The 72,089-nt window shown below is 36.9% G+C and overlaps 4 protein-coding genes and 3 long non-coding RNA genes across 8 annotated transcripts in view; 4 read left to right on the top strand and 3 right to left on the bottom strand.

The window, feature by feature from the left end:
- The window catches only part of LOC126623783 (kinesin-like protein KIN-7D, mitochondrial), an 11,558-nt gene extending 5,744 nt beyond the window's left edge, over positions 1 to 5,814 (bottom strand). The window contains exons 1-12 of one of the 2 annotated variants that reach the window (XM_050292765.1): positions 5,084 to 5,814; positions 4,847 to 4,944; positions 4,589 to 4,678; positions 4,316 to 4,368; positions 2,743 to 2,808; positions 2,119 to 2,172; positions 1,723 to 1,782; positions 1,451 to 1,529; positions 1,280 to 1,347; positions 780 to 836; positions 582 to 686; positions 162 to 266 (exon numbers count right to left, since the gene is read on the bottom strand). In XM_050292765.1, the coding sequence (XP_050148722.1) occupies positions 162 to 266; positions 582 to 686; positions 780 to 836; positions 1,280 to 1,347; positions 1,451 to 1,529; positions 1,723 to 1,782; positions 2,119 to 2,172; positions 2,743 to 2,808; positions 4,316 to 4,368; positions 4,589 to 4,678; positions 4,847 to 4,944; positions 5,084 to 5,424 (1,176 nt within the window). In that variant the 5' untranslated portion in view covers positions 5,425 to 5,814. The remainder of the gene's footprint in view (positions 1 to 161; positions 267 to 581; positions 687 to 779; positions 837 to 1,279; positions 1,348 to 1,450; positions 1,530 to 1,722; positions 1,783 to 2,118; positions 2,173 to 2,742; positions 2,809 to 4,315; positions 4,369 to 4,588; positions 4,679 to 4,846; positions 4,945 to 5,083) is intronic. The other variant, XM_050292766.1, reaches the window with a different exon arrangement.
- A 15,026-nt stretch (positions 5,815 to 20,840) lies between these two features.
- LOC126621263 (uncharacterized) lies at positions 20,841 to 27,384 on the top strand. The gene is made up of 4 exons (XM_050289661.1): positions 20,841 to 21,275; positions 21,374 to 21,431; positions 21,537 to 23,873; positions 24,610 to 27,384. The coding sequence occupies exons 3-4, from the start codon at positions 21,573 to 21,575 to the stop codon at positions 27,115 to 27,117; spliced, it is 4,809 nt and encodes a 1,602-aa protein (XP_050145618.1). The 5' UTR covers positions 20,841 to 21,275; positions 21,374 to 21,431; positions 21,537 to 21,572; the 3' UTR covers positions 27,118 to 27,384.
- Positions 27,385 to 29,993: 2,609 nt separating this feature from the next.
- On the top strand, positions 29,994 to 32,220 carry LOC126621200 (uncharacterized; the record flags this gene model as incomplete). Its single annotated transcript, XM_050289610.1, has 2 exons — positions 29,994 to 30,611; positions 31,631 to 32,220. Coding segments are annotated over 2 exons (795 nt in total), but the record flags the coding sequence as incomplete, so codon positions are not given.
- Positions 32,221 to 39,210: 6,990 nt separating this feature from the next.
- LOC126624156 (uncharacterized) lies at positions 39,211 to 42,339 on the top strand. Its single transcript, XR_007623995.1, has 3 exons — positions 39,211 to 39,482; positions 41,257 to 41,342; positions 41,928 to 42,339. It is a non-coding gene; the product is annotated as an uncharacterized LOC126624156 (long non-coding RNA).
- Positions 42,340 to 44,967: 2,628 nt separating this feature from the next.
- Positions 44,968 to 45,660, bottom strand: LOC126624128 (uncharacterized). The gene is made up of 2 exons (XR_007623988.1): positions 45,403 to 45,660; positions 44,968 to 45,311 (listed from the first exon to the last, which is right to left on the bottom strand). It is a non-coding gene; the product is annotated as an uncharacterized LOC126624128 (long non-coding RNA).
- Positions 45,661 to 51,957: 6,297 nt separating this feature from the next.
- On the bottom strand, positions 51,958 to 53,751 carry LOC126621234 (probable carotenoid cleavage dioxygenase 4, chloroplastic). The gene has a single exon (XM_050289637.1). It carries the CDS (start codon positions 53,734 to 53,736, stop codon positions 51,988 to 51,990), a length of 1,749 nt encoding a protein of 582 aa, XP_050145594.1. The 5' UTR covers positions 53,737 to 53,751; the 3' UTR covers positions 51,958 to 51,987.
- Positions 53,752 to 67,798: 14,047 nt separating this feature from the next.
- Positions 67,799 to 71,339, top strand: LOC126623562 (uncharacterized). Its single transcript, XR_007623802.1, has 3 exons — positions 67,799 to 68,030; positions 70,332 to 70,431; positions 71,029 to 71,339. It is a non-coding gene; the product is annotated as an uncharacterized LOC126623562 (long non-coding RNA).
- Positions 71,340 to 72,089: the final 750 nt, after the last annotated feature.

The raw sequence follows: 72,089 nt of genomic DNA, 5'->3' as shown, positions 1-72,089 counted from the left end.
GGGAAACATGCGCAAGGAAAAAAAAAGCAAAATAAATAAATAAATATGAAAGGCAAAGTTATGACAGTTGTAACTTTTAACTGCATAATTTCTTCAGAATAATTGATTCAAAAAGCAAATTTCAAAGCACATGGGCTAACAATTGTAGTATTGGAACTCACCGAAACATGTCCATGCCCGCTTAACGAAGATTGTAAAAGACGGGTAAGCTTAGAATCTCGATATGGTACATGGGATGCCTTTCCCTCACTCAGCTTTCCGATTACCTTCATTGCAACCATAACATCAAGTTATGAATTAAATATCATATTGCTTTTCTGTTCATTAGAAACCTGATCATGATTTATAAAAATAGTGACCACTTTGTTTTCTAAACAGTAAAACTTGATCATTTATGAAGTTCCTCAACTAAAAGTGAAAAGTGAAAAGTGCATCAGCTTCATGTTGCAGAAAAAATTGTCACTATATACATTCTTTCATGTCGCTAGAACAGTGTGCATTAAGGCTTTACTTAGCCTTAGGACCATAGATAACACAAATTATGCAGTTAATGTTATTTAATCAAATTGTAAGGCACTTACAGTTCCAAGAGTTAGAAGACTCTTGTTTATGTATGATCCTTCCTTTCTTCTTAGTCCAGTTGTTTCGGTTTTCGAGCTCTCAGATCCAGCTAGATCAATTAAATTCTAAAGAAAACAAACAAACAAATAATAAGATTAAAAAAACATGTATGAAACTAAAAATCTAATATTTGGGATGACAATCCGTTTGAACCATACAAGTTGAGAGAAGATCACTCCATCATACTCATCACCATGGACACTGCTTTCTATCATCTGCAAATGCATCCGGTGAATTAAATATGATTAGCACGAATGTTTCACAAAAGTCACAATGTCATGTGCTCATATAAAGAAACAGAAAAATACTGACACGAAGAAAATTTTACAGAGAAAAGTAGGAAATAACAAATACAACAGTCGAAATATTTACAAATTTATCTGAAAGCCTTGTAACTCCCCAGGCAAATATTGTATTTACTAATGAACTCGAAAAAAATTGTGCTACGTTCCGTAAGGAATATCCAAGGCTCAAACAAGTAACAACATAACTCTGCATTTTAAAATTGACTTAAAACTGTTGCTATGTTTAATTGATGCATGTCTCAATGTGTTCAGAATTAGGTCCCTCAACATTATTTAAAGATAAAACATTAAATACAGATTGAGTATATAAAAACTTAACAAAATCAAGGAAGTATGTTATGAAGAAGGTTTACCAATGTAAATATGGTGTGACTTCGACTGCTGAACAGATTAAAATTGTTTGATCCAACATGACGATGCTCTGCCATTGCCATGCATTGGTTCAAAATGCAGTCCATAAATCATTTTTAACCTAATAAAACTGGGAGAAACAGAAAAGCCAAATATGTCATCCCTGCAAGTACCTTCTCCAGCAGCAATAAAAGAAAGTGCATGCCCAGGAGACAAAACAACTTCTTCTTTTATACCCTCAACATAAGTACCCTGAAAATTCAAGGATACAAACAGAGAGAAATGATAAAGCGAGCAAAAACTAATTGTGCTTATGAATACAAGATAAAAATATACATTTATTATTCCCCTAAAACAATATAAGTGGGAATCTTTCAGAGGCCATAAAAATAAAACAAAATAGATACAGTTAAATCAGGAAGCCGTTAAAAGATGAGTTACAAACCTGGGAATCTTCTCTAACACGCAAATTTTGACCTGTTGGATCAAGCAAGTCATTTATCACCTGATACCAGATGCGGAAATAGCACCTTAAATCAATACAAATAAGAATATTGAACATAAAAGAAAAAACTTTCACTCAGACAACAAAACCTTCGGGTTAAGGATATAGACAAAAACTAAAAAGGATATCAAGAAACATCTGTCAAGTAAAAACTTAGATCATGAAGATGAAAATATACAAATAAATGATGGTTGGAAGAAATCCCAGAGTTTAAATTATTAGGAAATATCTTCAAAACACAGAGGAATGACAGGTACACTATACCAAGGAAAAACTGAGCTACCATATAATCTCAAGCCCTAAAATGTGACTGCCAATACATATAGCTCCACTGACCTCATTGTAGATCTCAAGGTATGAGACGCGCAGTAAAAATTCCCTTCCTGGGGTCTGAAAAGTGAATGCAGCTATGAATTAGTCACCAAACAGGGAACTCAAGTCTGTCTCTTGTGTTTGTATCAATAGAAACAGAAAATATAGCCTCCATGAGTATGTAAGGAAAAGTATGTATACTATTGGCAAGGTAAGATACAATAAGACCTAAATTAGTTCCAGAAACTAGTATAGTCTGTTAAGTACTACATCAGTGCAATAAATAGACACCTTGATGCTGAAAGACAGACAGGACATGCAATAAAAGCACTTAGAAGTAAATTATCACAATAACATTGCTGAAGAAAAATATCACATCTGGACTAGTATGTTTAAAATCAAACTATTAAAATAGATGCAACATATATGTAACTCCCAAGGTAATACTAAGAAACCAGTGTGGGAATGAAGGGAGGGATTGGAGTAGTGGCTGTACAAAAATAAATTTTTACTTTCTGTGAATGTACAAGAAAAAATTGGCAAGAAATATCCTAGCGTAATGTTAAACTGAAGGAAGGGGGAGGAATAAAGGAAAACTAAGATTTAACAGTCATACTTCAGAACTACAAAACTCTTAGGAGCTCTTACATCTTGAATAATACTGAAGACATCCTTTATCGCCAATGGTATGACACCTGGAGCGTTTTGATCACCCTGTGTAGATTAGAAAAGAGTAAACACAACAGTAAGGGAACCCAAACAAACAATATGAAGTATGGCAAAAAACTTCATAAAGAACAAAAGTAAGGTACAACACAAACATATGATGAAAATTATGGATGAACAAACTAAGTTCAAAAGATCATATTCTGGCAGAATCTATAGTGACCTTGCCAGATAGAATGGTATTAGGGACATACGACACATACAATGTTCCAAAGTAAACAAGTTAAACATAGTTATATGTCAGTGCATGAACAGTTCATCTACATTTTGGCTAATCACAAACCAAACCTAGGACTTACCCAACTGCACCTTAAAAATCTTTAATTGTTAATGGCTTCATTAAATCATTATAGCTTAGTTAAATTAGATACTGATACTTAGATGCTACCAGTGATGTTTTGACTTGGTCAAATAAATAGATCCAAATGACTCTGGATAATTTGATGATCAATGGAATCATGCCTGAGAGTGCATCTCTTTATATATTTGTAAGAATGCAGAAAAGAATCTGAGTCATCTACCTATACTCTGTCCATCTATTGTGTAGCGTGGAAGCTTTTGGGGATTTGGAGTCAATTGGGTACGTCAGGCCCAGGTCTTGTTTTTGGGTTTCTATATGGTAGAAATGTAAAGACAATAAAGCTGTTTGGCAAAGGGATCCTTTAAGTTTTATGTGGTTCTTGTGACTTGAGACATGAAGAGCTTCTGAGGGAGTGGAACACTCCATGATGAAGCTTAGGCTCCATCGTTTAGATGGCTTTTGAGTGTTCAGCTTGTCATTTTAGTTTGCCAGATATACATCTATGCTAAATTTCTGTCCTTCAGCCCTTAACAAAGTTCTTTTATATTGTGTATTAATGTGCGTTGAATCTAAAGGGGAAGAGGGGATATAAGTGCTGGTGCAGGATTTTTAATGGAGTTAAACGAAGATAGTTTTGTAAAGGGTTGATAAAGATTAGAAAGCACAAACAACACGCCCATTTGTTATCAGGTTTTCAAGACCACTCTTGCGTCTCCCCACTAACAATCTACAAGCAAATACAAGGGTTTCCAAGTATGTAACTCCTTTATTGTGAACAACAACTAGATCAATCTTAGATAGGTGCTAGGTCGGTTTAGATGTTGGATTACTGCAAATCCAAGCAAAATGAGCACATGGCCATCAAATTTCAACTTCAAAAAATCCTTGTACTGGAGAAAAAAATACCAGATAAACATTCACATTGAAAACAACCACTATCATTATGGTGTAATAACTTCCATACACGTAGTTTATCATGAATCATTAGACATTAATATTTTCAGGGCCATGGAAGGCAACCTTAAATCTAGTCTCCTAGTGTGGAATCAAAGAGACAGTGTAAACATTGGTCATTATAACATTTTCTGCACAACTCACAAACGGAGCTTTACTGAAAAAAAACAAGCTAACATGATTTTTCAAAATTCTTTGACTTTCATTAGCATAATCCCAAGAAAAGAAAGTGGAACTTACATGCATAGTGTGTGTCTTTCCACTACTTGTCACACCATAAGCAAAAACAGTACCTACATTGTCAATACTCAAGCTGTAAGAAATGGAAAATTGACAAGAGAATTGAACATAATTTACTTAATCTATCCGTTTCGACCAAACCTAATAGACTTTGGACCAGTATCGACTTTTCATTATAAAAATTATACACATTCCTACAGAAACAGTATCAACATTTCTTGTTAGGGATTATCGAATTCTCCATTTGTAATCAACAAGAGAAGTATGTCATACCATTGACACCTTCCATGGCAGCTTTGACAACAGGTTTAGCGGCAACTTCGTACACCTCTTGTGAATTGGCATGCTGTCCAAAAACTCTATCTGCCGCAACAAAATCATTCCCAAATCAAATCAGTTTTCAAAAAGTTTCTACGTTAAATGCAGATTAATTCCAACATATTTTCTTTTTCATTCCCATAAACAAACTGAAATCGAAATGAACCCCACATCAAAATTTCCAAATTTAATGAATACTAACTAATATATTACCAAATGCATAGGCTGTAGCTGGATTATACTCATTCCTCACAATCTTATCACCGTCTGCGTACCAAGTGACCTCATCCCCTCTCTGAAACTCCCTCTCGCTGCAACCAAAACCCCAAAAAACGAAACCAATTCAATCACATTGCCTCAAAACCAAACCCTAGAATCCAACATTTCAAAATCCTCCAATCCCAGAGCTCATAGATCTGATCCAATACGCTCAGATCTACCAACACTTACCTCAGCGGCCGAAACCGAATCGTCACCGATATGCTATCCCCACCCTTGGGCGCCTCGAGCATCTCCGCCAAAAGCTCCTCGGACGCGAACCCGACCGGCGAGCGAGCACTGTTACCCCCCGAACCGTACTGCATTGAATCGGAGCGGCCGCGACCCGGCGTCATGGATCGGGACCCGAGTCCACCTCCCGAGTTGTAGAACGAGGAGGCCGAGGTCGAGCAGGAGCGCGGAATCATCCGACCGTTGATCAACGCGGAAGACGAGGAGGTGGAGGAGTAGGGACTGGATGGCTTCCGGTAGGAGAAAGGCGAGCTGCTGCGGGCACGTGAGGACGAGGCCATCCAGCTGAGTCAACTCGGACAGTGACTCGGTGACAGAGATTTGGAAAAATGCAGCGATTAAAAAACCAAAAAATGGAAGAAGTAAAAGAAGAGCAAAGAGAATATGTCAGAGCGGTCACATGGCTCGCGAACCGAAAGCGAAGAACATTGTTTTCCCTTTTTTAATTTATTTACTTAATAATTATTTAAAATTAATCAACTCTTTCTGCTACTATTTTTCTTCAACGTGTGGGACTGTAGAGACAGAAAGGAGAGAGAGAAAGTGTTGAGAGAGAGATAGAGAGAGTGTTTCGTCTTCTTAAAGGCAAAGTGAGAGTTGCAGAGAGGGGGAGGGGGGACGAGTGAGAACGACGATAGTGGATGAAAAAATAAAATTTGAAAAAGAATAGATAATTAATTACTGTGGTGACGTGGCCGGGGGTTTTAATTTGGAGGATGGGCAACCGCGCGTATTGTGAATTAAAAAGGGGACTTTGAAAAATAAAATACGCTGAGAATGAGCGGGAATAATTGTGGCCGGCCGATTAGGACAAGTTTATACTTTATATAGAGGCCAAAATTAATATTATTGTTATTCTTTTGTGTTTGTTCCGTTTGCAATGGCCAAAATTAGTATTGAGTTTGTTTGAATATATTTTTAAAATGATTGAAAGTACTGTTAGTGAAAATCTTTTTTAAAACAATTCTTAATAAAAATGCTAAGAACATTTTCTTTAAAAGCATTTTCAATCATTTTTAAAGCACATCCAAACGAGCTCATTATTGTTAATTATTTTGTGTGTTTGTTTTCTTTGCGATGGATAAACTATGAGTAGTACTATTCACACTCATTTTTACTTTTAACATACTTTTGTTTATTTTTGTCCATGGATTTTCTTCAATTTATTTGATTTGATGGTCGGAAATTGAGGGGGGTGTGAGAGGTAAAAATGAGTGTGTGGAGCACCACCTTAAACTATTAAAGCATTTCCGATAAAAGATGCAAAATATTGTAAAATTGACATTTTACAGTAAAACATTACAATTGTAACATCCCACATCGCCCAGGGGAGTGATCCTTAAATATATATTCATATCCCTACCTAGCACGAGGCCTTTTGGGAGCTCACTGGCTTCGGGTTCTGTAGGAACACCGAAGTTAAGCGAGAAGGAGGTCAGAGCATTCCCAGGATGGGTGACCCATTGGAAAGTTGCTCGTGAGTTCCCAAAAACAAAATCGTGAGGGAATGGTAAGCCCAAAACGAACAATATCGTGCTACAGTGGTAGAATGGGTTCAGGATGTGGTGGACCCGAGCCGAGATGTGACAACAATGGTATGTAAAATATTCATCTCCGTTGATAGATGTAAATAAAAATGCAAATTTGCACTTTTCTTTACATTTTTTTGGAGGTGGGATCTGACAATCAAAGAGAGAACAATAAATGGAATCTCAAATTACATATTCTTTCATCGAGAGTATAATTAACATTTACATCTCCCTAAAGTATAAAATGAGATGTAAATTAACTTTTACATCTCAAATTTGCATTCTCTCTATCAGAGATGCTCTTACAATTTTAAGAGATGGAGGTTAAACTCAGGTGCAAAGAGATAGACATTAGCCTGACCAACTCGGCATGTCACGCCTCGATCCTGACATACGTCTAAGATCGACACGAGACATCACCACATCCTTGTTTATCCATCATGTCTTGCCTCCAAAACAACCAAAACTCAATCAGTGATTCAACCACGCAGTCATTTTCTTTTATTTCATGGATGCATCTAACTTTAGCTTTAGACTGCCTACGTACCCTAAGAAGGGATCAAGTCTTTCATAGTTCACCATTCACTACACTCTAACGTTTATCCCAGTACGTTCTAACAAAAAGGCATAGCATTCCTCAATCAATTATTGAGACTTGACAAGCATGAATTATTTGATTCAAGCTACATAACGAACCCACATGATATTCAAGATTTCCATTCCATCAATCATATAAATCACTATGTTTTCAACATAATACCGCAATACATAGCATGTAACATATCTAAAAAATCAACAAAGCACATTATTATTCTCTAGTCACATTGATCACCTAATCTAATCATATTAATAACAATCATACCCAACATCATTCCACAATCACTTCAATTAACCAATTCCATGAATCAAAGATGCACGATATTAACATTTAACTATGTTAATCAATAAAAAAGATCACAAATCATTTCACAAAATTTAATAAAGGAACTCTACACAATTCCTTACTTGGATTATAAATAATAACATGGTAAATCTAATTTATACTCACAACGTCTATTGTGGGTAATTCCCATTCATTTGAATCTAAGGTTCCAATCTAACTTTATGGAAATGAGCAAGAGTAATTATTCCAGACCACTTAACGGAATCGAACTAAAATATGGTCGCCTACCGAAGTGTTCCAAGTATAACTAATCTTCATCACCCTTAATATGGGTATGGTCCCCCATTACGGATAAACTAGGCAGAACCATATGCATAATCTAAGCGTACAGATAGTGATCACCCATCGCAGATATACCAAGCATAATCACCCTTGAAATATGTATAGTCCCCCATCGCGGATATACCAAGTAGAACCACATCCTAACTCTAGGTAGTGATCACCCATCGCGGATTTACCAAGTATGATCACTCCTAAAATGCGTATGGTTCCCCATTGCGAATAAACCAAGTATAACCATATGCATAGTCTAATAACGTAGGCAGTGATCACCAATCGCGGATATACCATGCATGATCACCCATAACAATGTCACATCCCACTCTTAGCTCCACCGTAGCATGATATTGTTCACTTTGGGCTTACCATTTCCTCACATATTTGTTTCGGGGAACTCAGACAAGAACTTCCCAGTGGGTCACCCATCCTAGGATTACTCTTGTCCGAACTCGCTTAACTTCGGAGTTCCGACGAAATCTGAAGCCAATGAGTTCCCAAAAGGCTACATGCTATAGAAGGTAGGCATGTACATATAAGGCATATCACTCCCTCTCCGTTGGTCGATGTGGGATGTTACAATCCATCCCCTTCAAGGGCTCGACGTCCTCATCTCACAACGAATAGTAGAGTGGCTCTAATACCATTCTGTCACATCCCAGTCTCAGCTCCACTGTAGCACGATATTGTTCACTTTGGACCCCAGCCACACCCTCACGGTATTGTTTCTGGGAACTCACGAGCAACTTCCCAGTAGGTCACCTATCTTGGGAATGCTCTCGCCCGAACTCGCTTAACTTTGGAGTTCCGATGGAACCCGAAGCCAGTGAGTTCCAAAAATGCCTCATGCTATAGGAGGTGGGCATGTACATATAAGGCACATCACCCCCTCTCCATTGGTCAATGTGGGATGTTACAAACAATCTCTCATTGCGGATATACCAAAACATGACTGTATCCTATAGCTTTAGGTAGTGATCACCCATCACAGATATATCAAGCATGATCACTCCTAGAATGCGTATGGTCCACCATTGCGGATATACCAAGCAGAACCATAAGCATAGTCTAATGGTGCAGACGGTGATCACCCATCGTGGATATACCAAGCATAATCACCTATGTAATACGTATGGTCCTTTATTGCGGATATACCAAGTAGAACCATCCATGTACCACTGCTATATGGTGCAGTAAGTTCAACACATAACCTACCCCTACCTCAACCCCTATGAGTTACAACGTATGAACCTGCACTATGAACCTCTCATGGCCAGTAACATGTCACACAAGCATAAAAGTTCTACACAATGCTTCTAATATGATTCTTGGCTCACATTGTCATAACAATTATCATACCTATCATTCATATTATCAAGAAGATAAATACACACACACACACACACATATATATATCACAATAAGGCGTCCCATACACGTAAACCGAGGTATATAATATATGGGATAACTCAATAACCAATATAGGCCAACTAAGCCTACATAGTCTTTAGTAATACTAATTTTAGTGTTTAAGAACGAATAAGACATTTTGATCAAAATCAACCATAGTAAATCAATCAGGAAGATCTGCCCACTGAATTTCCAATTCGTAAGTTGCTAAGGTCCTCAAATAATACGTATAAATTCTTATTATGATTTGGTGATGATTTAACAATCGGTTCATCGTTTACTACAAAGATCAAGGGACGGTAAACTACGAAACTACACTCAAACAACCAAATCACATCAAACAACTGTCAAAATTGAATTCAGAATATCAAATTTAGCCTAGAAATCCAATTTTCCGACTAACTCCAAAAATTACCAAATTTTATAGAATTGTAGAACACAACAAGGGGAAGAGCTTCCATATCTGAGCCGAAGTCCAATTCAACGGGGAAATATCTGAAATCTGACACGATTCACCAAAAACCTTAGAATTGGTGATCATCATCACCTGAACTCCGATGCCTTGAACCGTGGGTGGGTCTTGCTCCTGAGTTTAAGGAGAGATAAGTAGAGGTGGTAGCGAGCATCAGGAAAAGCCAAAACGACAAGATCGCCGCCGTGAGTGCCAGAGAAGACGACATTCGTTCGTGGTGAAATCGCGACCAAAGCTGTCAAGTTTGGGTGGGAATGGAAGTTGGGACGGCGCCAAATTAATTGGTGGTGGTGATTCCCCGTGATTCGTCTGAGAAACGCCATGAAAGGTGTCGAAATTTCTGGCAAGGCCGGTTGGATCACTTAGGTCGAAGGGGGGGTCCAGGTTGGCTGTTTCCTCCCTCCCCTCCTTTCTCCCCTTTTCTCATTCTCTCCCATTGCCATCTCGCAGATTTTAGTCTTTCTTCTGTTTTTTTCTTCTTCTTTTTTAACTAATTATGAAAAACCAAACTTTGTAACTAAATAATTAAATTCTAATATTAACAAAAATGTAGTTAATAAAATCTAATAGATACAAAGTACGTAAAATAAATAATGAAATTCTGGGGACGAGATTTTTCACGGCAAATTTACATGCACTTGTGAGTCTTTAAATTTTTGTTACCTTGTGAGTTCTCAACTTTCATGTCATTACGTATGTTTTTAGCTTTGCGTTACTTGTGGAAAAAGTAAATATTTTTTGTATCTTTAGATGGAATTGTGCTAGCTTGTACAACATGCTAAGTGTTTGTCGTTATTATAGCCATTAGTGATTGTTCGCTTCAAGAGTCAATTATTATGACATTGTGTGAAGTTTGTACAAATAAAAGATGAGTAAGACGTTTGAAATCATTTGCAGGTTGATGTTAGAACAATCCTTTTATGTTTATTGTCTCTCTTTGAACAAAATATTAATACATGAGGTCACAAGTTATTTCAGGTTGTTGAACGAACATGGCTCAATGCCTAATCTTCTCTATTTAATTAATTTCATTGGTATTATGGTGTACTGATTTTTACTAAATTATATGGTTAAATGCAAGTGGTTGTAACTAATGTATTGCCGTATTTGACTCTAACAAATACGCATCCACAGAAATTTAAATATAAATTTAAAATTAATTAATGTTAAATTGACTATCCTTCGATTTAATGGAGTTCTAGTATCTATATATATATGGATAAAGTTAGGAGAGCTGTTATTCCTACCCAATTGTCTTATCTTCCCACCCACCTTTTTATGAAATTTTTAATTACAAATTTGTCAAATTGTAAAATGACTAATAAGGATCTTGGTTACCCCTTTTTGCATTACTTTTTTTTTATTTTTATAAAAAAAAATAAAAAAGAAAAGTTTGGACGTGATAACTCTCGCACTATATTTAGACGATTTGTCTTCCTTAAAGCCTAACTCATCATTCACATCTCCTTTCATTCAGAGAAAGCAAAAAGAATGAACTTAGAAAATGATGTTTCTATGGAAGAAGTAGAAGATTATGTTTTTGTCGAAGAGGTAAAAGATAATTTTATGTGGGTCATCTTGATTTGTCGACATCGTATAATTGAAGAATAGCTATGTGACTTTTTATCTCTAATTATATACTTACATATATATATATATATTAAGGGTTATTTTAGGAATAATAGTGGGTGGAAAAATAACATTTTAATTTTTTACCTTTTTATAGTGGGTGTAAATATAACGTGAGTGGGAAAATAAGACAATAAGATTAGAAGGCAAAAAGAGTGAATCATACGTAATTCCAAAAATACCCTTTTCTAATTAGGATTTTATAATAAAACAGTTTAATTTCAAAAAAGTCAAACTAATAGAATAAACTACCCATGTAGTGCAGTGGTGGGCAGTTTTCTTCTTCTAATTTTGTAAAAAAAAATTATTTAAAACAAAAATAAAAGAATAAAATTACAAAAAAAGAAAAATTTGTAAATGATCAAATTGCCATGTGTGTGTGGCGAGCAAGGTCTAAAATATCGATGATATCGGAAATATCGGTAGTCCAAAAACACAGAAATTTCGATGGAAATATCGGGATATTATCGATATCGATAAAAATTGAATAAAAACCACGGAAATTGTAAGAAAAACTTGGAAATTTTTATTGAAACTTTGCAAGATGTTTATTTAGTCAATTATCTATTAGTTTATCACAAATAATTGGAAGGAAATGCATTGCATGATGGATTTAACTGATTTAAGTTGATTATATTGAGAACTGGCAAACATTGTGAGTATAGAAAATATATAGTAATTAATGAAAAAAGTTTAAACACACCATAATCATTTATATATATTGAATTAGTACAATATTTTACACTTTATACATTGCATGGTAAGATACATGAGTGACTTAGCAAAGTCTAAAATATCGATGATATCGGAAATATCGGTAGTCCAAAAACACGGAAATTTCAATGAAAATATCGGGATAATATCGATATTTTAGACCTTGGTGGCGAGAGACTAGTACTCCATGAAAGCTAAAACTTGTGATGATTTTTTTTTAACAAACAATAGTACTTATACTAAGGGGGTGGGAGAGTGAGTTCAGCTTCACAATGAGCTAATAATAACATGGTTCAAATTCATCTTTGACGGGAATTAAATTTAAGACCTCTCATTTAAAAAAAAAAATGGTTCAAAAAATTAGTTGCGGGGAATTTAGGTATCATCTCATCCCAACGTGTTTCGGTGCATATACTTGTGCTTTTCAACAATGCCTTAAAAACAAGATAATAGATTTTTAATGTCGTCCTCTATTATTTTCCTATTCTTTATGCATTAAATTAGTTTTTTTTTTTTATCTGAAATGTAAACTTCATCAAATCAAAACAAGGTTACATGCCAACAAAGAGGAAGACAAAATAACCCAAATATATTAAGGGGAACTAGATACATAAAAGCCTAGCCCAATTAAATAAGCAAAAATGAAAACCTAAATCCATAATCTCCAACCACAGAAAACAACGTCCACCACGGTTACTACCACAAAAGTCATGCCAACAGCTGCCGAAGTTGCAATACTAAAGAAAACGACCAAGTGGTGAACTTAGTTAAATAACAAAAATCAGACTTGTTCTACAATGATGAATTTTTCTCTGACCAACACCAATCATGATCGACAAATCTAACAAAAAATTGTAGTTGGAGTACAAAAATTATGTCGTATCGACTATTATTTGGAAATGTGATTTTTACACAATTTTTTTAGTTTATCAAACACATCTCATTATTTAAGGTCATCATAGTGAGTAAGTAATCAATAATTAAAATTAAACAAGAATGTGTGAAAATCGTTTTCCTTTATTAGGTTATAAATAATCAAGGTTTAAGAATTTAAGAAAACAAATCATTTTTATATTTTATTGGTGGACAAATCTACCCCTATAATAATAGGCTACTCAATCTTAAATATATGGTAATTATTGTTATTTACTAGCAAATGCCACACACTCAATGTGTGAGAGAAACATACATTTTTTTTTGTGAGAGTTGTAATTTGTTTTTAACAAGTTGAAAGTTTAGGAGAGGAAAGAAACACCAATGGGAGAAAAATGTGGAAGAGAGAGGGAGGTGCGAGGAAAAATAGGGTAATTTGTTTTCCGTATCTTGTTGAACAAGAATAATTAATCTCGGCGAAGTCGGTTGACTTCGCCTACCTTTTTGGAACAAGGATGATGGTGGCATCATTGATCATTTTGTGCAACTTACTTTGGCCTTGGAAAATCATTGTCTTCCAGCAATTATGCATGGTTTTTTTCTTTTTGAAATTGAGGTGCCATAAAATATTTTGGGGTAAACTTAGATAGAATGGAGAGTTTAAATAGAAAAACTCTAAATATTTAGACATAAAAGCATATCAACAGTATATTATTTGCCAATACCATAAAAGTTTTTCACCTCTTTTACTAACAATGCTGCAAATCCAAGTTTTGATGAAATAAATCGGTTTGGGATTGTGGTGCTATTAAAAAAACAATTTATTAAAAAATCTAGAACATCAAATATGTTTGGTAAAACAAAAAAAAAGTGCTTTTATTAAAAGACTAATGTCAGTGACAGTAAAAAACATAGAAAAGTAGAAGCAGGGTTTACCATTTGTCTTCCGTGTCTTGTAGAACAAGAATAGTCAATATTGGTGAAGTTGGGGGACTTCACCTACCTTTTTGGAACAAAGGATGATGGTGGCGTCATTGATCCTTTTGTGCAGCTTACTCTGGCCTTGGAAAATCTTGGTCTCAAGAACATGTAAAACATGCATATAAATTTCGCACCGTAACCACTCAAGGTCAAATCAAAATACACACCTTAACGAAATAATAACAATAAGGTACTGATCACTGATAGAAGAAAAATATTCAACTGCCAATGTTTAAAGAGTGATAATGCATGGACATGTTCAAAGCATACTACTAATTCGAAAAACAAGCGAAAGGGATATTAAAAAGTGTGATTACTAGAAATGTCACACGCAGAGGGGAGGACACAAAGTCACTGATATGGGAATGCCTTGAAGCTCGGATCATACGCCTCGTTCCTTAGGTCCTGGAGGCAAGGGTGGATCCCTAAGGGGCATGAGGGGTTAGCTGACCCTCCCAACTTTGGCATACCTCCATGGAAGACCTATATGATGCCCCCTTGATATTTAGAGTTGTCTTTGAGATATACCCTCCAGCTACTCGATGAAATGCCTCAATGAATGGGTAAGGCAGGGAAGGGCAGGCATTGTGTACAACATGGGTGAAGGCTGCATCGTGCCCTTGGCTCTAGTGATACTACTACTAGTACAGAGTTTGGTGTTGCAACCTTTGTTTTTCCACCTCTAGGATTTCTTGAATTTGCCTCAACCCGCCAAAGAATTTCCTAAAGAGAAGTGGATAACAAGGAGATACATGTTTGATGCCTCGAGCTGGAATATTGCTATTCTCAAGTCCAAAGTTGCCACTTCCTACCAAACCCTATTCACTTTGATGCAGTGCTGGCTTTCATTTGGAAGTGTGCTTTTGAAGCAAAACCAAGTCATTTGATATATATTTTTTAAAATAAGACCTAGCCATATAAAAAAAAAACTTAAGCTTCTAATTAATCAAGACATATATAAATCCAAATCTTTAAAATCTTAATTTCTATCTATTCACAACCCAAATTCACAATCTATAAAATTCTAATATTCATTGTATTAATAATGAAATTATTGTAAGAATTTCAAATCTCTTTCCCTTCCATTAATAGTAGTAAAGTTAAATAATAATAATTATGAAGCTATAATATGATATTTTCAAAATATGAAATTGTGTTGTGAACAATTGTCACTTATAATGAACACTTGTAGTTCGTAATGTTGTTTATTTATGAATTATGAATGATGGAGTTATGATTTAATTTTTACGGCTATTTTTTGTTGATAAATGTTTGTAAAAACCTTCGTAAAACATATATCATATATAGTGTGCTTAGTAGTGGTATCATAATCACTCGAAGGCACATACATTGCCCCCCGAAGGCACATACATCACCTGCCCGAAGGAACATTCAACACTCCCCCCCTCGAAACGCACATAGTATGAACACCTGCTAAGTAAGCACAGAAAATCATGAACATCTATTCAAAATATATATATATATATATATATATATATATATATATCATTAGAGCTCAATAGCTCAAACATAAATCCATGTTCATAAATATTTTAGAAAACGTAAATTTTATAAAGCATAATATTTCATAAAACGTAAATCTGATAACTCATAAACGTTTCATAAAATCATGCTTTTCTTGTATGCATTTCTAGTAATAAAATCATGCATTTTGGAAAGGGTCCACTCACAGTTACTCTATTACCAAAGTGTCGTTCAACAATAGGGAGGACGAGATCACCTCTAATGACGCACCTAAGCACAAAAGAGGACTAATTAGTAAACCCTAACAAGACGATTGAATTTGAGAAAACGGACGTCGTATTCGGATTCAGAACATCGAAAAACCTAAGAAAGGACATCAGATTCCTCCACGCGCCGAGATAAGTCTCCGGAAAGTTGGCTGAAAAAATCGCCTGCGTCACAGTCCACAGTACCTCTTGGGAGGTGCTTGTGCTCCACGTGCCAGCCACCGCTGCACCACGCGCAGCCTCACTCGCCCGCGAGTACAGGCCTACCCGTCTTCCTCACGAGGCCTGAGGTTGGCCGATTTTTGGGCTCAACTTCTCGAGCTTCATTTAAGCTTGTTTCTCAACCATTTTCGATGTTTCAAAAAGCTAAAATGAAGCTTGACACGAGGAGAAGAGATTTATACCAATTTGGGACTGAGTGGTGGTTGAAGTTGGCCAGAAAATAGTTGCAAATTGGTTGTCTTCGTCAAAAAACTGGGGAAGCTTTCCCCGTGAGTTTCCTACATCCAAAGTTTACCAAAACTTCTCAAAACTACTCTCGAACATACATCGAGGCACGATCTATAAGTTTTAGATGAGGTTTGAGGCTTACCTTCGCACGGAGAAGCTCGGTGAACAATGACGGTGCAGAGGAAAAGATAAGGGAGTATGAGGGGTTCCCTCCTTTGTTTTAGGTTCACAGCTAGGATGGTTGATGGTGGGGGTGTTGTCATTGTTGTTGTTGTGTGTTGTGTACCCTCGGGGAGGGCTGAGACAAAGAGAACAAAGAGATGAAAGAGAGATAAGCAAAGTGAGAGTTTAAAGAGAGAGGGAGAGAAATGACATATTAAGGGAAAGAATGGTCACACAGGAAAGAAAGGGAAACTGGGGGACAAAGGTGTAGAAGTGGGTCCCAGTGGCTCACAAATTAAGGCCACTAAAGACGAAACGTGAAATATCTTCCTAACGTGAAATTACCGAAGTACACTCGACGTTTCGAAATTCATAAAAACTCCGTTCTAGCTCTAAATTTGAATCCGCTAACGCCCAAATGTTCCTGGCAACGATTACAAAAAGAATAAATTAAGAAAATTAGTTATACACGTCATGACGAGATGGTCAACGAAAGTCAACGTTCATGCCACGAAGGCAATTTGGTAAATTCACACATTTAATAATACAAATACATAAAAATTAAGGACAGGGACTCACATGGGTTATGCATGGTTTTTCAGGTTTTTTTCTTTTTGAAATTTAGGTGCCAGAAAATATTTCGGGGTAAACTAAGATAGAGTGGGGAGTTTAAATAGAAAAAAAATATTTAGACATAAAAGCATATCAATAGTATATTGTTTGCCAATACCAGAAAAGTCTTTCACCTCTTTTACTAAATCCAAGTTTTAATGAAATATAGTGCCGGTTTGGGATTGTGGTGCTTTAAAAAAAACAACTTATTAAAAAATTTGGAATATCAAATGTGTTTGGTAAAACAAAAAAGTGCTTTTATTAAAAAAAACTACTGCCAAGATATTAGAAAAACATAGAAAAACAGATGCAGGGTCTACCATTCTTTTAAAAAAATTGTTTTTTTTTCTTTCAAAGCATAGTCATCAGTGCCCATTTAATGGAATTTTCAAAATGGCAAGTATACCCTCACATATTTTACAAAATTACAATCATTGCCCATACATTATTCTCTTTGACAATTATTATATCACATTAAATATCATATCATTTTCAGTCATTTAAAATATTCACCGCAATTTATATAAAAGTTTAGCAAACACTCGGACACTTTTTTTGTTAAAAACTTAAAAACACTTTACAAAAAAAAATGTTTACCAAACACTTAACAACTATTTTACAGCCGTTTATTCTCATAGCATAGCAAAAACATTTTTTTCAAAAAGCACAACAATACCAAACTAGCCCATAATGCCTTATGGAGAGACGAATGCTTCCATGATTAAAAGTTGTGAACCAGTTATAAGCTTTAAAATTGTAATGAAAGTAACATACGAGACTTTAACATTTTACCACCAATCAACTGATTTACTTATTGCTTTCACGCATTGATGAGTTAGGATTTTAAAATAATAGGATTATAATATAAGCTCTGACAAATTGATCACACTTTCATTCAAATTGTCATTGATATGTTCGGGGGACTAGGATTCTCTCCCCTTTTCTTTCCATTCCCTTCCATCTCCTCCTCATACATTCTCTTATTTTGTTTTTTTCTTGCTATAAAAAATTAATATAAGATGTTGACGTGGCTTAACTGTGACAGTTTAAATAGGAAGAGAGGGAAGGGGAGGGAAAAAAAGAGGGGAGATAATCCTACTTCATGTTTGGGTGGTCCTATTGAGTGACCGGATCGAGCTGGAGGAAGAGGGACTAGGATTCTATCCCCTCATATATCCATCCCCCTTCATCATCTCCTCTCACATTCTCTATTTTGTCTTTCTTTTTCTATAAACAATTAATATAAGATGTTGACATAGCTTAATCGTGATTGTTCAAATAAAAAGAGGAAGGAAGGGAAGAGAAAAAAAGAGGGAAAATAATCTTACTCTGGAGGAAGAGAAGCTAGCGAAACTAAGTTATCCTGTCACCCTCACCCTCTACTTTTTTCTGTGACGTTTAAAAGGCTCGCACACTCGGACTTGGATTGTCTGCCCTCCTCGTGCCCTCCTGTTTTGTGTGGTCACGGTTAAGCCACGTCAACATTTTATATTACTATTTCTTTTTGTTGTATTATTTTTATAAAAAATAATAAAAAATATTGACGTGACTTAACCGTGACCACAAAAACAGGAGGGCACGGGGAGGACACCAAAATTAGAGGGCAGACAATCCAAGTCCTCGCACACTCACGTGCAATTAGGGCATTTTGACCACTTTGTCATCAACGATTGCCATGTGGATGTGGGTTCCACCCCAATCAAATACAGCTCTCCCCATTCATTAGGAGTTTCCATTGTTTAATTAATTTATTTAGTTTCTTCTCCTTTTTGTTTGGTTTTCACTTTTCAGCATAAAAATATCAAATCTAAATCGGATGAATATAAGCTTAAAAAAGAAGATCCCATCAGCCAATCCCCTTTTGTCATGTCATCAATCTTGCACAACAACATGATTGTAATCAATAAATCCAAGACCTTTCATTTTAAGATTTTTTAACAAAAATTTAAGTAGTGCTTCAAGGTCAATATTTTTTTTTTCTGTATTTTTGTTGTGTGATCTGTCACATGAGAATTTTTTTGGCTTTGTTTGAAATTAATAATTGAATTGAAATAGAGAATTTACTAAATTTTATGTAAGACGTGGAGAAAATGGATTGTCAACTTTCAAAATTTTGTCAATTTGAAGGTGGTAGATGAGTTAATATTTATCCCTTCAAAATTCCTAAAACTGGGGAGGATTGAAAGTATAAATTTTCTTCATGAAAATCCATCGTTTCTGATTCAAATTAAATTGAATTAAATGAGTTATATATTGCAATTCATTTCTTGACATTGGAACAATATTTTTGTGTTTCTGTTCACGTTATGCTAAAAAATGGTGTGTCTATATTATTTTTCTTATGACAAAACCATACAAGAAAGAGTTTAAAAAAATGACTTCTATAAGGAAAAGCCAAGGGCCCAAAAAGGGGACCAAAAGTAGGCCCAAGTTCGTTCATGTGAGTCCTAATTGATTTGGTCCAAATAGAAATGGCAATAGAAATTAGAAAGGCTGTTGCTTCCTTCCCCTCATCACTTATCACAACAGAGCTAAAAAGCAGAGTAGCTCAATTGCAAGAGTATGCTGCTAGCCTCTCTCTACAATCCTGCAACTGCAACCTCCTTCATGTTTTCATGGTCGCCATCCCGACACGTACACATACACATGGTCTATCTCTCATCCACCAACACCAAGTAGTTATAGTTGTTGTGCATCAAATTCAAGTTGTTAAGTGTTTGATGCTTCAGGGATGTTCAGTCCTTGGACGGAGTTTTTCAAGAAATGGGTTGTGTAATGGCGTGAAGAACAAGCAAGGAAGACCGAGATGGCGGCCAAGATGTCCAACAGTACCAATGGTTGTTGGAAGCAATAATGGTGAAGCTCTAGTGGGTTTTTTCAGGTGGAGAGGAGCAGCTTTATCTGGAAATGGTCTTTGATACTTGCAGAGCAAGGTTTGCGCTGAGCTAATCGACAAGCGAGGGACTATTTGTGCCAAGGGAAAGGGAGAGTACCCTCTTTTTATGGTATTATGCAGCTGATCATTTTTCTCAAACTTCAATTTTTAGAGTAAATGCTATTTGAACACACAAAATTGACTACATTGCTGACACGTTCATGGTATATACGTTAACATTTTAAGCATCGTCGGGCTTAACAATATTCATAGGATCATGTTCCACAGCTTGGTTGTCTAACACTACAATGAACATTTTATAGAAGCATAATCTGCCTGAAGAAAACAATGTAGCTCAAAACACATCTCATGCATTTTTATCTTTTACTTTCGACAAGAAATAAAAATGTAACTTTTCCAACTTTGTCAACCTTGATTATTATTTTGAGAGTTAATAGATTAGTTTTGCAGTTCAAAATATAATCTTGAGAAGACTTGTGACTGTACACGAAGACACATACACATTTGCATTTATGCACGTCTATGCATCTTCGCGAACAAACAAACTCGTGTATTTTGGATGGTTGATTAGTTTTTGTTCTCTATGCAGGTTACATCCACGTCCAGAAAGTGAGGTGAAGTTTCTGCATGGGGATCTTGACTCCATTGCACGTATAGAGGTACGGAGATTTCCTTCCCTCTAATTAAGCTTGATCAACAAACACCATGGAAATATGAGACACATAATAAACAAAATCAGAGGCTGATGACACTGAAATCTTCACTTGTGAAATGAAACAGGCAAAAGCATATGGCTAAGGATCTAGGAGCAACTCAAGTTGATAAGTGTTCACAGCCTGATGTGGTGCCGGGAACGAGAAATGAACGAAGATAAGAGAGAGGGTACCCGGTCTGCCGGTGAGTAGTGCAACTCAAACGAAGGCTGCTTATGGAGCTGCATTGTTGGCATTAAGGGGTATTGTGACGTCTGAAATACCAATACGCACTGATTCCAAAAAATCACGTGCGAATCGCATGCAACTTTATAAACGGAAAAATTGACGAAGTTTATCGTAATGACCTAAAAACCTGGTCAAAGCCCATAGGTTCAATATCAATTTGGAGTCTGAAAAAGCACTTTTTACGTGAAGCAGCATCCGTTGTTTGAGGTGGTGAGACTTTGAACTTGCGACCATACCCAAAAACTAAAAAAAAACAAAAAAACAAAAAAACAAAAAACAAAAAACAAAAGAGGGAAAAAAGAAAGAAAAAAGAAAAAGGATATTGAATTGCCTTTGTCCAAGATTTGTAGTGATCATCCCCTCCACTCACATTACCCATCAAACATTCTTAATTCAAATATAATTGATTAATCATAATCAGAGAATGCTTGCATGGCTGACAAGAACAAAATGCAGGTTTCTCTAATATTGGCATTGTCGTTTTCTTCTTCTGGTGAGTCCATTTGTTTTCTCTACAGCCACTTTTCTTTTCCATTTTTTCCTTTTTTTTTTCCAAAAGTCTCAACCTTTATTTCCATTTCTTGCTTACAGGTATTGGGTTGATCTTCATTTGATTTTCTTGGAATTTTCATTTGATTCAACATCTGAGGTGGGATTTTTGTTTAGTTATTTTTTCATATTTTTTTGCTTTTAATTTTCATTTATTGGGTACCCATATGATTATTTGTCTAATTAATTAAATGTATTCATACAGATTGATGCTTAAAATTATAATCCAGACGAAGCAATAATGGGATTAGTGTTAAAAATTGGAGTTAACATCCGGAAATCTGTGAGCATTTCAATCAGAACATGTTACAGATCAGTTTGCAATCATCCATTTCTTGGGGGAATGCTGTTTTTCTTGTTATTTCTGCACAGAGAATTTCCTTTTGTGTTTTCTCTTTTGGTGTATGCATCCCCTGTGTTTGTCTGCTCTGTTGTTCTTCTTGGGACCCTTTTGATTTTTGGTCAGTCCAACATACCTGAAACCGAGAAGGAACAGAAGATTAGTCATGCCATTGCTTATCCTAGAACTCGGGTTTTGAGGGATGACATTATTATTATTGAGAGAGATAGGAGGTTTCCCACTGAAAGGCTTTCGGGAAAGTCTAAGGACACTGCAGAGAGTAGTGAGGTTGATGATTATGAAGGTTCAGTTGGATATGTGCCGCTTATTGATGAGTGCTTGCAGAACATTCTAAGTGGAAAGAGATTGACTGGGGATATGGGGAGAGAATTAAACAGTGAAGACTTGAAAAGTCAGCGAAATGTTGAAAATGAGAAAGCGAGGCATGAAGGCATGCTAAGGGAAGTGAGAATTGATGAGAAGCAACATTCTATGGTTCAAAAAGTAGGAGATGAGAACCGATATTCAATTGATGCTCACAAGGGTGATCATTACTCGGAGTCTAATGGTGGTGATGATAATGATGACGATGACGATGATGAGGCTTCAGATTATGGGTCAGAGAGGGCAGAGAGTTCATCACCAGATGCATCAATGGCTGACATTCTTCCGATCCTTGATGAGCTACACCCTCTTTTAGACTTAGAACCTCCACATCCTGCTAATGATGAGTCTGATTCTGTGTCTGATAGAAGTAATGATGGCAGTAATAAGTCGAACGAAGATATTCAAAACAAGGATGGAGAAGTAGAAGAGGATGAGGTTGATGATAATGATGGCGATGAAGAAGAAACACATGGTGGAAAGAAAGATGAATCTGCAATCAATTGGACTGAGGATGACCAAAAGAATCTCATGGATTTGGGGAATTTGGAGCTTGAAAAGAACCAATGCTTAGAAACTATTATTGCGAGGAGAAGAGCAACGAAAAGCTTTAGTTTATCAGCCGAGAAGAATCTAATTGATTTAGATAGTTCTGAAAATCTCTTTAATGTTACACCAATATCGACAACAAGGCACAACCCGTTTGATCCTCAATATGATAGTTCGTATGATAGCATGGGGTTACCACCTATTCCTGGTTCTGCTCCATCGATTTTGTTGCCAAGAAGAAACCCGTTTCATCTTCCTTATGAGTTAAATGAAAATAAACTTGATCATGTCAAGGGAGACAGTTTTCAACAACACTTTATGACATTTCAACCCAAAGAAGTGTCATTCCGTAGGCATGAAAGCTTCAGTTTGGGACCGTCGAGCTTAGGGGATGCCAAAGAAGAGAGGCAAGAGTTTAAGTGGAGACATTTTTTTGTACCAGAACAGTTAGCTCCAGAAGGAACAAGTTATTCCTCATTACAAAGACAGTCAAGCAATGTTAGTGATTCGAAGTTGAGTTCTAGTCATGATACTGAATCAGTGAGTTCTACCGCAGACATGGATGATAGGAAGTTCAGTGAGCAAGACTTTGCTAAAGAAGCAGAAGTAATCTCCAACATTTACCGAGCTTTTGATCTTTTTGGCCATAGAAGTCAATCCTTTGAAGATGTAGAGAGGGAAATAATGGAACAGGATGGAAAAAAGGATGTTCAACATAATGAGCTAGAGATAAAATTGGGCAAAGTGGAAAATTTGGAGCTAAGCTTGTCAGGTACAGGAGGGTTTGCTACTCCTGTGGAAATAAATGACGAGTCAAGCTTTTCATCATTGTCACAAGTGGATGAAAAGATTTCAGATGTGAGGAAAGGTGGATCAACAAGTTCCAAATCAAAAGGTGATCTCGTTGTGAAGGTTGCAGTTTCACCACAACCTCCACTTGAGGATTTAGAAGTCCACTTTATGAGCAATATGATGGACGACAATCAACATAAGGAGCCAATCTATGACTCAAGCCCTCAAACATCTGAAAAAGTCCTTTCCTTTGACTCCATTTCTTCAGACATGCGAGCAGAGATATCTAAACTAATATCGAATTTAGACTCAGATGTCGATCTCTCTAAGAATTTGGACGAGAAAGAAGCTTCTTCAAATTCTTGCTATCAATATGTTTCTTCCAATGAAAATCCACCAACAGAACAGGAGAAACACCTATCATGGTTAATTAAGTCCATGGTTGAACCGCGTTTTGATGATCACAATTCACTTACTGTAAGTTACACAAGCACTATGCGTTAGAGAATGTTTGAATTATCTACATGGTTTACTCATATACCTTTTGAATTATCTGTAGCACTCTATTACTATTTTTAAATAGGTTTAATCACTTTTCATTTACTGTAATCGACATAATTAAATTGGAAGACCTTCTTTTTGAATTATTTACAACATGCCATTATTATTGTTAGACGCTAATTTTTTTTCCTTTGACATCAAGTTATCTTGTTCTTTTTAGTGCTATCAAAGTAAAAGTTCTATTCAAAATGTCTCTGCAAACCACATAAATTTGCATGACGGCAATGTCAAGCCATGTAGATTGTTGCTTTTTTTTTTCCTTCTATTTTTCTCAATTCAATCAATGTGCATGTCCAAGTAATTTACTTCTCATGCGGAGTATGTAATGCTCTCATGGAATGTGTGATGTTGATTTATCGAAAATAAAAGATTCTAGATACATGCAAGTCTAACTGCAAGATATGTTTATGTAGTTCCACAGTTTTAGATTTATTTGAAATCTTGTGTTTCAGCTGTATTTGCTTCTGCTGCATCCACATTAGTGCAAGTATATTTGACTATTTATGTATTTGACAATTCTTATATCAACCAATTCTTCTTGTTAGGTTAAAAAATTTAGTTTGACATCTATGTGAAGCCGCTGTACTCGATTTTGGAAATTTATACTGAAAACTATACAAGATTCTAAATCATGGCTTTTTTGATATTTTAGGAGCCGGTTTCCATCTTGTCAGAATCCAAAGAGGATTCAAGCATAATTCAGGACGTGAAAGTACGGGAAGTTGGTGAAGTTCAGGACCCTGGTTTGACAAATTTCTCTTTAATAACTTCTAAATCTGCATCAAGCAATACAGAATTTGGTGTTCAAGAACCTACTACTACTTATACTGCTTCGAAGAAAGTCTCTGAAGTTAATGTTGGTAAGCCTCAGAAACCATCTGATTTGAAGGATGGATTAACAGAAGTAGAAACTAATGATGTGGGTTCTACCAAGGAGACTGCATCAAGAAATTCGAGGTCTAGTGCTCAAGAAAATTTCACTACTCAATCTACTTTGAAGTCAGTCTCGAAAGGTAGTGTTAGTGAGATGCCAAAACAACCAAATTTGAATGATGCATTGGGTTCTAAAAACGAGACTGCATCAAGTTATGCAGGCATTGATGTTCAAGAAGTTGTTACTACTCAATCTACTTTGAAGTCAGTCTCTGAAGGTAATATTAGTGAGCTACCAAAACAATCAAATGCGAATGATGCAGTGGGTTCTAAAAATAAGACTACATCAAGTTATATAGGGTCTAGTGTTCAAGAAGCTGTCACTATGGATAATACATCAAAGCGAATTTCAGAAGGTAATGTGGATGAACTGACAAAGTCACCAGATTTAAAGAATGGATCAGAAAAAGTAGAAGCTATTGCAGGAGAATCTACCAAGCAGATATCATTAAACAATCCAAGATCTAGTGTCCAAGAAACTATCACCATTGATATTGCTATGAAGCCAGTGTCAAAAGGGAATGTTGGTGCTACTACAAAACCATCAAACTCAAATAATGGATTTGCAGAAGTAGGAACAAATATAGTGGGTTTTACCAAGGAGGATGCATTAAGTAATGCAGGATCTGATGTTCATGAAACTATCATTGCTCATACGTCCTTGAAACAAGTCTTAGAAGGTAACGTTGGTGAGTTTCGAAAATTGTCAGCTTCAGAGGATGGGTCAACTAAAGTAAGAACTAATGCAGTTGGTTCAAACAAGGAGGTAGTATTAAACAATATAAGATCTAGTGTTCAACATACTATGATTACTCATATGGGTTTAAAGCAAGTCTCAGAAGGAAATGCTAGTGAGCTATCGAAATCATCAAATTCAAATGATGAACCCGGAAAAGTAGGAATTAATGCAGTGGGTTCTATCAAGGAAATTGGATCAACCAATTTAGAATCGTCTGATCACAAAACTATCACTACTTATACTGATTTGAAGCAAGTCCCAAAAGGTAATGTTGGAGAGCTACCAAAAGCATCAGATTCAAAGGATGGACCAATAAAAATAGAAACCATTGCAGCGAGTTCTTCCCATGAGTTTGCATCTAACAATGCAGAAGAACTTATCACTACTCATTTAGCTTTGAAGCAAATTTCAGAAGGTAATGTTGGTGAGCTACCAAAACTATCAACTTCAAAGGATGGATATGACAAAGTAGAGACTAATGCATTGGGTTATACCAAGGAGATTTCATCAACTAATACAAGATCTAGTGTTGCGGAAACCATCACTACTGATACTGCTTTGAAAAAAGTCTCAGATGGTAATGTTGGTGAGCTACCAAAAACATTGGATTTAAAGGATAGATCAACAAAAGTTGGAGAGAATGCAGTGAGGTCTACCAAGGTGATTGCATCACGTAATACAGATTCTGGTGTTCAAGAAACCATCACTACTGATACTTCCTTAAACCAAGCCTCAGAAGGTAAAATTGGCGAGCTGCCAAAACAATCGGATTTGAAAGATGAACTGACACAAGTAGAAAGTAATGTTGTGGGTTATGGCAAGGATATTGCATCAAGCAAAACAGAAGCTGGTATTCAAGGAACTATCATTACTCATACTTATGTGGACCAATTCTCAGAAAATGGGAGTGAGCTTCCAAAACCATCGATTTCAAAGGAAGGATCTACAAAAGTAGGAACTAATGCAGCAACTTCTACAAATGAGGTTGTATCAAACAAAGTAAGACCCGGTATTCAAGAAACTATCACCATTGATATGACTTTGAAGCAAATCTCTAAATGTAATGTTGGAGAGCTAACAAAATTGTCAAACTCAAAGGATGGATATGAAAAACTAGGAACTGGTGCAGTTAATCAAACTATCATTAATGATACAACGTCAAAACAAGTCTCAGAAAGCAATGTTGTTGAGCTACCAAAACCATCAGATTCAAAGGTTGGATCAGCAAAAGTAGGAACAAATGCAGTGGGCTATACTCCAGAGACCAAATCAAGCAAATCAAAGTCTGGTGTTCAAGAAACTATCACTACTGAGGCTACATCGAAACAAGTTTCAGAAGGAAATGTTCATGAGCTTCTGAAACCATCAAATGCAAATGATGGATTGACAGAAGTAGAAACTAAGGCATCAGGTTCTCCGAAAGAGATTGAATCAAGCAATACAAAATCTGGTGTTCTAGATGCTATCTGGAAAACCAAATTTTGGTGAGCTGCCAAAACCATGAAATTCAAAGGATAAATAGGAAAGAATGTAGCGAGTTTGTATAAGAGATTGCATTAAGCAATGTCACTACTCGTGTTGCTTTGAAGAAAGATTTAGAAGGTAATGCTAATGAGTTGCCAAAACCTTTAAATTTAAAGGATGAATTGGAAATCGTAGGAACTAATGCAATGGGTGCTACAATGGAAGGAACTAAAATCAGTTGTCTCTAGTTTCTAAATTTTGTAAACAAATTTCACTTTGAATACATATAAATGCATCATATTTTTTGAAAAAAATTGTCTTATTGTCTCGATGGATATGATTGTATTTTGATGTAAATGACACTACAATTTCTTTACTTTCGTTCATTAAACACACTGATTAGGTTCTTTCTTGGTCTAAATCACTGGTTAAGAAATTTGAATTTGAATAAAATTAGCAGCATTAAGATGTGTTAACTTGTCCTTGATTGGTTTTATTACACAAAAATTAACACTTGCTCTGGTAAATATAAAGAATCCAGCATAATAATGAATTGAAACCCTATAGTTTTTTTGACATTTAATTACATAATTACAAAGTTAAATTAATAATTATATCAAGTAACAAGCATTTGATCATCCTTAGTTTTTTTTTTTTTTTTTAGAAAAATATACAATATTCATTAAGATAAAGAGAAGGCTTATATGTTAAAATGGTCCTTGTGTTTTAATCATTGGGTCAATTTAGTCCTTGTATTTTCAATTTAGCCAATTTAGTCCTTGTGTTTATCTCTGTTAGCAAATTAAGGACATTTTCAACTAATTTTTGTTAAAAGAAATTATAAATTATTAAAAACTTATTTATAAAATTATAATTTATTTGATTTAAAATATTTATAAATGAAATAAAATAAAAAATTTAAAGAAAAATTATTCTCTCCCAACTCTTCGATCACCTTCCTAACCCCATTTCTTTTCTATGTCACAACCTTAATTATTTTTCAGATTGGAAATTTTATTTGCTATATGTGTTATTTCTCATTAATTTGCATTTTCTGTAAAGAGAAAGGATAATTATTTCTCATATAATTTTTCTTATAATTTTTTTCATAGAGATTGAATGAAATGTCCTTAATTGGCTAACAGAGACAAACATGAGGACTAAATTAGCCAAATTGAAAACACGGGGACTAAATTGGCCATATGACTATAACACATGGACCATTTTGATATTTAAGCCTAAAGAGAATACATACAAGATGATAGACACGTAAAAGTATGTAACGAACATGAACATATGCATAGGTAAGAAAAACATGATTTAAAAATATGAAAAAAGGAACTAATACTTGTTTGTTTGCTGATAGCATGATGTTGGTTCCTTATCAAACCCGCACAAGGAACGTTCTCAATGTCTTTATCGTTAGAGAATACCATAATATCTTGGAGGTCCACATAATAGTTCTTAGTTGCAAAATCTTCGATTAGTGCTAAGCTCACCACACCTCACTACGCCATGCGTGAGAAATATGGTTAAGAGTTCTTGTTGAGCATATTTGAAGCACTTGTGGATTTCATTTATCATTGAGTTCTAACAACAATCCATGAAAACAATGTTGCTTACATCGACTAGATGATCCAAGAAGTCAACACCAAGAGTATTGCGCCATCGACGTTCTTTTTCACTCATCAGCAATGTATCAAAAGATTGAAGTCAAGCAGATCCGACCCAAGGTAACATTGTTGATCTCTTCATGAAGTTGTTTCCAATGTCTATCTTCCAAAATATTACCAAGGTATTTGATCGCATGACCTATCTCATTTGCAACGCAGCAACGCTTGTAGTTTTTATAGGGAGTTTTGTCGAACTTAGGGGGAGTATCTTCAAACTTGACCTTACTATACTTTTTTCCTTTAGATCAAGAGCATTTTTCCCATTGGAATTTTGCTAACCTAATGAGGTTTTGATGAGGCACCCACATGAGGATGGTCATACCTTGTGTGCATTTTCAACTACTTGATGCATCCTGAAGATGTCAAGTATCAACATTGCATTAACTCACATTTTTCGCCTTAGACTACGAGTTTGTTCCACTAGGTTTATCGTAGCCAGGTTTTGGTGAAACTTTATCCTTTACATGCATCCCTACTTTAAGACTCGCGTATGCAATAACAGACGACAATTACCCCCATCTGCTAATGATGAAGACCGTATGCAATTACTTCCTAAATTCTACACATTCAAGATAGAAGTGTTGTTAGTAGTGTTTTACTTTAAGTGTGGTTATGTAAGGTAGTAGGAATTCTATAGGATTTAGAAGATTTTTTCCTTGTACAACTTGTATTACTTGTTGGGTAAGTAAAACCCATCATGATTAATATAAATAAAGACACTAAACATGAAGAATTCCACACAAAATTCCTTAAGTCCTTCTCTCTTTGTGGCACCTTGTCTTTATTATCTTTCAATAGTTAGTTTCAACAAAAAAAATGTGTGAAAAATAATCTCTACTAATTAATAAAACCCTATTTGTCAACCAAAAGAGGGTGAAAAGACAAATTATTCTTCTATCACACACAAAAAATGATGGGCAATAATGTAATTTCATAGGTCCAAATTTTACTGTTTTTTATTGAAGCCTCACCTACATGTGATGTTAAAATACCTCCAATATTAATAAAAAAAAAAACCAAGAACAAAAACCTCCCACTCCCCCCCCCCCCACATTCTCTCCCTCTCTCCTTATTTTCTAAAAAAATGTGTTTATACACATAAAGTGTGTAGACAAATGTTAATACGTATTAAACATATGTTACGTGTATAACACACGAATTTACTAACCAGCCCTCAAGTACGATCTGCTCTTGGGCTTGGGCGGATTATTATTAGAGCGACTCTGAACAAATCCAAGGCCCGCACTGTTAAGAACCAGCGAAAAAGAAAATAGCGGCAGCAGTAGGAGTTCCAACCTGTCACCGGCTCCACCTCCTCCTCCACCTCCCACCACCACCACCACCACCATATTCTTCCTTCTCCCTTTTCCTCAAACCCCTTGTTACCTCCACCACCACCACCACCATTGCATTCACGCATCTCCACATCCCACGCCGTACACTTATCTCCCATTCCCTTCCTTCCTTCTCGTCTCGCCCTCTCTCCTTCTGCCTCCCTCCCACCGCTCCCCACTCTCCACCTCCCCCAAGGCCTCTTTACAAGAAGAAGCACAAACCCAACAACTCGAAATTCCAGAAGATAATAATAATGGTGAAGAAATTGAGATCGAAATAGAGAACTCGGATAATAAAGAGGATGGCCAAGTGAGTTCGGATCCTACACCTGCTCTGAAGAGAGATGGGGTGAAGCCGCCGACGCTGACGGTGAAAGAAAAGAAGGAACTTGCTTCTTATGCTCACAGCTTGGGGAAGAAGCTCAAGTCCCAGTTGGTGGGGAAGTCCGGCTTGACAGCCAGCGTCGCCGCTTCTTTTATAAAGAACCTTGAATCCAATGAGCTTCTCAAGGTAATTTCTTATTTATTTGTTACTTGTTATTTTTGGAAAATAAGATTTTGGTGGTTCAATTAGTACCCAGTTGGGGTTTAAGGGTTTATGCCAAAGTTGAGGGGATTTTGTTGTGCTAGTCTGAAATTGGTATGCTGTTATTGAAGAGAGCTTATGCTTTGCAAGTTTCACATTGTCAGATTTGCCGTAGGAATGGATTCAAGATTGTTTGGAGTCTTATCCTTTTCTTTTTTGTTATAGAAATGTTCACCTATCGAGTTTTTCAATTTTCGAAATGAGAGATTCGGAGATTGTTGGTTCTGATAGTTGTAGAATGCATATATGTTAGCTTTCTCACTGCTTTTTGAGTATCTAGTATCAAGGGATTTTGATAAGAAATATCATAATTCTATGCTCCGTAAATAGTTCGCGAGGATCGGACTGATATTTATCTTACACTTAGGGAATTCGAATTATTTGAGGTTTAGGGCTTTGTTGAGTTGAGATGATATAATTAAGCAATCATGCTTAGGTAGTAGCAGCTTCCCTTACAATCACAGTTGAATTAAACTTCATATCAGAAGTTAAAACAGAGTTTACAAATGTACAATGTTTGTAGCATACACTTTGGGGCCTTACTTGAGCTGCTGGGAGCCTCAGACTCGTATAAGAGGTAATAAATCACCATGTCCCAATTAGGGGCTATGGGGTTGGTTGAAGTATCACAAATCTAAACCAGCAGTATCCAACTTTGTTTTGAATGTTGGTTTCATGTAACTGCCACATGTTCTTATACAGAACTCCATAACAGCCCTCCAAGGGAACTGAAATTCAGAAAACTCTTTTAACATATCTCTGGCTTGCTGAGTTGAGTTGATTTGAATGTCTGTCCATGCATCCAACTTGGTTTTGAATGTCGGTTCATTTGTTGTAAGCCATTCTGTTTTGTCTCTTGATTTTACTTTTACCAATTAAAAGTAAAGAAATATGGGTGTGCTTAGCTAACACTAACACATATTGTCGTTCAATGTTCTGAACAGGTGAAAATTCACGGGACATGTGCTGGTGAGCTAGAGGATGTCGTTACACAATTGGAGGAATCAACTGGTTCAGTTGTTGTTGGCCAAATTGGTAGAACAGTGATTCTTTACACGCCCAGCATCACCAAGTGGAAAGCAGAGGAGAAAAGGCAGCAGACGCGGAAGATATTCATGTGACGAAAGACATAATCGAGACCCACATCGATGGAATACCGTAAAATAGAAGAAATACCAAGAATGAATGGGCGTGACAGCTGAGGAAGAACCAGGGTCTAAGAAGGTTCTGGGGTAAGGTGTCCGGTGTCCTTGCATTTAACTTTAAAGCTATGCATGTTTTGGATACTATGGAATTTTTGTAGCAAAGTCCAAATTTGAATTGAAAAAGAACTAAGACAAAAGGAAAAGAAATTTAAAGTGGATACGTGCGGTATGATATCGAGGACAAAAACTCGAATTGTTTGACAAAATTAGGATGAAAAGTTGATGAGCTCAGTAGCACAGAGAGGTGCTTGCAATATGATGATGCTTTTGTACTTGTATTTTGCTTGTTTGGATGAAATCTGCATGGTCTTACTTCCTGTTCTCTCAAATCAGCCCTCAGGAGGGCTAAAAAGTGCCAGCCGCCGAGCATTTGGACCAATCAAATTTTACGACTAAAGGTTATTACGTAATAGATGATGTGTAGCTACAAAATTTATTTTTTGATGTAGCCCAAAGAACTACATTAGTAGCACTCTCCGAGGGCATGAAATGTCTAATTTTTCGGTTAGAATCTCAGCAGTAATGTCTCTATTAAATTCCCCAATCGAAGGATGTCAATTTTTGGGATGTAGCCCAAGGCCAACAAGTTTGTTTTCGTTCTTGACCAAGGTAAATTGTCGTAAATGCCCCTTTTAAAAAAGCTTCAAAAGAATTTTATCCCAACTTTTAAAATTCTTAGAATTTTGCCCTTTAGAGTGAAAAGACATAAATAACCCCTTGTCTTTCTCACACCCTTCCTTCGCTGCTTAGGTTATTTCTCTCTCATCAACTCCTCCTCCACTTTGCCATGGCCTCGTTCATCCACCGTTACCCACACTTATTTGAAATGATTGGATTTGAATACTTAGGGCCTGTTTGCTATCCTATTCAAAAGTTTCATCATTTTTCAAAATATTTGTTAAGAACATCTCTTCAGAACAATTTTCTTTAAAATCCTAAATCTGAGATTCAAAATTGTTTTTAAAGAAAACAATCTCATCCTACGACAACACCCTGATGAAGTGGAACTTTTAAATTCAACACAAAGAAAGTGAGAGGGTCAAAGAAGAGAGAGAGTAAGATGATAGAGGATCGGAGGAGACAGAGAGGAGAGAGAAATAGGAGAAAGGAACGGAGAGATAAAGGATAGAGATAGAAGAGACAAGATTCGGTGTGAGAGGACAAGGGAGAGAGAAATTGGGTTTAAATTTAAAAACTCTACAAACGCACTTTTGGTGTAAATGAGAAACGATGCTAATTTTTAAGTTAATCTTGAGTTTGGTTTTAAAAAAGAGTCCTACCAAATGAGTTTTCAAGACTTAAAACTTGAAAAGTATTTTTGAGTTTAAAAGTTGAATTCAAGTAGAATACCAAACAAGTTTCAAACTTAATTTTAGAAGAAATACGTTGAATGCTTCATTATTTTATTCATCCTTTAAGGTAATATATAGGCACACACTTATTTACAAGGAAGGTAATTACAAAATATAAGGAAACTAAATCCTAAAAATTACAAATCATATTCCTACCTAAAATAGGACTCCAAGAATATTTACAATTAAGACTCAAATCAACACTCCCCCTCAAGTTAGTGCATGGATATCATACATGCCAAACTTGATAACTGAGTCTTGGAAAACCTCCACATGCTTTGTTCGATCATGTTGTACTGGATTATCAGCTATTTCCCTTGCAGATTTATTGTCACAATATGACTTCGTACTCTCCTTTGGTTCAAAACCAAGACATCTCAAAATTTTACGTAACCAAAGAAGTTCACATATTTCATGTGCCATACCTCTACACTTAGCTTCCACAGACGACATTGACGCCATTTTCTACTTCTTACTACGCCACGTAATCAAATTACCCCTAACAAATGTAAGATACCCAGATGCATATAATCTGTCAGTAACATTGTCAGCACAATCTACATTTGTAAACACCTCAAACTTTAGATGCCCATATTTTCATAAAGTATTCCTTTACTGGGAACAGACTTAAGATATGCTGTTGATGCACAAAACCGGAGGGTCTTGGAACAACGTAAATCCGACCGTGAATCTGCAAGAAAGTAAATAACACAAGATGTATCGTGGTTCACCCCAAGGTTTGGGTTACGTCCACACTGATATTGTATTTCTCTGAGAAGTGAGGGGAGTGAAGGAGAGAGCTTCTGAGGGTGAGAGAACTCTTCCCATGGCCTAAGAAATGGCCTTCCCTAATTGTGAGGGTGATGAGTCCTTTTATAGAATAAGGGCTCATCACTTATTACATATTTGCCCTTTCATTTATTACATAATTACATTTAAGTCTCCCGAGTATTTGTACGAGATCTAAATACGGAGGCCCTAAGTATGGTACAAACAGTAGTCTCCCAAGTCTTCAGTCAAGAGAGTCTTTTGGCTGGAGACTTGAAATTCAGTCCATGTGTGGGCCGAAGTAACTAGATGTCGTCTAGGACTGATACTCGATATGAGGCGGTGCCCAATCTAAAATGATGCTCAACTAGAAGTAGCACATGTTGCGAGGCTGCTCGGCTTGTGGCTTATGTTGCCTTGATTAGCTTGGCTTGTGGCGTTGAAGGTGAGGGAGTCATTTTATAGAATAAGGGCTCGCTCCTTAATACATAAATGATGGGTTAGAAGTGATGCTCGCGGCGAGGCGGTTGCTCAGCTGGCGGTGATGCTCTCTAATGAAGGTGAGGGAGTTCCTTTTATAAAATAAGGGCTCGCTCCTTAATACATGAATAATGGGTGTTCTCTAATGAAATTGAGGGAGTCCCTTTTATAGAATAAAGGCTCGCTCCTCAGTACATAAATAATGGGCTAGGAGTGATGCACGTGGTGAGGCGGTTGCTCAGCTGGCGGCGATGCTCTCTAATGAAGATGAGGAGTCCCTTTTATAAAATAAGGGCTCGCTCCTTAGTACATAAGCAATGGGTTATTTCTAATGAAAGTGAGGGAGTCCCTTTTATAGAATAAGGGCTCGCTCCTCAGTACATAAATAATGGGCTAAGTCTCCCAAGTATTTTTCATGAGGCCCAATATATGGTACATAATGTAGTCCCCCAAGTATTTGGTCAATAGAGGCTATTGGCTGGAGACTTCAAATTCAAATCATGTATAGGCCGAAATGGCGGTTGTTCGAAGGCGGTCTTTGTAGACTATGCACTGAAGCTTTCTATGTGAAGTTTTGCAAGTTGAAGCTTTGAAGCTAAAGCTCTGTAAATAAAGCTTTTGAAGCTAGAGCTCTGTAAATGAAGCTTTCGAAGCTAGAGCTTTGTAAATGAAGCTTTTGAAGCTATAGCTTTGTAAAACTAGAGCTCTGTAAATGAAGCTTTCGAAGCTAGAGCTTTGTAAATGAAGCTTTTGAAGCTAGAGCTCTGTAAATGAAGCTTTTGAAGCTAGAGCTTTTGTAAATGAAGCTTTTGAAGCTGATTGACATGAGTGATGCTCATGAATGTTTATGTTGATTGACATGAGTGATGCTCATGGATGTTGACATGAGTGATGCTCATGGATGTTGACATGAGTGATGCTCATGAATGTTGACATGAGTGATGGTCATGAATGTTTATGTATGATTGACATGAGTGATGCTCATGAATGTTTATGTATGATTGACATGAGTAATGCTTATGTATAATTTTGAAGTACTGGACGTACTTTTGATTACCTAGTGGGTAATAATAGCAGCAGGCTGCCGAATAATTTTGGAGTACTGTGTGTACTTTTGATCACCTGGTTGGTGGAAATAGCGGCAGGTTGCCGAATAATTTTGGAGTACTGGGCGTACTTTTGATCACCTGGTTGGTGATAGAAGGCTTGGCTCGTTTGGGCATACGGGCCTTCGCCCTCCACATGACATTGCAGTCCATTATTTTGGGCTTGCTGTTTTTTTTTAATTTTTTTTACTATTATTAATACCCTCTGATGGGGTTTATACAAATGTCTTTGAAAGATAAGAAAAATAAATTACATGTTTTCAGCATGTTGATAGGCATCTTCTTTTCGACTTTTCCTTTTCTGCTTTCTTTTGCTTTTACTTTCTCTTTTCTGTTTCTTTTCCTGTAGCTTTACTGGTGGTCTCCCTTTTCTTTTTCTTTCTCTTTTGCGTTGTCCCCCATATGTTCCCCCATGATTCTCCTTGCTGGCCTCCACATGCATGCTCACTTCCCTCAAGTGCAGCTCCTCACCTTTGGTAATCTCTTTCTACTGCACCTTTCTCACTCAGTCTCAGTCTTTATCTGGCTGGACTTGAGAGTGTGCTGTTCACCGACAAGCTGGAGATTGCCGCTAACGAAGACGAGCATGCCGCCGCCTGGGCTAGAGGGTTGGCAATCGACGGTGGTGATTCAGTGTTGGCACTGGTTTTTGGATCACGTTTAGAACCCTCTGAAATCTTAAAAAGCTTCCCTTGCATGACATACTCATATTCGTCAGCCAATGTCTTGCGATTGCCCTTCCCTCATCGGATACACCTCTGAATTCACATCTAGGTACATGAACATTTCGCAAGTCTCACTCTTTGCTTTTACTCGAGTAACTTTATCGAACTTTTTGCCATTTGGGTTCAATCGTAGAATCTGAAATATGTCATCAAACAGACGATCAACCATCCTTGCCGATTTGAACGTCGGGTGCTGTTTTGCTACAGAACGACGGTGTTTCGAGTAGTGGGTCGACTATGAGGCTTGCTAGCTTGCTAGAGACTGGCTTATAAGTGAGACGCTGAGAGAGTTGGAATGAAGAATATGCGGAGCTTCTTGCAGCAACAGCTATGACTAATGAGAAACTTTCCATATTCTTAAAAAAGATTTAACCTCTTCATCTTTTGGAACAAGACAATCACTTCCTTGAGGTGGAGACCTTCGTTTTATGAAGCAGCAACCCCTTCCGTGAATCTGGCTAGCAGAAAGTGCACAAAGAGAAAGATAGCTGAAAGAAACAGACCAACCAGTCCCCCATTTCATCTTTAACCTCAACACCATCTTCCTCTCCTCTTTCATTGAAAACCCACTTCAGGATCAGAAATTCAACTACAACCGGTTTTTGCAGAAGCAGGGAGAGAGAGAGAGAGAGAAGTGATGGTGTCGTTTTAGATCTGCATCAGTGCCACCCTCTTTGACCTTTTTCTCGCCGACTGGCTTTCCCAAAGCCGTCGGACTATCGGAGGGGCCGCTGCTTTTCGGTGGTGAAAACGCATAACCAGATGATTGAGCCAGCTGGGTCGACGCCACGACGACGTCGTTGTGGGGGCGGAGGTTGAGATGGGTTTCTTGAAGTGGAGGATTTGAGATGGGGTTTTTGAGTAGATGATTTCGGTGGCTGCTCTGAGGTCTACGATGCCTTTTGCGGCCAGTGCTTGGCGAATGATGGTGGTGTCACGGGTTGGGGGGAGGTCATGCATTCAGAGGAGTATGTCCTTCTTGGTGTTGCTGCTGAGCTTGGAGGAGAGGCACTTGGTGAGGTCCTCGTGGTATATGATTTTGTGCTCCTGTTGGAGGTAGGCTCGTTGGGTGGCGTCACGATGGGCGAGGATGTTTATGATGGCGGATGTGTCACAGCCCAACCCTTTGAGGGTGCGGTGGAGGTTGATTGTGTCGTCTCTGGGGGATGTAAGCACTGGCGGTATGGTCGCAGAGGCCATTGTTGTTCAACAACTCAATTGAAGAAATTTTCAGACCAAGTTTTTGAATTGTCTGATTAAATTGGAAAATAGAGAGATATAATAAAGAGCTGATTTGCCAAAATGAAGGGACGTTAATTGAAAAGATTGAAAAGTTGGGTTTTCTTGGAAAAGTTTTGGGTTCTTGGTTTCTGTAGATTCACGGTGGTGAGATGAAAAAATGAAAGAGAATCGACATGATTTTTTTTGTGTCGATTCCCACAGACGGCGCCAAATGTTGATGCACAAAACCGAAGGGTCTTGGAAAAATGTAAATCCGACCGTGAATCTACAAGAAAGTAAATAACACAAGATGTATCGTGGTTCACCTTAAGGTTTGGGCTACGTCCACACTGATATTGTATTTCTCTGAGAAGTGAGGGGAGTGAGGGAGAGAGCTTCTGAGGGTGAGAGAACTCTTCCCATGGCCTAAGAAATGGCCTCCCCTAATTGTGAGGGTGAGGAGTCCTTTTATAGAATAAGGGCTCCTCACTTATTACATATTTGCCCCTTCCTTTATTACATAATTACATTTAAGATGAGTTCGAGATAAATAAATTAATCTCCCCACAAGTCTTTGATATCTACCCCTATCAACAGGAACTTGATCTGTGTAAATAAATGCTCAAGGGATGTTTTTTTACCATAGAAATATGTAAATACGCATTTCCTATGACAAATGAGACAAGAATATGTGTACAAAATAAATGTAGGGTTTTTTTTTAATTTTATTTTATTTTTATAACTTTAATCCATGAAAAATATTGAAATTTAATAAAAACTTGGTGTTAGGTTTACATATTAATTATAGTCCCTTAATGTGTCCTTATTTCAAATTAATTAATGTGTGTTTTATTCAATGTCTTCTATTAAATATTTAAATTTATTAATATACACATTTTAATTATTTTTTACCAAATAATTTATTTTTTAATATATCATTTTTCAAACTTAAAAGACTCAATTAATGTACTTAAATGTTAGTACCATAATGTATGTACCGAAAAGTATTATATTGAATTAATGTACCTAACTGTTAGTACCGAAATGTATATACTTAAATGCATTATGTATTATATTGAATTTGTAACGACCTGTCCCCAAATATTACGGTTTTTATAATTTTAAAATTTGAAATTATGAACATGCCATTCAAGGCAAATGCGTTGACTTTGTTTGACTGCCTTGTTATGTCATGTAAGATCCGTTTCCTTGGCATTTCCTCGTAGTACTTGTCGCGACGAACGCGTGAGCGCAAGGAGAATGGAATTTAGAGTTATAATAGAAAAGTTATTAACGAATGAAGTTGAGGGCAAAATGGTCATTTGACCATAAATCTGGGAGGCTCCAGATCTTGCTGGAGTAATGAGATGGTGCCACGTGTGTGGTCAGGATGGAAGGATTAGAGGATAAAAGAGATGGATGGACGGAGGAGAGAAGGTGGAAGGGAGAGAAAGGGGGGGACTGCCCAATCGAAAGAAAGGGGGAAAACAGTGGACCAATGAGAAAAGAAAGAAAGGAGGGAAGTGAGAGAGAAGGAAAACACCAGATCCTTCAACCCGATTCCTGCGCAATACGACCCGACTTCTCACCATGTTTTTTGACGCCTTTTCAGGCGATTCACCGCCATCCACCATCTATAACACATTCCACGACCTCCCCTCTTCCATTTCATCGATTAATCGATGGATTTTGGGCTTAGATTCGTGGATCTCGTGTCGAAGATTTTGAGGGCACCTGCGGTGGCGATCATCCATCTCTGCAACCACCACCGTCGACCACCACCATGGTTCGACTCCTCATGAACCCAGGAACAAATCCCAATACTTGGTTGATGCGTGAAGCATTGGAGAGGATGAATCGACAACCACCCATTTCAAGGGTTTCCAACAGATCGAGGGTGATTTGAGGTGTTTCCCAACCGAATTGGACTTCAGCTTAAGTATGCAAATTGTTCCTCTCATTGAGATATTTATTCCTGTAAAATTTGGAAATTTTTGGAGTTGTTGAATTTTCCGATGAGTTGGGGCTGTCGGCCGCCACGTGCAGCGATGCATGGTCTTTCGGGTGTCGCCTCATGGCGGCTTGTGTGGTGGGGCGTACGGGGAAACCCGAGGTCCCTTCTTAGATATTCCTCTCATTGAGATATTTATTCCTTCTAAACTTGCATGTTTTTTTATAAAATATTAGGCTTGCATGCATGGCATATTTCATGAATGGAGCATGATTGATAATATGTTTTTACGGATTTCTATATTTATGTTTTATGGATTTATATACTATTATTTATTTAAATTGCTTTACAAAATATTTATGATTTATTGAATTTATGTTTTATTAAAGGTTATGAAATAAGGGATTTTCGCATATGAAATTCGATGGATTTGTGGATATGCTTTATTATGGATTATTGAAATGAGACTTTGAGTTTTTGAGCTTCAGATTTGATATGAGATTTTGAGATATGTTTTCAGTACTTATCTAACGGGTTATCATACAACACATCCACACAATACGAGTATGCAGACGTCTATGACCATAGGACACAGTAGAGGATATTTATCTATATGTTCCTTCTCTGGCATAACTTGGAGTCGTACAGCTTCACCTTTGAGTGATAAGGCCTACCATGTATCTTCACTGGCGTAACCCAGTATCGTACAGCTTCACCTTCGGGTGATGGACATGTACTGCCTTCGGACAGATAAGGAGTTGATGATATTTATGCCATACCCCCAGCTTTACTGCCAAAAGCAGTGTCGGACAACTTCACTAGTCACGGCTAGTGTCGGTGTGTGATGTATATATTTTCTTCTCAGGCATAACTCATAGTCGTACAACTTCACCTTCGGGTGATGGGGCTTACCATGTTTCTTCACTGGCGTACCCCAGTGTCATACAGCTTTACCTTCGGGTGATAGACATGTACTGCCTTTGGGCGACTATGATACCCCTAGAGAGAGTACAATATTGAGGAGATTTACGAATTTACCTTCGGGCGGTGAGAGCACCTTTATTGAGTGTAAAACCCCAAAAATATATATTTAGTTTTCTGGAGCTTGAAAAGGTTTGTTTGGGTTAAAGTGAGTGTTTGTAAATAAACAAAAAAAACACAAAAGGAATGGAGAACACGTGTGTGTAAGATGGTCCTTCATCTTTTGGTGTTCGGTGCACTGTTTCCAAAATGGGTAGAAGGGAAGAAACAGCCATGGGTTCTCTTTGGGTGTCGAAGAAAGAAAAAAATGCATAAGTTAATTTCTAGACATCAGAACTATAGTCCGTTTTCGCCTCTATGATCACAACGTCGAGCACTATGGATGAAGGTAAGAATTCAAAGCTTATTTACATATTCGAAATTATATTTTGGTTGGGGATTTCATGTTAATAACTTTGAAAAAATTCATGTTTGAAGTGTTATATGGTTGAATTGAAAGTTTTGGAAGTCTCAAGGCTGGTCGAACAGTATTACTAAAAAAGATTAAGGTAAACTTTTACTTGATTTGGAGTTATAGAATTCAATTGTGTGGTGCTTGTTGGATGGCATTTGATATATGGCTCCTGAATGGATTTCATGGAAAGGTTGATTAAACTGCAATTCATGTGATTAAATATGGATTTGGTTATTTTGGGGATATACATGCACTATGCAGATGGAATTGAGACATGTTAGCTTATGTTGGTGCATGTGAACTATATATTGATATGTTCTTTTTCAGATTAGGTACTTTCTTGGCTTAAGCAAGATCAAGAGATAAGAGTGAACAATTGTGAAATAGTTAGTACCTAAAGCTTGGAAAATCAGGTAGGGGGACTCACACCCTGGTTAGTGGTTTTCGGTATGTATTATGTATGTAAATGTGGATGCGTGCAAGCTATGCATTGAATTTTGTTGTTGTGTTAGAACTGCATGTTAGGGAAAGGAGTTTGATTTTTCTAGCATGTGATTTATGTCATTCTAAATTGTAATGATGACCTGAGAATGAAGGGGGTTGTGTGACTACCCTGGGCTTTGATCCCCTAAACATCCGGAGGGTCCTATACAAACGGACTCGTACCATTAACCGTAAGGGGAGGGTACTTATGTCTATGTGGTATAGGTTGTAAGTGGACACTCTCACTACCCTACCTTGTGTTGTTATTACTTGAGAATTTATTTTAGGTACGATAGTTGGCCGCGTGTTTGGTTGTTAGGACAAATAGAATGCAGGAATCCCACTATAGTTAATTATAAGCATGAAATAAATTTTAACTCATGCCAAAGCATTTTGTTGTGCAAATTATTTCCTTTATATGTAGTACAAAGGTATATCTATTTTCAAACCTAGCTAGGGTGCCTCCCGAGGGGGGGGCAAATGATTGTAAGTGACGCTCACCCCTACATCTTCAGGTGCTGTGTGAGAAACAATGGAAGAGTTGGATTAAGGTGTGCGGTTGTAGCTTGTCAACCTAAAAGCTTCAAATCAGAAAAGCAACTTTTGAAATGTAAATATTGATTTTCTGGTTTAAGTGAAAATTGTATGTGTTTATCCTCTTTGCTTATGTATATATTTGTCTAAACCTATCACTCATTTGACTTATGTAAACTGAACTTTTGGGACTTCTGTTGTAAAAAGGTTACTTAAGAAATGGTTTGAATGTTATGGTTTTCACTTAAACTCTGATATTTATTTGATATTAATTTTAGAGGCCTTGCGTATTTTAAAGATACATGAGAATTGTCATGTTCTAAGTTTAGAGCATACAACTCTCATGTGCTTTTAAGATTCGCGGCGCTGTCACGTTACTTTTTGGGTTGTGACATTGAGCATGATTTTACTCATACTTGTTTTACAAATGATTTCATGGCATGCTAGGGTAAACCTATTATATAGTATTATATATGTTTTCAAAACAGGGGTTAGTATGTTCATAAATAAAATGGTTTTTGTATTATTAGTATTATTATAAACTTTGGTCCACTCACCTTTTCTGTTTTGCGCCCCCTCAGGATTTAGATTCGAGGCACACCATCCCAATGTTAGGGCACTTCTACTTAGGCATCTTTGAGTCTCCCCTGTGTAAGACCCATTCCACGGTTCGTACCTTTTTATAATAAATCTTTCACATCATTCTTAATTAGTCGTATGCTTTAAACATGATTTTGCATTGGCTAGCACGTGTCTATCCTGGTATTTTGGGATATCGGGATCAGGGTGTGTCAGAATTAATGTACCTAAACATGTGTACCGAAATAGATATACTACCCTCAGGGATGTTGCAGGTTAGACTGGTTATTGTGAAGAGTGATTTCACTTTCGTTATTGCTGCTATCAATAACTACTCTCGGGATTTGTCCGAGTTTGGTTTGCTAGCGGAGGATGTCAGGCAAGTGGCGGAGTTGCTTACCCTGGTCCATTTTATGCATGTGCCAAGACCATGTAATGGGTTTGCCCATAGATTAGCTAAGTTTGCCATTTCTGGACCTCCTGATCTCATTCAGGACCTCCTTAGCCATGAGTTCTAGCATTTGATTTCAATAAAATATCGAGTTTTTGTCAAAAAAAAAAAGGAAAAAGTTAATGTACCTAAATAAACAACACAAAGTATACCAATACACTAATGTAGCATTTGTCAATAAAATATCTAGCATTTGATACACTAATGAAAATGAAAATTATAATGAAATATAACCAATACACTAAAATTAGGAAGAAAAAGAGAAACATCAAAATATAATTAATAAATGATGTGATTAATGTACCAAGGGACTAAAATTAGATTTGATCTTACTTTTGGTTTAGTTTAAAAGTCATATTTGCCAAGGATTGGAATTAAGTTTCCTAACAAATGTATTGTATTAATGTAGGTTTAGGGTTACAATATCTGTTTACAATTTAAATCGTCTAATTCGATCTCCGGAATTTAAAGTGTGTGTGCAGGGGGTTGTTGATCCAAGGCTCACGATGACTTGATCTCGCATGAACGGAATGCCGCAAGGGTTTGACTTTTGGTGATAGAAGAATCAACATGTGTAGTGGTGCTTGATGATTCTTCATGAGTTTGGCTAAGAACGCAAAGAATTTTCTGAGTCTTTTTGAATGTTTGGTTGATTGGGAATTTGAGAGTTTGGAGGATTTGAGAGCTTCAGCGTCTGGGTGTGACACACCCCGACACAGAATGTCTACCTGGATTTCTAATCGAGTTGTGTTGGGTGGCACCATGAGGGTGATGAAGCCATAACGTGTAGTGATGTGGAGAATGTGGGTTAATTTAAAGTATTCCTATAACAACGTTCTGCTAGAAATCCTTGTCGACACGAAAGCTTTGCCACTAAAACTTGGAGGGGCGAAAAACAAGGGTGAGTGGGCCTAAAAATAAAGTTTTGTAAAAACCTTTTCAAAAACGTAAAACCCCTCACCATAAAACAAGTATAGTTTCCAAATATATATACTACATAGCATGAAAACACTTACGGTAGACAATAATACTTCAGAAATATGGTAAGTCACAATATTTCACATACAAAACGTATAATATCCAATAATCACACTATCTCGTGTAAACGAACATATAATATCGGGTGCTCATCGACATATGCTGACACACAAGTTCATGCATAGATATCTAGACATGAACATGACTGGGTGTAATAATGATTTACGCTATAGTACTACAATCACGTGAAGACTGGCGCTATGTGTGTCATATACGAGTCCTAATTGCCTATAGCACTCTAGGACAGAACTGGCACCTACAATGGATTTAAAGTGAGCGTACGGTGCGATATAAACATACACGTGAAGCCTGGTCTTGGCCCGGGTGAGTACTGACACCAGTGTAGCACACGATGAGCAAATATCGCAAGTAAATTCATGCATCGGTAAAATCGATAATTCTAGTCAACAATACTATTCATTGTCGTAAATATAATTAAGGCAACCCCTTATAGTACGCATGCTTGTGCACCCTGTAAGACAGAGAATAACTTCATAATTTTTGTCGATGCACTAATTCTTATAAATGTTAATCTAATCTAGCGTAACGTAGAAAATTCTTTATTAAATATATAAATAAAACCTAAATAAATAAATAATATTTAAAAGTAAAGATCCACTCGCAGATACTTGTGAAGTCGTAGCTACTCAAACGAGGGAAGCCGGAGTCTCTGATAGTAATCATACGTAAGCATAATATTGAGACCCATTAGTAAAACTAAAACGATTACATTTGGAAAAATGGAGTGAGGATTTGGATTCAGAGCGTCGAAATACGTGAATAAGGGTCCCGGACAATTTTTGTAAAAAGTCAACGGTCTATCCTAAAAGTCAACCGAACTGCCTTGGCGATCAACTATGTTAACATTTCAGAATTTTACTAAATGGATGTAAAAAACAAACTCAAGACGTCAAAATTAGCCTGGGAGGGTTTCCAACAAAATTTCAAAAAAGTCAACACAAGGAATATATTCCAAATCCATTTAGAAAAAGGGCCTGGTCGAATCCGAATCCGGGTTTTTTTTGGGTCGGGTCGACCCGTTCCTAGTCATGGGTATGGTCATCGATTTCTGCAAGGAAGAAAGTCGGAACTGGCTAGTTTGGTTGGGATACATCTCGAGCTTCGTTCGAGCCTGATTCTTAACCAAAATTTACATTTTACCTATGGAAATGAAGCTCATAATGAGAAGAGATTCGAACCAAAAAGAAGTCGAGTCGTGGCCAGAGTTGGCCAAAAATGGCCTGCAAAGCTCGAGTTCTTTGTCGAAAAACTGGGGAAAAGCATCCCCACATGGTTTCTGCATTTAAACATTGTCATTCTTCTCAAAACTACTCCAAAGGTACACCAAAACACGATCTACTAGGTTTTAAAGGGTTTTTAAACGCTACCTTCACTGGAATTTACGAGATCTTCATCGGGAAACCATAGCTCCTTGTCGGAGCTCCTTAGCTTGATGGCAGTAGCTGGGTTCTCGGGGTGGTAGCCCAAACCAAGTGTTTAAAGTGGTTTTTTGCTCGTGGTGGGTTGAAGACGAGGAAGGATGGTGGTCTGGGTGGTTTATCGGAGGAAGAGTGGCGGTGATGGTAATCGTTGTTATTGTTGTTGCTAGGGAGAGATACGGGAAAGATGAGGGAGAGAGAACTAAAAGGGAGAGGAATGAGAGATAAAGGAAGAGAACAAGTGGCGAGAGAGGAGTCGAGAGTTTGGGAGAGGTGTAGGCCCCACAGAGCCATAAATATTAATAAGATATTAAAAATATCCCACCAAAATTATTAAAATACTAATATAATAATTATGAAAAATATATAAAATATAAAATAGTATTTTTTGGATTCGTAGTTCCGTTAAACCTCCATCATAACTCTGATTTCGATTTTGGTAAAATAATAGCTCATACTCATCACGAAATGACGGTCAACAAAAGTCAACCATCTCGCCACTATGGTCTTTTATTTAGGATTAGAGAGGCTCAGGGTTTCTAACCACAATAAAAAATGGGAGATATGGAGAGATAGAGAGCCGTTTGGCTATGGGCTCGAGATGGTTGAGAACCTTGTCTCAGAAATGAAAGGTGATGGAACTTGCTGTGTTTTCAGTCATATAGTAGAGCTTTAGGGTTTCAGTCACACATGTACCTTGCATGTGTGCCAACCGTGGGCTGTTTTTCACACTAGGTGCATGGGTCTTTTCGGGGCCCACATCTTTTGGTTTCAATGAGCTATGTTCTTTGCATCTGGGTCACTGTTCGACGCCACGTCCACCTTTTCCAAACCAGTCAATTCTTTCTTTTCTTTCCTTATTTATTTATTTTGTTCCCTTTCCTTTTGTTTTTGCCGTTTTATTTTTCTTTTATGTCTTTCAATTATTTGTTATGTTTCAATTAGGTTTCGTTTTATTATTTCATTTTATCTATTTTTAATTTTGTTTACTTTCCACATCTTGAGGACAATGTGTGACACACCTCGACCTAGACCCTCACCACATCTCGGGCTCGACTCCACCGTAGCATGATATTGTCCACTTTAGGCCCCGACCACACCCTCATGGTTTTGTTTCTGGGAACTCACACGAGAACTTCCCAGTGGGTCACCGATCATGGGATTGCTCTCGCGCGAACTCGCTTAACATCGGAGTTCCGATGGAACTCGAAGTCAGTGAGCTCCCAAAAGGCCTCGTGCTAGGTAGAGATGGGAATATACATATAATGCTTACATGATCCACTCCCATGGGCGATGTGAGATGTTACAATCCACCCCCCTTAGGGGCCCGACGTCCTCCTCGGCACACATTCGGCCATGGATTGGCTCTGATACCAAACTAAAACACCCCGACTCGGACCCCTACCACATCTCTGGCTTGACTCCACCGTAGCACGATATTGTCCGCTTTGGGCTCGACCATGCCCTCACGATTTTGTTTCTGGGAACTCACACGAGAACTTCCCAGTGGGTCACCCATCATGGGATTGCTCTAGCGCGAACTCGCTTAACTTCGAAGTGTTGATGGAACCCGAAGCCAGTGAGCTCTCAAAAGGCCTCGTGATAGGTAGAGATGAGAATATACATATAAGGCTTACATGATCCACTCCCCTGGGCAATGTGGGATGTTACAATGTGTGATATAAGTTTGGGGGTGGGAAATAGACTTTTTAGGTTTTTAATTTTTGAGTCAATTAAAAAAAATCATTCTTTTTAAGATAATATTCATAGATTATTTTAAAGGTTAGAACAAATGGACATTGTAATATCCCACATCACCTAAGGGAGTGGATCCTGTAAGCCTTATATGTATATTCCCATCTCTACCTAGCATGAGGCATTTTGGGAGCTCAATGGCTTCGGGTTCCGTAGGAACTCTGAAGTTAAACGAGTTCGTGCGAGAGCAATCCCATGATGGGTGATCTACTGGGAAGTTCTCGTGTGAGTTCCCAGAAACAAAACCGTGAAGGCATGGTCGGGGCCCAAAGCGGACAATATCGTGTTACGGTGGAGTCGAGCCCGGGATGTGGTGGCGGCCTGGGCCAGGATGTGACAATTTGGTATCAGAGCCAATCCCTGGCTAGATGTGTGCCGACGAGGACGTCAGTCCCTTAAAGGGGGTGGATTGTAACATCCCACATCGCTCAGGGGAGTGGATACTGTAAGCCTTATATGTATATTCCCATCTCTACCTAGCACGAGGCTTTTTGGGAGCTCACCGGCTTCGGGTTCCGTAGGAACTCTGAAGTTAAGCGAGTTCGCACGAGAGCAATCCCATGATGGGTGACCCACTGGGAAGTTCTCATGTGAGTTCCCAGAAACAAAACCATGAGGGCGTGGTCGGGGCCCAAAGTGGACAATATCGTGTTACGGTGAAGTCGAGCCCGAGATGTAGTGACGGCCCGGGTTGGGATATGATAGACATGGTGAATGTTAATCCCACAATAAAGTGTTTTCTATTTATCATTGTTGAGCATCCCTAGTGAGGGGCTCTATATGAGGTTGGAAAAGTAGTAATTTTAGAGCTCCGAGGAATCTTTGGGACTTTATAAAAAATCTCTCCCAATGAGGGGCTATATCTTTTCTTTTGGGCTCTATATGGGGCCATATATTTATTTATATGGGATATATATGGGCTATATATATTTATTTATGTAGTAATTTGATTAAGCAATGGGTTTTTTTTTTTTGTGTGTTAGCTTTTCTTAAATTGATTTTTAGATGTGCTATCTTAAATTTTTTTATGAACCCTTCAACCTAAAAAGTTCAAATTGTGACAAAATTAGATTTCATCACTTATGAATCGTTCGGTAGATTAGATTCTCTTATTTCAAACTCATATGTTGAAAGAAACAAACCCCCACTTCACCCTCTGAAATAATTTGATTTTCACGTATAACATAACAATTTACCTAGCACCAATTGGTAAATTAGGATCATACAGTTTTGAGAAAAATTTATCTGAAAATTTCACCCATCAATGACCATGAACTTTAAATCAATTTGAAATTTTAATTCTTATGGAATTTAAAACAATCATTAATTACCTAAATTGCAAGAAAAATAAGTATGAAAAAAGAATTAAAAAAATAATAAAAGGAGTGTATAAGTGTATTCGCAAGTGGAGGGTTTAGGAATTTGAAAAATTTATCTGAAAATTTCACCCATCAATGACCATGAACTTTAAATCAATTTGAAATTTTAATTCTTATGGAATTTAAAACAATTATTAATTACCTAAATTGCAAGAAAAAATAAGTATGAAAAAAGAATTAAAAAAATAATAAAAGGAGTGTATAAGTGTATTCGCAAGTGGAGGGAGATTGATAGAATTTTGCTCACATGAGTTGCTACTTTTTTTGTGGGACCCACTGTTTTTGGGGGCTAGATATAGCCCGATTTTATGGTACCCAGGAAAGGAAGTTGCTAGCCCCAGTGGTGGATCTAGCCCCATTTTTAGGCTCATTGGCGATGAAATTTCTTGCTAAGGCTGGAAATGTAGTAGTCTCATGGAGGATAAAGCCCCCATTGGGGATGCTCTAAGATTTATGAGTTACACTTTGAAATTTGCACATTCAAATCAACATGGTTTGTGGGGAGTGAGATTGGAAAACTTACTTTTCGTCTAAGTAATTTTTAATTTTTGTTCTAAGTAAAGTAAAGTTAGTATGTGTTATAAAGTAATAATTGTTCCACCTGAGGCTTTACTTAGTAATTGGGCCAATCATGCCTAATCAACAATGATTCTCGCGTCAAACGGTAGAGTCTTGGCATGGAGCAGGTGGTTAGTTGGTTTTGTAGCCTTTTTAGCTCGAGTTAATAAGTCCTTAGAGGTGTTCTACACCTAGTGCCCTAAAGCCTTTGTTTGGGAGTCATTGACCTAAAGCTCATTACATGGGTTGCATAGAAAGCTCAAGGGAATAGACATTGTACAACCACTACTGTTACTAAAAAATAAATATATGAAAGAAAAAAAAAAAGAAAAAACGAAAAAGAAGGAAGGAGAAAAATATATAAAGTTAGTATGTGTGAGGTGTTGAAATAAAGAGGACGAAAGGTAGGGGTTTTAGTTGAGTCTCCTTAACTATGTTGGTTCACTTTACACCAAAGGAAGTTCATGATTTATTTTCTAATTGATTCTAAATGGCTTAGACTCTGTGGTGGGATTAGTTGGAACTTTTGGAAAGATGTTCTGATTTTTTACGTCTTTTATGGATTGCAACTTGAAGGTGAAAATTTGTCTTAAATAATTTTTGTCTAAGTTTCTAGTTAGTTAGTTTTTAATTTGTTTTTGAGTTTTATTTTGCTTGAGGACAAGCAAAAAGCTAAGTTTGGAGATATTCAATGAGTTCATATTATACTATATATTTTACCCTAATCTTAGTTATAAAATTTAAGGAAAACTAATGAAAAGGCTTAAAACCTTTGAGTTTTAACGATAAGGACAAAATAAAGGATAAAGTGAATAGTACCGGGATTGACTTTTTAGTGTAAAAATGTGGTCTTTTGTTAAAGTAAACAGTACTAGGAACTTTTCGTTAAAGTTCCCTATAATTTATTGGTTATTTTGTGAAATTTTGATACTTTGGATTATATTTTCAATGTTGGATATTCGACTTCCTCTAGAGCAAAATGTGAACAAACGGATGAATTTATGAGTGATTCTAATTGGAGGATGTTTGTGAGTTTTTCAAGATGATTGCATCAAAATTTCAGATTTTTCTACCAAGCCGTTTGACCGTGGCGATGAAATAAAGACCCAACGTGCAGCTTTCCCAACTTGACGTTTTTGGACGTTTTGGGCATTTTGAAGGTCAATATGGCATATTTTGAGGAAGATTCCTTATGAGGATTTGTAGGGGACATCTTCAGCTTTCAAAAGAGCCTTTTGGGACCAAATTGGAGTTGATTTGTTCGGTCAAAAGACTAATTTTTTGAGAACTTCGAATTTTAGTTCAAATAGGAAACTTTTTATTTTCTATTTTATTATTTTATTATGCTTCCTAGTTTTATTCTAAGACATTTTAGGGTTTTATTTTGTAGTAGTATAAATAAAGATATTTAGCCATTAGAAAAAAAGAGGAGAATGCAACACTTTGGCTTTAGAGAGCTTTTGACGATTCAAGTTTATTTTCAAGTTTTTTTCTATCCATGTTTTTAATAATATTTTATTTTATGGTTGTTAGTAACTAGTTTCGTTTGTTAGGGCGAGGCCATGAGTCTTAGCCAAAATATGTAGTTTCTTTTCAATTTACTTATGAATTTGTGCATGCAAGTTTTGAATTATTAATCACCGTGTTTGAAACTATCTAATTGTCTTGATGATTGACCACCATTAGGATAGTTAGAAAAGTAATTTGATGCAATTTTGGTGGAGGGCTATCCCTGAAATTGACTAAGGCTTATTGTGGTTAATATGTGTAACTTCTTAGGATGGACGACACGCCTTAAGGGTTATATGGTTTTTAAAAAAGATTTCACAAAACTTAATGAGTCTTGCATGTTCACATTCGATTTGGACACCATAGACGGATTGCATGTTAGATATACGTTCTATGTTGGAGGTTCCAAGTAAGGCATACTTTAAGAAAACCTAACCTTCAAATATGCATGTGTAATTCATAAGTAATTGGAAGAACTACGTAGGATTGTTAAGGTAACGGTGAAACCCTAGTGCTCAAATTTATTTTCAAAACTATTTTCTTTTGTTTTCTTTACTTTCCAAATTTATTTAATTATTTTTAATTAAATTCGTTTTTAATATTTTAGGTAATAATAACAACCTCTTCCAAACTTTGTTTTCAAATAATTAATTAAGATTTGATTTTAACATAAATTATTCATTCAATCCCTGTGGAAAACAACATTGCTTGAGCTGCTATACTACGATGACCTTATACTCTTGCAAGTATTTTTAAGTGTTTTTATTCCTACTTTTGCAGGTGGTAAAAATACCTATCAATATACAAGTTAAAAGTGACTTTGGGTGTATGTAGAAATTTGTTTTTAATCTTTAGAAAGGAAAAATTATCATTACATATTAAGGTATATGAGTAATTAAATATTAAATTTTAATGTGCAATGTATTTAATATTATGCGGAGTTCTAATAAAAAAAGGCCTTTTTTCTTATACCACAATACATCATTTTGTTTTTGTACTTTTGTATGATATACGGTATCCGGTAACTTCGTCCAACAGCTGGCATCAACAGGTTTATTTCGGATTCGATCTGCTACAACAATAATTAAGTGCATTTCTAGAGTTCATGGAAGCCAAACCTCAGTCATAGAAGGTACAAATTTGTGGATAAGCTGAGATAGTAATATTTGATAAATTTTATAAGATCACCATGGTTCACCTAACATCATCGATATTGTACTAACTTAAAAATCTATTAATAGATGTTTAGTTTTATCATAAAAATCTTGATAATATTAGAAGTGTAAACTCTCATATATTATTTTGTTAGTTAGATCCTATTCACCAATTATATTTAGTACAACTTTTGTAGGTCGCTTTCCTTCACGAAGAGACCATGGAAGCCGTACGGGACCCTGCGGGGCAGCTTGAGAACCGCCACAATATCAAGCTGTTGCGACTTAGCATCCATCACTAAGAACCTTGATTCTCCTGTCTTCTCATCGTGCACAAATGACACCACGTATCCATCATCCTCCTTCGCGTTTGGATTCTCCGGCTCTCTAGCAACAAAGAAAGGCTCACCGCCGTAGCAATTTGGTCCGTACATCCTGCATGCCACCGTGCTCTCACCCCCATCGGAGGACACATCTAGATCCAACTTCACCACCCCTGCACACTTTGGCATTGAATGATCATCAGCAAGCATTGTTTCTCCAGGGACAGATCCATACACAAACTTGTTCTTCTTCCCCACGTAAGCCTGATTGATCATCCCGAATTCTATATTCCTTACGGAGATTGGTTGCCTCGTTACGATCCCCGTCTTAAGATTGATCCTCATTTTCTCGACAGACGAGCGGAAGAGATCCCATCTCTCGAAAATGTATTGTGGAGACAATACATTTGGTGCAACCAACACGATCGTATCCTTATCGAGATCGTCTTCTTGATCGTCGTCCCATGCGTTAATGGTGTGTAAAATGTTCAATCCCGGAACATTAAACCACCTCATCTCGGACTCGTCAACTGCGTACCGTGGAAGTACTCCGATCCTAGTCACTTTGGACGGATAAAAAACGACTGGAGATCCACCGGTAGTGATCATTTTGATGGGGTCCAGTGTTAATTGTATGTCAACAAATATGGCATACTTCTTGGTGATTGCAAAGTCGTGGATGATAGATGGACGACGCATAGAGAATATGGGCACGTCCGGGTGCTTTGTCCCGTCTGCATTGAAGCGAAAATAGGTGAGGAATGGAGGCACTGCTCTGTAACGGAAAGCAAAGGTCTCGCCTGTTTCGGGGTCTATCTTCGGATGAGCTGTCATGCCCTCGGAGAGCTTCTGATCAAAATGGTGTCGCCCCATAGTCTGAATATCTCCGTTGGATGTCAACCGCACAGCATAAGGGAGGTCAGACTCGCAAAGCGCGTAGAGACGGTTGCCAAAGAGAATTAAACTGGTGTTGGCCACACCAAAGCCGTTAGCAAGATTGAGATGACCAGCAAGGATTCGAGCAGCAAGAAGAGCCACGTGCATCGTGGAGGCAAGGAGGCCGTTAAAGCTAGAGAAAATGCTGGGAAAGAGAGGATATCCGGCTTCGCGCTCCACAGTGTATTTATAGGTCTTGACGTAGCGCCTACAAAGCATTGCTCGGCCTTGGGAGATCCTGATGGAGTGAAGCATGCCATCGCCGTCGAAGAGGTGATAAGGCCGCCCTTGGGGAAGGAATTGTGGGTTTGGGCCATTGCGAATGTAGGCACCGTCAAGGCACGGTGGTAGAGAGCCTTGTATCAGCTTGCACTCGGTTGGGGGAAGCTCTTCGGTTATAGGAGCATAGTTGTCGGAGAGCACGAGCCTCGGGTCCAATGACGGTCGGAGTAGTGGTGCCTCTATGGAGTTTTTTATGAAGTCATCCAGAGATTGCAAGATCATTGCACATCGCTTCGTACTTGGAGCAATATCATCATCACTATCATTAGCTTTTCTTGCTATAGCTAGTAGTAGTATGCATGGAGAACTAGTGCTCTTCGGAGGTTGTGATTTTCTTGGATTGAGATTAGAAATTGTGCACAGAAAAGAAGAACGCAACGCATCCATAAAAGGGCTGTTAGCAGGAATTTGAGCTAATAAGTATGAACGAGATCCAAGCCAAGTGACACCCCTTTCTGTCGTTAACAGAAAATTTAAATAAGCGAGGTTTAAATCAATTAAATATTTTATCTATTGCAATTTGCAATGGCCCATGGTCCGTCGATTTGTAGTTTATATTCCCAAAAAAAAACCAGAAGATAAGTGTATTTTAATAAATAAATACATAAATAAAAACACACACACACATGTAAGGAAATAAATTAATTGCGAACTTACAATTCACGAAATTCAAACTTAAGTTCTTTTATTTATAAGTGAAGAACAATATCACTGAATTGTAATACCAAGTGGCAAAAATAAACAAAAGAGTTGTTTGGCCATAAATTGTACTCTTTAGGATATTGTACATATAGCTTAAGAGGTATGAACTCGTTTTGAAGTGCTTTGAAAATGAGTGATACTTTTGATGAAATTGATTTTGAATTCTAAAAACACTTTAAGTATTTTTTTGGAAGAAACACTAATTAGCAACATGTTTTAGACCACAATAGCCAGTTGTGAGTAGAGGTGAACATTTTAATGGGTCAATTGCCAAACCCGACCAACCTAATCGAAATATATTGGGTTGGGTCGGTTAATAGAAACAAATTGTTTTGTGCCCGCTGAAGAAATAGTTGATTTGCGGTTTTAAACATTACGATTAGGGGTGGCCACGATTTGGTTCGGTGTGGTTTTGATTTTTACTACAAAATACTAAAGCACGTTAAAAGATTTATAATAATTAATTCATAAGTGGGAAAATATGAGAAAAAAAAATGTAAACGATGATTATCACATCTTCTATGCTTTGACGACGGGTACATTGACATCCTCATTTAGATTTCTAAAATCCTCAAAAGCCTTGTGAACAATGTTATTAAGAGGACTAAAAAAAACGCTACTTAGTATTACGGTCTAGTGGTATTCCTCTTCACTTGTAAGCAAGGTATAAAATATCGATGATATCGGAAATATCGGTAGTCCAAAAACATGGAAATTTCGATGGAAACATCAGGATATTATCGATATCGATAAAAATTGAATAAAAACCACGGAAATTGTAAGAAAAACTTGGAAATTTTTATTGAAACTTTGGAGAATGTTTATTTAGTCAATTATCTATTAGTTTATCAAAAAAAAAATTAGAAGGAAATACATTACATGATAGATTTAATTGATTTAAGTTGATTATACAGCGAACTGACAAACACTATGAGTGTAGAAAATATGTAGTAATTAATGAAAAAAAAGATTAAACACACCATAATAATTTATATATAATGATTTACTACAATATTTTACACTTTATACATTGTTTGGTAAGATACACGAGTGATTTAGTACCATATAAAGTTCCTATGAGGTTCAAATTTTTCACTATCTTCATCATCTCTATGTGTAGATTAAGTTTATTGTGAAGAGTATTCATCAAATGATAAATCCCCAAAATGGTTTTGCATGTAATTGTTAACATGCCACTCATATAAATATAAATATTTTAGCATATTATCACTAAAGCATATGTGATATATCGTGGTTAAAGTGTTGGAGGAGTAAAATGGGAGGGGTTCAAATCCCTTTTGTGTTTTTTTTCCTCCATTTTTTCCTTTTTTTTATTTTTTTATTTTTTTTCCTTCCTTTACATCGATATTTTAGCGATATTACACCGATATTTTGACAAAATATTGATGAAGTGTGAGCGAAATTATTGACATCGCTATTTTTCGATATTATCGTTGATATTTGTACGATATGTACATGGATATGTTCCGAAATATCCGTGATTCGAAAAAACCGAAACATCCTCGATATTTCGTCGATATTATCGATATTTCAAACTATGCCCGTAATAATATATTTGCACAACATACTTGAAGAATAATTTTGTGAAAACATGTTCATTTAAGCAACATCTATAGCATGCAATTAACAATTAAAAGGCGGAATCATGCTTGTATGCACTTAAAACAAAACATTAACCATGAAATTTAAAGCCTAGTAGATTGGTGAACCAAGACTCAACTCAAAACAAAGTGAGTTGAGATTTATACCTTTGTAGATTCCTCTTTGCATAAGCAAAGGCTAATCACCCAAAGAGAGGGCCTTCATTCCTTGCTTCTTAGATCTATGGATTTGGATGGAAGAATATGTTTCTCCAAGTTCTCAAAATAGAGAACCTCTAAGTCTCCACACCAAGGTTAGATTTAAGTAGAAATGAGTGACCTAGAGGAAGTTGGATTGCTAGCTAATCTCCTCTAGGGTGGCCGGCCTCTTTAGAGAGAAATGAGAGTTTTGTGTTCTCATCCTTTCCCAAAAAGAAACCCTAAATGAATTTTGGCTATAAAGTCATATTTATACCTTAATTCATTGGAGTGGCAAACTTGTAAATAAGTCCAAAACCCACTCCATCTCTAAATGGCCGGCCATAGGGATTCATTGGACTATTTGGGCCTTTGTGAATCATTATTCATTAAGTTGTCGTACAACTTAAGTCAATGAACTTGACGTTCGAAGCCCATTGGGCCTTAAGGTCCAAAACTATCCCGAGGTCTTTAACGAACTTATTCGTTTGATTAATTAACATATTAATTAATCCTTGCCATAAATAATTAAACCATTTAATTATTCTTACTCATCTCCGTTGTTTCTTCAATCTCTACCTTACACGGTGTACGATCCATTAGGTTCCTTTTTAGCGAGGCAGTGGGCGATTAAAACTCTTTCAAATCGATTGTGAATTGAAACTTACTTTCAATTCTCCCCTTAGTGTTTATACACGTTTAGGGCTTCCACAAACCAAGAGTGACACCTAGCAGCATATCATGGTTACCCAAGCTAATCAGAAGAGGTGGAGAACCTATTCAGTTTAGGATTACAAATGCAATACGGTCTTTCTCTAATACAATACTCTTGACCACATTGTTTGGTTTGATAGTTTATTCATGTCTACTATCCAATGTGATTCGTGTGCTTATATGATTACCTTGAATGTGATTTGGAACGACTTCCTAAATCTCATTCATACTTTGGCCAAAGATTCTTAATCATATCATAGAGTATTCTCCCTCAAACGGTTTGAAGGTTAGAGATCCCTTGTTGCGCATTCACTTGCCTCCATGGCTAAGTGACTTAACCCCAACGATGCCGTGGACACCCTCGAATGGAGTGACTTTGACACAATCAAAGATCAATGACTTAACCACAAGACAACTATGATGCCTTAGGTCAAAGGACTACTTTGCATTATCCTAACCATGAGTTCTCATGTGACATGAGTATGAGAACTCATCGTTGATCGTGTTCAGTGGACTCATTCGCTATTGAGCACCTACATGCTTGTTTTGATGTCACACACACCAATGACTCGAGACTAGTCACTCTCCCTGAGAGAAGACATAGCACGTACTGATCTTAACGGACTGTTAATGCCCAATTAGCAATCCTATGATCAGGAACGTTTAGGATATGTATACGAAAGAGAATGGTCTCATTAATCTAACTTGTTTAAATCATATTCTCCTAATTACATATTCATTGGACTTATCGTTTAAGCATATAACATTTATATGAGACAGCTTAAACAATAATCTTTGCCCTTAATATTAAACTAGATTAGTTTAACATGTGAAATGTCCGTAAAGTATCATCATATGATTGGTTTTAGGGCACATTTCCAACAATACTTACATCGTGGCTTTGCTTTCTTCTTTAGATCTACTCCAACTTTCGAGTAAAACTTATATTTTAGTTTTTAAATCTACCTTAATCCTGACATATTGCCGCACCCATCATTTCTCTACTACCTTTCTTCCTTCTTCACGTGGGATGTACCGCCCTCATTTTCTATTATTTCTTTCCTTTCCCCCCTTCACTTTGGCACTTTCGCTCACCTTTTTATTTTTTTTGGGTTCTTGAGGTTCTGGTCATTCATCTCCTCATTTCTCTCTTCTCTGCAAGTCTTCTTCCTAGAGCAGACAGACACATACACCCCACTTCCCCATTTCCCCCCTTCCCCAATCCCTCGAACCTTCTCCCTCATTCATGTCCTTGTTTCTTCTCCCCAGGAGCACATACCACCACACCCACACCCGCCGAGCACCGCAGTGGCGCACACTCCGGCGAGCACCATCACCACTTGTGGACCGTTCCTCCTCCCTTTCTCACCTCTCGGCGACCACCATTAGGCAAGGGGATCCATCAAACGGTTTGATTCAAACCCGAGCGGGTTTTGGGATCCGGAGAAAATGGATTTTTCATTTCCGACGACGGAGACGCAGATCTTGGGTCTGAGCCTGGATTGCAGAAAGAGATCTGGGCAGCTACGACGACGCAGCCTCGGCTGCCTTTCCGACGACGGAGCCACGACGATTGTTTCGATAATATCACGATATTTTGACAACAATTAGGGGGATACGTGGGAAAATATTGGTCTCTCTGAAAAACGATAATATCGGCGATATTTCGCCGATATTATCGATATTTTAGTCATTGCTTGTAAGTGAGAGGACTTAGATTTGATTCTCGCCAAAGACGAATTAGAACTATATTATTGCTAACCCATTATGAGACTAAGCCCACCCATTCTCCTTTAGTGTAGATAACATCGTTTGTTCACAAAAAAAAAAAAAAAAAAAAAAAAACATAACAAACAATGTACAAGTGTGAAAAAAAAATACAAACACTCGTAATTTCATTCTCTATGCTTGAACACTGGTTACATCGTCGTTTGAATTTTTGAACTCTCCTAAAAACAGTGTTCATGAGGGTTCAGAGGGTCTTAAAAATTCAAACGACGATGTTCTCACTGTCAAAAAGTAGAGGAGGCGATCAAGAGCGTTTGCATATTATTTCCCATTTTTTCCATTTGTAAATTCATTATTATGATTTTTTTTAATGTGTTTTGGTATTTTGTAAGAAAAATCAAATTATTTAAAAATTCATAATAAGCCATCAAAGTTGACCATTCATGACCCTCAATCGTTGTATACCCTTGTTAACCGGTGTTGAACGTTCACCATTGTTGACCAACAGTAAGGATTTGATCTCCCTTATGTGAGACTAAGGGGTCCTATTCAATTGAGATTTTGAGGGATTTTAATTATTTTAATGAATATAGGGGTATTCAATCAGGAATTTAAGATAATTTATTAAAATCCTTAGAAATCCGGGTGTATTCAATTAGAATTTTAAAGAAGTTTATAACATTTCAGGTGTATTCAATTAGAATTTGAATTTAAAGAATTTGGTAAAGTTGAAGAATTCGAGGGAATTAGAGAGATTTTATAATGTATTTTAAGTATTCACAAATCTCACCTCTCCCCATGAGATTTCTAGGGTATTGAATTAAAATTTTACATAGAATCTCTATAAATTAGTTAAACTCTATAAAAATCCATGGATTTATAAATCCATTAAAATCTCTCTAATTCTCAATTGAATACACCCCCCTAAGTTCTATGGCTATTCTAGTAAGCTTCTTTTTTCGGCTTACCTGCAGATAAATTTGTAACGAGTTCTTAACAGATGACTCGATAATGATGTGATTAGTTAATTTGTTGACTCGAAATCCGTTATTTTTCAAGATGTTTCATGTCAAGTTAATCAGTTGTGCAAAAAATTATCAAGTTTAACCAAATTCTTTCTATTAATTGCTTGCTCCAGCCTCCCCCGCTCAATATTTATTTGTTTCACCAAATCCCTTCAAATAATTGCGTGTCCAGCGTCCACCACTTCAAGATTTATTTTTTTATTTCTTCACCAAATCCCTTCTATTGATTGCTTGCTCCAGCCTCCACCGCTTCAAGATTTATTTTTTGTTATTTTTTTTAATTTTTGATACGAAAGATTTGCTTTTCTGGATCATTTTATTCTCCCCTATTTGAGCGGAATCCCGTTCTTCACCTTCAGATCCCACTTTTCTGTATATGCATCATGCATCATCAGAAGTCAATATGTTTTTCAAATTGATCTCACTATGTATTGAAACGTGATTTTACCTCATTTTTTGTGCATATTTATGGGTGATGAGTTTTTAGCGAACAATGAAGTTACTAAGCCAAAAATGAGAGAAATGTACCAGGCTTCTTGATCATTAAAACCGACCTGTCAAATAATGGGTCGGTTTGTTCATTTGTTTGGGCGGGTTAAGGGCATTATTATAAGAATTCTCACCTAGCGCCTAAACATCTGCTTCGATTAGTCCTTAAACATTTAAAAAATTAAGAAAGTATATCTAGACTTGTTTATGCGTTCGCCTAGTCCGTCTAAACCCACTTAGGTTGCAACTCTGAATTAGACATAAAATCGATTACTTTCGTTTTACATTTTTTTTTTCTTCTAATAAAATGTAAGAGACTCATTGAATACTTAGATGAACACTCATTATAGTGGAGCCTAAAATAATCCCAAAAATTCTAGAGGTGACATGTGGACTTTTGCTCAAGAAAGATAAAATTGCCCTTATTAAATGGGCAGACTTCTTAGATACTCTCACGAGTAACTTGGCACCCTTGAAGGTCCATGCAACTGAATATGACTGTCCACAGCTCATCTGCCCATGACAAGTAAAAGTCAAAGCAATAAGATAAGGTTTAATAACCCAAATCCCATATTTAATACATTTCCAATTGAAAATTGACTCCATTTAAGTAAATAATCTCTATTTAAATCAATTAGGGATATTTACACCATTATCTCAAGATATTATTTCCTATTTTAATATCTTGAGAATATTCTCTCCATAAACATTGGGCAATAGAATGATGTCATGTGTAGGGTAAAACTCTAACACCATGGCTGGCCATTACCCTATATATACCTCAATCTCTACCAAATTTCGGTAAGCTTTTGTTACCACTAAAAGCCCCAAACACTTACTATTTTCAAAGAAACTAACTTAGGCATCGAATATTCATTGGTCTAACCCCTCACCTCGTGGGCGTGTGAGGCTTAGGTCCTTGATCAACGGTGTTAATTGTTTTGCAAATGCATTTTCGTCAAGACTGAAAATGGCAGAAAGTTGCATCGACAATTATATGTTTGTTCCCCATGTTTTCAATACGTTCTAGTACTTTATGATCTATATGTCATTTTATTTTGTAATTTATATATACAATTATGGGTTTTAGTATACATAGGCACTTATTTTCACAACATATAATAAATGTACTTAAATCCGCCTAGTTCGCTTAAACCCCGGTCTAACTACCTAGGCGCTAAATCCCAATCTGCTGCCCGACTAACGCCTAACGTGTTTTAGAACGTTTGTTATGCATGTTATTGGACTGACCAACGGTTCTAGAGCTCAACCCGAAACGACTCGGCCGATGGCCACCTTTACTAGCAGCAGCGGTTTAATTAAGGAATTTTTGGCATAGGATGTGGCTAACAAGAAAAATTAAGGGACAGGGCGACAAATGCAAACTGAACAGCATATCATATTGTTTGCCTATGTAAACATAAGTTGGTGAACTGAGGCCAACAATCATATCAGGGCTAACTTGTACAAACCCTGGATATATAAACCCAAATGTTTTCATATGAAATTATAAACAAAAATGTTACTTTTATCATATATTTGTATCATTTTTTAATAGAAATAGAGTCCACATGTGTTAGTGAATCGTACCTCTATTATAGAAATGGTATAGATATATGGTAAGTGTAATATTACTTAATTATAAATAGATGCCACAATTTTTATCTTTTAAAAATTGAGGAAGTATTTGAACAGAAAAGAAATTTGTCCAAGGGCATTTTTGTAATCAAACTGGTTTTGATTCCGACCCTTGACAGCAGTAAACAGTTGTAACGTGAGTCACCTTTATTTTCATTCCGATCCTTGACTGTTAGTAAACAGTGCAATGAGAATGCCTGATTTTGATTCCTGCAACTCTTTGCAATGGTTCTTTTCTAATTTTTAAATCCAAACCTAAAATTTCCATTCAATACTAAATTTTTGTGTCAAAGATGTCACATATAAATATCAAATTTTTAAGGGCTTCATGAATCCCTGATACCTAATGATTCATTGATTCTAGTCCACCCACAAATTATACAAACTGGGCGACGAAGACATTCTAATGTGTTGCGCAAGAACATTTTTGAGACAAAAAAACACTTTGTCGCACTAATAGCGCGTTTACTAATTCGTAATCAAATTGAGAGGATTTGGATTGAGAAGGAATTGGATTAAGGAGGAATTGAAATGAGGTGGAATCAGAATCAGATTCCTGTTGAAGTTGTTTACTAAAACTGTTCGGAATCGGAATAAAATTCCATAAAGCTGTTTACTAATTCAGCAGAATCGGAATATAAACCAGTATGATTACTAAAATGCCCTTGTCTCAAATCAAATATTTTATATACTTTTTTGTAATAAAATTTGATATAGTATATAATAGTAAGAAAAAATTAAATTGCTTTTTTATTTCACAGACATACTAAAATGATTTTGTTTATTTTTTTTATAAATTTAAGTATTGACTTTAATATCTAAATTTTCTCGCTCAAGTTGTAGTTTTTTCTCTTCGGCATATGTATGAAGTTGTGCATAATGTGAATGAACATAGAATTATGCTTAATGAGCTAGTAGCACATGCAACGAGGGGAAAATAAGTCTAGGGTTAAAAGGATAATCTTGGAAATAATGAAAGTAAGTGAGGGCATAAAGGGAAAAAAATTATCATTCCGATTGCTTGGGCAATCCGGAATCCAAATACCTTGTATATGTTGGGAATCCAAATCCTCCAATTTCAGGAATTGGATTCCATTTTTTGTGTGGGCCCCACGCACTTTTGATTCCTCCCAATTTTAGTAAACACAAGTATAATTCGTAATCGGAATCAGATTCCTTATTCTCATTCCGATTACGGGTTAGTAAACGCGCTATAAATGTGAAGGTACAAAGGCATTCATGGTGCAAGGGTTAAAACCATGACAACATGCCATCGCCTTAATGAAATCGCGACAAGAACAAATTGTTACACATGACTTTGCACGACCAGAGCTTTTGTTGTGCAAACATTGATGCAAGGAAATTTCGCCTATCATATTTCATTTTCAAGTAATTTGAATATTATTAAATTATAAGCTATTTGTCATTCATGGTCTTGCATGACAAAGATCTTCCTCGTCGCGCAAATATTTTTATTTATTTTTATATATTTTAACAATTTATTTTTAATTACATAATTTATTTAAATTATTATAATTAAATTAAAAAAATGATTGATAAACAAATAAAAATGATTTTTTAATAATATATATATATATATATATATATATATATATATATATATATATATATATATATCTATGAAAATGTACGTACAAGCTAGGAAAAAATTAATAATATCTAAATTTAAAAGAAAAACAAAAAAATTAAATCGTCAAGGTTTATTGCATTGGCCAGTTGTGTATTTGCTGGGTGGAGCAGCTGAGAGGTCAAGGGTGTATGAGTAGCAGCTGGTGGCTGGGGAAATAAATGTCAGACAACTGAAAGGCGTGTAAGATTTGGCTCATCTTAATGTCTTATGCCACCAATTGGGCATTCTGGGCTACAAGCTGCTGCTTCAAATCCGCAACTTCCTGCATCAACGTGGCGACCTATCCCGTGCTCTGTCTGGAATAGGAAGTAGTAATGTCATGATGGCGCACATTCCCTATCCCTGGCGAATTGCTTACTACTAGGTTGGATCAGATGTTAACTTGTGGGGGCACCATTTGTTTCTAAGACAACCTTACCCGGCCTACGACCGAGGGTTTGATCCAGAGTGTTAATTAGAATCTAAAGAGTTGCATCCTCGGTCGGAGTGCATCCTCGATTGGGGTTTTCAAGGGAAGTTGTGATGCCACCTCTTGGAGAACCGAATGACTCTTCTCCACCATAGTAGCCTGTAATAATAAAAACAAACATATTAATATTTAATTAATATTAATACTATTTATAAATTTAAGAATTACATAACCAAGTTCATTTGGAGCTGCTCAGTGATCTCATTGCCCAGTGGAACATTAACTTCCTTAAACATGTTGATCTCCGGGAACTTAGAACCCGCCTGAAAAAAAATATTAACAAATATATTATTAATTCTAATAGAAATTAATATGTATTCCAATTTAAAATTAATATACTTTTACCTAACGTCGCTCCTCCAACCTATAGGAGAAGCACCTCAAATCGGAGTAGTGAAGAAATTTCTTTTTCGACCTATTTATCTTGTTTGCCTTCGCTCTTTTCTGTAAAACTCAAAATAAACGTATTAGTGCGTACATGAAGGAAAATATTTTGAAAACTAAGTTCATTTGAGCAACATACATAACACTTAACAATTAAATGGCGGTAGCTGAAGCATGTGCACTAAAAAACAAAACTTGAACCAAGACTTTCAAAGCCTAGTAGATGTGAACCAAGACTCAACTCAAAATCTAAGAGAGAGTTGAGATTTCTTTATACCTTTGAAACACCTCTTTGCTTAGCAAAGGTTAGTCACCCATGTGAGGGCCTTCTTTCCTTTGTCTCCTTGCTTCTTGGCTCCATGGATATGGATGGAAGAAATTTGCTTCTTGGCTCCTTGGCTCCATGGATTTGGATGAAAGAATTGGTTCTCCAAAATTTCCCAAGGTAGGGGACCTCTAATTTTTCAACATCAAGGATGAATGAAGAAGAAGGTGAGTGACCATAGGAGAAGAATATTGCTAGCTATTTCTCCTAGGGAGGGCCGACTGTCTAGAGAGAAAAGAGAGAGTGTTGTTCTATCTTTTCATCCTTAGAATCACCTAATAAGGATGGAGCAAAGATACCTCTTCTATGCTTTCAACTTTTGTGCGCATATTGGACCAAAAGGTCTTTCCTCTCTCTATGGTCGGTTTTCCCAAGCCTTATGGGTTGTATTGGACTTCTTGAATTTTTGGTTGTTAAGTTGTCATACAGCTTAAGTTAATGGGCTTGTCAATTTGAAGCCCATTGGGCCTTAAGCCCCAACACTAACTCAAGGTTTAAAAACAAACCTATTCATTTGATTAATTAACATATTAATTAATCTTTACCATAAACACTTAAAATATTTATTGTCCTTACTCATCTCCTTTAAATCCTTCAACTTTTACGGTGTGCAATCCATTAGGTTGTTTTTAGCGAGGTAGTGGGTGATTAGAACTCTTGAAATCGATTGTGAATAAAAACTAACTTTCAGTTCTCCCTTTAATGATTAACCACGTTTAGAGCTTCCATAAACCATGAGCGACACCTAGTAGTATGTCACGACTACCTAAGTTAATCAGAAGAGGTTGGAGAACCTATTTAGTTTGGGATTACAAATGCAATACAGTCTTTTCTCTAATACAATACTTTTGATCACATTGTTTGGTTTGATAGTTTATTTATGTTTACTATCCAATGTGATTCTCTTGTCTGTATGATTACCTTGAATGTGATTTGGAACGACTTCCTAAATCTCATTTCTTAATTATATTAGAGAGTATTCTGCCTTAACGATTTGAAGGTTAGAGATCCCTTGTTGCGCATTCACATACCTCTACGGTTAGGTAGCTTAACCCCAACTATGTCGTGGACACCCTTTGATGGAGTGCCTTTAACACAGTTAAAGATCAAGGACCTAACCACAAGACAACTATGATGCCTCAGGTTAAATGACTATTTTGCATTATCATACTCATTAGTTCTCATGTGACATGAGTATGAGAACTCCTTGTTGATCTCGTTCAGTAGAATCATTCTCTAGTGAGCACCTACATACTTGTCTTGGTGTCAGTCACACCAATGACTCAAGACCAATCACTCTCCCTGAGATAAGACATATCATGTACTAATCTTAACGGTTCATCAATAACCATTAGCAATCCTATGATCAGGAACATTTAGGATATGTGTACGAAAGAGAATGATCTCATGAATCTAATTTCTTTATATCACATTCTTCTAATTAAATATTCCTGGACTTATTTTTCAAGCATATAACATTTATATCAGACGACTTTAAATAGATAATCTTTGCCCTTATATTAAACAAGTTTAGTTTAACTTGTAAAATGTTCGTAAAGTATCGTCAAATGATTGGGTTTAGAACACATTTCCAACAGTATATTAATAAAAAAATTATTGAAATAATATTAAAATATCATAAAATATTAATAACATATTGCTAAAATATTATTAATATATATTATACTTACGACATATTTAGTGTCCTGAAAATGTGAACACAACCACGCCTTCTCCTCTGGGCAACCCACCAACTCCCTAGGGTAGCCAACTACGAGAGCGGTCTCCAGATCACAATATAATTGATAATGGTGTGGAGGTCGCCCTTCCACTGAGTGTACCGACTTGAGAAGATCATGTAGATTTTCTGGTCAGCATTGAAGTCCTCAAGATCATAGAGATGCCGCGAATTTTAAAAATATTTAAATAGTAAATATTTTTAGGGGTGTAATATCCACACATCTTTTTTTACTTCTCACACACCCTTCTAATTTTTGGTCGTCGGATCGGATGAATTGAAGACGGTCAAAGGATAGAAATTAACAAGGGGTGTGTGAAAAGTAAAAAAGGGTGTGTGGATAGCACACCCCTATTTTTAGTATTTGTATACTGTATTAAAAAAGTAGTAATAGAAGTTGAGAATACTAAACGACAACCCATGCATCATGTCCTTCTTGGTCTCCTCCGGCACTGCTCTCCAAGACTCCCACTGCATAGGGCAATGGCTCTGAATAACGGCCCAACGTCGAAGGTCAACGTGCTATGCTGCTTGTTCGTAGCAGCTGCATGAGGTTGAGGATCCCATGTAATCTTGATCTTGTCGTTCATGGTCTGTGTCACCTTGGCAGTTTTCAGCAGTCTAAATAGCTCTCTAGTATTTTTCCAAATTGCAAAACAAAAAAATTTAAGGTCAAAACCAACTTAATATTTTACTGAAAATTCGGCAGGACCTCTCCTAAAATTAAAACATTTCCCAAAACTTGCAAACAACAATATAACAATAAAACACATCCAGCCAACATTTCCAACACATACTTATTTCAAGAGTGATCGTGCTTGGTATATCCACGATGGGTGATCACTACCTAGTTGTCACATCCTGGCCCGGGTCCACCACATCCCGGGCCTGCTCTAGCACCGCAGCATAATATTGTTTGCTTTGGGCTTACCATTCCCTCACGGTTTTGTTTTTGGGAACTCACGAGCAACTTCCCAGTGGGTCACCCATCCTGGGAGTGTTCTGGCCTCCTTCTCGCTTAACTTCGGAGTTCTTATGGAACCCGAAGCCAGTGAGCTCCCAAAAGGCCTCGTGCTAGGTAGGGATGGGAATATACATTTAAGGATCACTCCCCTGGGTGATGTGGGATGTTACACTAGTATCATAGGATAGGGCCTTACTTGGTTAATTCATGATAGGGGACCATACATATTTTAAGGGTGACATGCTTGGTAAATCCGCGATGGATGACCCTTCTATCTAGCATTTATGGAGTGGTCGTGTTTGGAAAATTCGTGATGCGTGATTGCTTCCTAGTTGGATTCCATGAGTGGTTCAAAATCCCAACCCTTGTTCTGTTCCGCTGAGTTAGTCTGGATATAACAACTCGTCCCTAATTTTATGACTATATAAATTTTAAAAGTGTGAAATTACGAAAATGACCTTTGAGGCGAGATTGTTGACTTTTGTTGACCGTTATTTCGTGACGCGCATGATATATTATTTTATAGTATTCTTGAAGAACTCAACGGTATGAACGCGTAGGCACAAGCAAAATCGAATTCAGAGTGACGACGAAGATTTTACGGAACTACGAATCCGAAAAATACTTTTGTTAAAATTGCTATTGTATATTTTATATATTTTTCGTAATTATTATATTATTATTTTAAATATTCTTTTGATTAGATATTTTAAATATTTTATAATTTTTTTGGCCCGTAGGGCCTACATCCACCAAACTCTCCACTCTTCTCCTGCGATGTGTCTTCCTTCTTATCTCTTCTCCGTCTCTCTCATCTCTCTCAGCTCGCTCTTTCTCTTCTCTCTCACCTCTCTCGAGTCTTTCCTCTGCAACATCAATGACAACACCACTGCCACCACACACCATTTCCTCAGGCAAGCTTCGCCAAACCAACACATGGATCCTTTCTCCCTCTTGTTTGTCTTTATCTATCACACTCTCTGCTCACGGCTACGAAGCCGAACTCCATTTGAATCAGAGAGGATTCTGGCAAGGACACGACGAATTTTACCAAGGTAAGTGTCGGGACCACTTGATTTGCCTTCCTTGTCTTATTTTAATGATGATTGATGATAGGAGCATATTTATGCGCCTTAGTTAGCTAGTTCTTATGCATGTTTGTTATGTGTTCTTAGTTTAAAGTAGTCTTTTAAGCTAGTTTCATGTGTTTTCAGGTTTTAAGGGCATATTACATAAAATGATGCAATTTGGAGCCTTTTGGAGCAAAATAGAGCTTGGAATGGAAGTCACATACTTGAAGCCAAGGGAATGGACGAGAATGAAGATTTGAAGATTTGAGGAGTCCTAGTTGAAGAAGGATTCCTAATCAACGAAGGAGTCCTAGTTGAAGAAGGATTCCTAATCAACGAAGGATTCCTAATTGAAGAAGGATTCCTAATCAACGGAGGAGTCCTAGCTAAGGATGGATTCCTAGAAGGATGAGGATTCCTACTCAAGCAAGGTTTCCTACTTGACGAAGGAGAATTAAAGTCAAAAAATCAGCTCAAGTGAAGAAATCTTATCCAAAACATCATCCATAACTTTATCTTAGCTTATCTTATCCAAACAAACCTTATCCTATCCTATCTTATCCAAATCTGAATTCATTGATATTTTAGCTGCAAAGTGGGGTTCCTAACTAGATTAGAATGCTTAAAATTAGATTTCTAGAAGCCCTATCCCTGCACACATAAGGTGCCGCACCTATCCCCTTTCTAGAACTTGTTTTCCTTGCCTTGCAAGGCTTTCTAGAAGCCTTATCCACCCTATCCCTTACCTGCCGCACCTAGGAGGCCTTTTCCCATTCAAAATCTGATTGTTTTAAGCCTTTTCCTGATGGGTTTTAATTATACAAGTCCATATCTGATTCACCTAGGGTTTTAAGTGCCTATATATACTCATATAAACCCCTAGATCAGATCACCACCTCTCATACACATCAATTCACGCCAGAAATCATTCCTTGCTCTCTGCCGCACCCTTCCACCACCATATTCCATATTTTCTGCCCTAAATCATCCCTAGCCGCACCACCCATCAACCCTAAACACCATCACACATCCCCCATCCATTCTACGCCATCCATAACCCCAAAGAACCTGTCCAAAGTCCAAGTGCCTCAGCAAGGAGGAAGGGAGACTCGTGGATGCACCTGCTGTCCAAATTGGATCGTCTAGGTGTTTTCTTTCCTTGGTTTTTAATGTCTAAATTTATGTATCTTTGCTTTGCGAGTATGAGGAACTAAACCCCCCTTGGCTAGGGGGGGATTCGAAACCATGATTATGATTGCTATATGATTTGATTACTTCTAATTGCGTTTCATAAGTTGTGGATTCAATTTACTTATCTATATGAATTAAAACTGATTTGTGTATGTTGGTTGAGAGTGCACGCTTAATTTTCATGCATAAGTTTGATGCTAGAATGTAAGGGAGTTTCTCCTAATAGTTATGAACTTATATTCATAAGTAGTAAAAGTTGTTGATCACAATTGCGTTAAGTGAATTCTTGGCATAAGTTTCATGCGCTTTCATAATTACGAGTGCCTCGTCAATACTTATGATTTCCATTGAACGTAATGATCTTTGATTGTATCTCTATTATGCGCTTTCATGTAGGGAACTTTTGAGGAATAATTTGGTTGCGATGCGCTTTTTCCATCCAATTCATTGATATAAGGGAAATCTGAAAGTTAATTTAAGCGGACCTAATTAACTTGGAGTGTTGAGTATTCATGGTTTATTGAATTGCAATTAGAAATCGTTTTGTATGCAAGTATAACATGTGTGGAGAAGAACCCCTTAGCTAGCCTTCCATCCATTCTCTTTCACCAAATTCGTTTTAAAATCTGCTCTAGTTTACAAAGTTTTGTTTTGTTTTTAAATTTGTCCAAAATCAATCCCCCTTTACTTTGTTGAGTCATAGTAGTTAGAAATCACTTTAGTTTGTGTTTTTAAGTGTCTTAAGTCAAGTTAAAACCAATTTTCGTCCAAGTTGTGTTTATTGTTCAAAACTGCCCAGATTGTGGTTTTATGGCAGTTTTGAGTGTTTCTGGGCTGTTTTGAGTCTTTAGGTTTGTTTTAGTGTTTTAGAGTTTAGTTTTGCTTTCTTTGAGTCTAGTTTAGTGTTTTAAACTTGTTTTTACGTATTTGAGTCAGTGTTCAAGTGATTTAGCAATCCCTCCTAATCCCCGGTCTAGAACGATCCCTACTTACATACTTTGCTACAATTGATAAAAAGAGGGTTTAATTTGAGTGCTAGTTAATATCATATCAATTGAGTCATTATATGTGTGTTTTTGCAACGTTTTGGTGCAGAAATACCTCGGGGAAATATACTCCAATTTTCTGGCGAACCATCTGAGCTTTGCAGGCTTTTTTTCCGGCTAATCTCGACCCTGGCTTGACGTGATTTTTGGTATAAAAAATTTCTCCTCTCTCTGAGCTTCAAATCCATATATAAATTACTAAGTTTGGATGTATTTCGAGCTTGATTGGAGCTCTAGGATTTGTTGCCCAATTTCAACTTTCTCCTTGCTAGGTCCAGAGAGCGCTGTGCGACCCGCGTGTCCAAATAGGTCAACCCGATCCGATGCAAAAATAAATAAATAAAAGATCCAAAACCCAGATCCGGATCCGAATCCAGGATCCACCCCAGCCCAATTCCAAAATGGATCCGGAATATTCCTGGAATATTCTTGAAATATTCTTTGAAATATTTCTTATGTTGACTTTTTCGAAATTTTCTCGAAAACCTTCTTAGGCTAATTTCGACGTCTCGAGTTTGTTTTTAACATCCATTTTGTGAAATTCTGAAGTTTTAACGTAGTTGACCGGCTCGGTGTCTCAGTTGACTTTTTAGGGTTGACCATTGACTTTTCTTTGACTTTTTACGAAAATTGCCCGGGACTCTTCTTAGCGTATTTCGACGCCTTAATTCCAAATCCGCACTCTGTTTTCTCAAATTTAGTTTTTTTAGTTGAGTTTTACTAATGGGTCCCAATATTATGCTTAGGTGTGATTACTATCGGAGACGCCGACTTTCCTAGTTCGAATGGCTGCGACCTTGCAAGTATCTGTGAGTGGGTCTTTTCTTTTATATAGTATATATTTTTGTTTAGTTTTCACATATATATTTAATAATGAATTTTCTACGTGATTGCCATAATTAAATCAACGTTTATAAGAAAGGTCATAATGTTGAGAGTTATGAAATTATTCTGAATCCTGCATAATGCATATGTATGTGTACTGTTATGGGATGCCTTAATTATATTTGCAGCCATGAATAGTGTTATGTTGACTCGAATTATCGATTTACCGTTGCATGATCATATTTACGTTATTTGCTCATTGTGTGCTGCATTGGTGTTAGTACTAGCCCGAGCCAGGGCTAGGGCTGTCTTTCACGTGTATGTTCACATGGCACTATACGCTCATTTTGGATCCATTGTAGGTTCCAATCATGTCCTAGATTGCAATAGGCAATTAGGACTCGTATGTGATGCACATAGCGCCGGTCTTCACGTGATTGTAGTACTAGAGTGTAAATCATTATTACACCTAGTCTTGTTCATGTCAAAATATCTCTGCATGAACTCATGTGTTAGCATATGTCGATGAGCACTTGATATGATATGTTTGTTTATGCGAAATTATGTGATTACCGGACGTTATGTGTTTATTTACAAAATGTCAGGACATATTGCATTACTGAGATATTGCTGGCTACGGTACTTGTTTTACAGCGAGGGGTTATTATGTTTTTGTAGACATCGAAATTTCGGTAAATAAATGTTGACCGATAAATCAAAGTGTCAACGCTCATGTATTACATAAATTTTACACGTAGCGTGTGACTCAACGAAAATTAAAATGAGTTGGAAAAGTCATCAAATAAGACACGTGTCAACACCTGGCAGAAACGACTTATTTCATCTGGGATATTATATTCAAAATTAGGCATTGGAAAATTCTATAAATACAAGCCCATTTCATTGATTTAAGGGGACCAATTCATATTACACCTTGAAGCTCTGAAGCTCTGAAACTCCGAAGCTCTCAAGCATCCAGGTT

The sequence above is a fragment of the Malus sylvestris genome, chromosome 5, assembly GCF_916048215.2.
Source record: "Malus sylvestris chromosome 5, drMalSylv7.2, whole genome shotgun sequence".
NCBI classification, from domain to species: Eukaryota; Viridiplantae; Streptophyta; class Magnoliopsida; order Rosales; family Rosaceae; genus Malus; species Malus sylvestris.
The sequence above is the reverse complement of the archived record's forward strand: the minus strand, read 5'-3'. Positions and strand labels throughout refer to the sequence as shown.

Excerpts from the sequence above, each read along its gene's own strand:
- LOC126621263 (XM_050289661.1), top strand. The coding sequence starts at position 21,573 with ATGGGATTAGTGTTAAAAATTGGAGTTAACATCCGGAAATCTGTGAGC. Across the intron at positions 23,874-24,609 it reads ATGATCACAATTCACTTACT|GAGCCGGTTTCCATCTTGTC; the intron begins GTAAGTTACACA and ends TTGATATTTTAG.
- LOC126621234 (XM_050289637.1), bottom strand. The coding sequence starts at position 53,736 with ATGGATGCGTTGCGTTCTTCTTTTCTGTGCACAATTTCTAATCTCAAT.